The following is a 71,174-nucleotide window of genomic DNA, read 5'->3' as shown; positions in this document are numbered from 1 at the left end:
TTTTGTCTAATTAACAAAATATTGTCTTTAGTTGAGATATATATATATATATATATATATAAAAAAAAAACATTCCAACCTCGTTTAGCATGATCTATTCAATTATAGCATAATTCTACTATTCGTATTTACTTGCTTCACTGTCAAAGACATACATTTATTTTGAAGGCTAACCGCAAAGTCCACTACTGTGGCTAATCCTTATTGTGGCTAGCTTTACATAGATGTGTCCGACCCCCATTAATCAAATAAGAACTGTCTTATAAATTCGGGATATTTTAGATGACATCTAGCTAACTATAGCTACTGAAACCGATTGTTGTTTTGCTATGTTTTTGGGGAAGAACATTGTTTGCATCCATGAGCTAGCTAGCACTTTTTATGACCAGCACTGAAGGTGTGCGAGACAACTACAGTCCCTGGTAAACGGGGACGTATGTAAATGGCAACAAAATAACTTTGTAGTCAGTGTGTGTTTGTGTAACCTTTATGCAAGTAGGTGTAACGGTATAGTTTCCGTCCCTCGTACATCAACCACAGTCACTCACGAAGCATCGTTACCCATCGCGCCACAAAAGCCGCGGACCCTTGCAGAGCAAGGGGAAAAGGAACAACTACTTCTAGGTCTCCGAGCGAGTGAAGTCACAGATTGAAACACTATTAGCACGCACCCTGCTAACTAGCTAGCCATTTCACATCGGTTACACTCACCCCCCTTTTGACCTCCTCCTTTTCCACAGCAACCAGTGATCCGGGTCAACAGCATCAATGTAACAGTATTACTTCCGTCCCTCTTCTCGCCCCAACCTGGGCTCGAACCAGGGACCCTCTGCACACATCAACAACCGTCACCCTCGAAGCATCGTTACCCATCGCGCCACAAAAGCCACGGCCCTTGCAGGGCAAAGGGAACAACTACTTCTAGGTCTCAGAGCGAGTGACGTCACCGACTGAAACACTATTAGCACGCACCACCGCTAACTAGCTAGCCATTTCACATCGGCAAGTCAGAATCAATTCTTATTTAGAATGGCGGCCAAACCCGGACAACGCTGGGCCAATTGTGCGCCGCCATTTGGGACTTCCGTGACCGGTTGTGACACAGCCTGGGATCGAACCGCAGGCTGTAGTGATGCCGAGCCTTGGACCGCTGCGCCACTCGGGAGGCCAGATTGGGTTTTTATTGGTGATGTTGCTAATGATTAGGCTACTTGGTGTGGCCAAGTAAAATGTGCCTACAGTTGTGCTTTTCTTTCTCCATCAGTTACAGCTACACAAAACAAACATATGTACGAACACACACTGCAACCAAAGTAGACTATTATTTCCCTAAACACCTTCAAAATGATATAAAGATAAGAAAACTTTAAACACTTTGTTTTATGTTCCTAATAGAGCAGCTGTCAAACAGAGACTTGTCCATGTCTTTTAGCATGTCGGGGTTGACCGACTCTTCTGGTATGCACACTTTGTTTACTAGTTTACAGTGCAATTATCCTGTTGGTTTTATGCTTACAGTCAAGGCACCAAGGAATAGCGTAAAACAGTCTAGATGCAACATAAGCTACTACTATCGACCCAGGCCCATTTTGAGGCTTTACTCACGAACATAGACAATTTGATGCTGTGTCATAACTCTAAAATCGAATAATGCGCTGTTAAAAACAGCAACCTCTTCAGTGCCGTCTAGCCACCGTGCATCTCAGCACTGCAGCACTGACGCCATCTTGCTTGTGTCAAGCTTCACTCTTTTCCATTCTCCACTCCACATAACCCACCAGCATCCACTGGCCGGTTATGTGGCAAATGCAACATTGTATCATGTTAATGTCTGTTCAATAAGTATCCATATGCACAGCAGTTCTATATTTCCTTGTATCAGAGAAGCAACAATGTGTCCTTACTCTCAAAAGGAGTAGGCACAAACTGATTTATAGACTAAATTAAACCCTGCTATGTGAATCTAACATAGAGATTTGAAAATGGGTCACAGCATTTGTAGTAACCCAGTGAGCAAAATTATGTTGAAAAGACATACATACATACAAAGATTATAAACGGGTTGATTTTTGGCTCTGAGCGAAAGATGAAACAATGTCGTTTCTGGATGTGGAAAATACACATTTACTGTACCTAATTATTACTCTGCTATGCTCTACTGTACTGTGCTGTCCAAACTTGTGAAACAAAGACATCTATTATTGTCAGAACCAAATCATAAATGTCTATGATCGGTACAAATCGAGGCCGGTCTGGGCCGGACGTCTGTGGACATTGAAATCAAGGCCAGGGTGGACGGAACACATTTTTACAACTTTTCAATGTCCATGTACATCAGGTGTCGGACGTGCTCACTGGGAGGCCCTACGCTAGTTAAGGCTAAAGTGTAAAATGCCCAAAGGATGTAACTTGTTGGTCCTTCATTTGATGTTGATAAGCAGATAGCCTATCATTGCAATAGAATTGCATTTTCATGGTAGGTTAATTTTAGGCACCGATTTTTTTGGGGGGGGGTATTGATATTCCCATGGATAACCCATGGGTTGCAGCGTCGTTTGCAGTTGAACCGGTCGACCACCTTAAAATGATAATATACTGTTTTATGGTCCGTAGGCTTAATTATGTTGTTTATCAGGGCTAAACGCGTGTCTAGCCTAATCTGTTCAATATTCCTGAAAAGGATCACACACCCTTGAAAAATACAAAATGCGGGGTGTATTCATTAGTCAAATTCCGTTGCAAAAACATTTAGCAAAGGAAATTGTTTACTCCAAACGGAAAACGTTTTGCAACGGAAGCTATATTTTCTATTGGACAAAATCTGTTATGTCCCTCCCCGTTTTTTTTGCTCTGTTTGCTTCCTAGAGTAACTGGTAAATTGTTTCCGTTGCATAACGTTTTGTAACAGACGAAACGTTTTGCAGCGGACTCCAACTAATTCATACACGCCAGCATACGTTTACCACCATTGAAACAACGCAATCTCACAATATAGCTAGGCCCTAACATTTTCGCATATAGGCTTAAATGAGTAGTCTGTCAGTAGAGAAACGGACCAATACTTTATTTTATCATTCCAGGTCCCTGTAATCTAGTGCCTAACTGTCAATCCAGTGTCGTTGACAGATTCAACGGTAGGGCAATTATAGGCCGAAAAATAAATGTTGAACGTTTTTGCTTTACGCATTTGGATATTCCACTCCAAAGCTAGTTAAGGCTATGAGGGAGATAAAAACAAGCTATTTTCGACACTACTACGCAGGCTGCAATTAGCAGAAATATGGAGTGGTTGGAACAAGATGAGAAATGTAGCCTAGTAATCGCATTAAAACCTATGGTGTTTAGCGTATAGTGCCTTAAAAACATTGTGGAATTTTGTAATTTAGTAACATTTCTTTCTGCCTCCAAATGCAATCCTGATTCACCGTGGGTCTGAATTCCGTTATTTTCACTCCTCCTGCCTTCAGTTCACCCTCATCCTCCGCTGCTACAGGGACGGGAACTAGCTTATGGAGGTTCGTGCTTTGCCCGATACACGAAGAACGCTGATGACCTGTTCTCCCCTTTTCTTACCTCAGATGCCAGCGTCAAGGTCGCAACCCATAACAGCAGAAATGCCGTTCGCTCGCCCATGCCGTTGACCCTAAATCAGTTTTGTCCAATATCTGGAAAATATTCCGATAAATCCGATGCTCTATCCTGTTCCCGTGCACTCCCGGTTGGCGATGGCGTGTTAAATGATGGAAAGCGAGAACGAGGCTGGCCAGCTTCCCCAAAGCCTGTCACCTGACCCGGCCAATAGTGTGTGATTGCGGCCCGAGAGAATAGGCTAGCCTATGGGAAGAAACTTGAGGGAGTGAGGACTGCAGCCAGCTCCGATTGTGGGATATTGGCGGAAATGAGCAGATGTTTAACACACGTAGTCATACACTTTATATACACTTTTATAGAGAAAGATCTTTTTAGCCCCCTCTGTCCCCTACAAACATGAAGGTTTCCTCTGCTGCTTTAATCTGCTCTCATTCATCTTTGTTTATGAAATGTCCCTATAGGCTAGTTCTGATGACACACACAAACACAAAGACATACATACCACTAAAACCAAATTTCACAATCCTAAAAGAATTAGGCAATCCCAAAATGCAGCAGTTTTAACGCAATAGCAAATCATTATATAGATTTTTTTATTGTTTAATTTAACCTTTATTTAACTAGGCAAGTCATTTAAGAACCAATTATTATTTACAATGACAGCCTATTTAATATTAAGTACCTTACTGTTATTTTTTTTTCAATTACAATGGTCAAAAAAATAACTGATACTTTTGTGTATATAGTGTATGTGGGCACCACTTTAAATTAGTTTATTTGGCCATTTCAGCCATACCCTTTGCTGACAGGTGTATAAAATCGAGCGCACAACCATGCCGTTTCCATAGACAAACATTGGCAGGAGAATGGCCTTACTGAAGAGCTCAGGGACTTTCAACGTGGCACCGTCAGAGGATGACACCTTTCCAACAAGTCAGTTAGTCAAATGTCTGACCTGCTAGAGCTGCCCTGGTCGACTGAAAGTGCTGTTATTGTTAAGTGGAGTCTAGCAGCAACAACGGCTCAGCCACAAAGTGGTAGGCCACACAAGCTCACAGAACGGAACCACTGAGTGCTGAAGCGCGTAGCGCATAAAAAACATCTGTCCTCGGTTGCAACATTCACTACCGAGTTCCAAACTGCCTCTGGAAGCAACGTCAGAACAAGAACTGTTCGTTGTGAGCTTCATGAAAAGGGTTTCCATGGCCGAGCAGGCGCACATGTAAACGGTATAAATTTAGACCGTCCCCTCGCCCATACCCGGGCATGAACCAGGAACCTTCTGCACACATCAACAGTCACCCTCAAAGCATCGTTACCCATTGCGCCACAAAAGCCACCCACGCTAACTAAGCTAGCCGTTTCACATCCGTTACACACACAAGCCTAAGATCACCATGCGCGTGCAATGCCAAGTGTCAGCTGGAGTGGTGTAAAGCACAACACCATTGGACTCTGGAGCAGTGGAAACACATTATCTGGAGTAATTCATCACGCTTCATCATCTGGCAGTCCGAAAGACAAATCTGGGTTTGGCAGATGCAGGAGAACTCTACCTGCCCCAATGCTTATTGCCAACTGTAAAGTTTGGTGGAGGAGGAATAATGGTCTGGGGGTATTTTTCATGGTTCGGGCTAGGCCCCTTATTTACAGTGAAGGGAAATATTAACCCTATAGCATACAATGACATTCTACGATTCTGTGCTTCCAAACTTTGTGGTAACAGTTTGGGGAAGGCCCTTTCCTGTTTCAGCATGACAATGCCCCCGTGCACAAAGCAAGGTCATACAGAAATGGTTTGTCAAAATCAGGATGGAATAACTTGACTGGCCTGCACAGTGCCCTGACCTCAACCCCATCAAACACTTTTGGGATGAATTGGAACGCCGACTGCGAGCCAGGCCTAATCGCCCAACACCAGCATCCGACCTCACTAATGCTCGTGGCTGAATGGAAGCAAGTCCCCTCAGCAATGTTCCAACACTTAGTGGAAAGCCCCCCCTTTTCTGCCATCTGGGAAGGACCAACTCCATATTAATGCCCATGATTTTGGAATGAGATGTTCAACGAGCAGGTGACCAAATACTTTTAGTCATGTAGTGTAGCTTCTGAGCAAAGAGCAATTTCGCAAGCAGGAACTTTGCTAGGACTGTCTATAAGTGGTCTGAGTAAAGGGCCTAATTGGATGAGCTTAATGGGAGAGATATATAACATGAAAACTAGCTGTTATTGGCAGAGAGGTTTGAAACTATTTTTGTTATTGGTCTATTAATTTATATCACCAGGTGATGTCGCCAGGCAGGCCAAAACTCCATCCCACCAAAACAGGCTGAAATTTTACAGTCTATTCAAACAGTTCTTGCACGAAAACAGCATTATCGTCATTTTCACAATTATACAGTATTATTCCAACCTCAGTCTGAAAATATAAAACACAGGAAAATCACGTTTTTGACGTAATGTACTTTATTATTCCATAGAAACGTGTCAATCTGAAAATAACTGATCTGAAACTGTTTGTTTACCTTACTTTTTAGCCTCACAGTGGCCAGATGGACAGAGGAGAGGTTCCTTCTGCCAAAGAAATCAAATAAAATGTTATTAGTCACATGCGCCAAATACCGCGAAATGCTTACTTACAGTAGCTTGCGAAAGTATTCACTCCCCTTTGAATTTTCCTATTTTGTTGCCTTACAACCTGGAACTAAAATAGATTTTTGGGGTTTTGTATCATTTAATTTATACAACATGCCCACCTCTTTGAAGATGCAAAATATTTTTGGGAGTGAAACAAACAATAAATAACACAAAAAACAGAACTTGAGCGTGCATAACTATTCACCCCCCAAAGTCAATACTTTGTAGAGCCACCTTTTGCAGAAATTACAGCTGCAAGTCTCTTGGGGTATGTCTCTATAAGCTTGGCACATCTAGCCATTGGGATTTTTGCCCATTCTTCAAGGCAAAACTGCTCCAGCTCCTTCAAGTTGGATGGATTCCGCTGGTGTACAGCAATCTTTTAAGTCATACCACAGATTCTCAATTGGATTGAGTTCTGGGCTTTGACTAGGCCATTCAAATACATTTAAATGTTTCCCCTTAAACCACTCAAGTGTTGCTTTATCAGTGTGGTTAGGGTCATTGTCCTGCTGGAAGGTGAATCTCTGTCCCAGTCTCAAATCTCTGGAAGACTGAAACAGGTGTCCCTCAAGAATTTCCCTGTATTTAGCGCCATCCATCATTCCTTCAATTCTGACCAGTTTCCCAGTCCCTGCCAATGAAAAACATCAGAGATGTTATTCTCGGGTGATGAGAGGTGTTGGGTTTGCGCCAGACATAGCGTTTTCCTTGATGGCCAAAAAGCTACATTTTAGTCTCATCTGACCAGAGTACCTCCTTCCATATGTTTGGGTAGTCTCCCACATGCCTTTTGGCTTATTTCTTTGTTTAAACAAGGGCTTTTTTCTGGCCACTCTTCCGTAAACTCCAGCTCTGTGGAGTGTACGGCTTAAAGTGGTCCTATGGACAGATACTCCAATCTCTGTTGTGGAGCTTTGCAGCTCCTTCAGGGTTATCTTTGGTCTCTTTGTTGCCGGTCTGATTAATGCCCTCCTTGCCTGGTCAGTGTGTTTTGGTGGGCATCCCTCTCTTGGCAGGTTTGTTGTGGTGCCATATTCTTTCAATTTTTTCATAATGGATTTAATGGTGCTCCATGGGATGTTCAAAGTTTCTGATATTTTTTATAACCCAACCCTGATATGTACTTCTCCACAACTTTGTCCCAGACCTGTTTGGAGAGCTCCTTGGTCTTCATGGTGCTCCTTGGTCTTCATGGTGCCCCTTGGTCTTCATGGTGCCCCTTGCTTAGTGGTGTTGCAGACTCTGGGGCCTTTCAGAACGGGTGTATATATACTGAGATCATGTGACACTTAGATTGCACACAGGTGGAATTTATTTAACTAATTATGTGACTTCTGAAGGCAATTGGTAGCACCAGATCTTATTTAGGGGCTTCATAGCAAAGGGGATGAATACATATGCATGCACCACTTTTCCATTTTAAATACTTTTGCAAGGCACTGTACAAGTCCTTAACCAGCAATGTAGTGAAGAAGAAAAAGAGTTAAGAAAATATTGACTAAATAAACTAAAGTTTAAAAAAAAGTTACAATTAAATACAAATAACAAGGCAATATACAGGGGGTACCGGTACCGAGTCAATGTGTGGGCGTACAGGTTAGTCGAGGTAATTGAGGTAATATGTACATGTAGGTAGGGGTAAAGTGACTATGCATAGATAATAAACAGCAAGTAGCAGCAGTGTACAAAAAAGGGGGGGGGGGGGGGGGGGTCAAGGCAAATAGTCTGGGTGGCCATTTGATTAATTGTTCAGCAGTCTTATAGCTTGGGGGTAGAAGCTGTTAAGGAGCCTTTTGGACCTAGACTTGGCACTCCGGTACCGCTTGCCTTGTAGTAGCAGAGAGACATACTATGACTAGGGTGGCAAGGGTCTTTGACAATTTTTTGGGCCTTCCTCTAACACCGCCTGGTATTGAGGTCCTAGATGGCAGTGAAGTGATGTACTTTGTACTTTGATCCACTTGACAGGAGGAATATAATGGTCAATATCAACTTAATTAGGTATGATACAACTTTATTTGTCATTTAATTTAAATGTGTTGTTCGTATTTCAAGGAAAATATAGTGTTTTGTTTTTACTGTCCCAAGCAATGGTTCTATAATCCTGAGATTTGGTTCTGGGTTGAGGCAATGTTGACCTCTCTGATGTAGATGTACTGCCCTCTGGTGGCATGTGCTTTAATGCTCATTTCTGCCCGTGCAAGTATTACTGTACCCAATTTATTAGGCTCATGAGAAAAAGACAAAGATGTCTGGGTGGCCGATGAAGTTGATGTAGGCTATTCCATCAGATTCCAGTTATACTGCCAGATACATTTGATTGAAAACGAAGAGATTAACACCCGCAGCATCTCTAGCTATAGCCAACGAAAACGATATGAGGGGAAAACGTCGGTCACTCACTCACTCCTCCATTGACATTACATCCTCCCAGCAGCTAGCTAGCTAGCTAATGGTTATACTATGTGTCTTTAGCTTGCTAAATAAATAGCTAGTTACATAAATTGATAGGCTAGCCCAGGGTGTCAAACTCGGGCCAGAAATACCTATTTGTTTTGGCAATAAACCGTCCAACTACGACCCAAACTGGACATATTTTTTCAAATAAAACAATGTCCCTTTATAATGTTCACTTACACTGAACAAACATATAAACGCAACATGTAGTGTTGGTCCATTTTTTTCATGAGCTGAAATAAAAGATCCCAGAAATATTTAATATGGACTAAAAGTTTATTTCTCTCAAATGTTGTGCACAAATTTGTTCATATTCCTGTTAGTGAGCATGTCTCCTTTGCCAAGAAATTAAATCCACCTGACAGGTGTGGCATATCAAGAAGCTGATTAAACACCATGATCATTACACAGACTCAAATCACTGGCCACTTTAAAAATGTATTTAATAATGGTATCTATCACTAGTCACTTTAAATAATGCCACTTCAATAATGTTTACATATCCTACATTACTCATCTCATATGTACATACTGTTTTCTATACCATCTACTGCATCTTGCCTATGCCGCACGGCCATCGCTCATCCATATATTTATATGTACATATTCTTATTCCATCCACTTACATTGTGTGTATGAGGTAGTCGTTGTGAATTTGTTAGATTACTTGTTAGATATTACTGCACGGTCGCAACTAGAAGCACAAGCATTTCGCTACACTCACATTAACATCTGCTAACCATGTGTATGTGACCAATAAAATTTGATTTGATTTGACAGATGCACCTTGTGCTGGGGACAACAAAATTGTGCCGTTTTGTCATACAACACAATGCCACAGATGTCTCAAGTTTTGAGGGAGTGTGTAATTGGCATGCTGACTGTAGGAATGTCCAGCAGAGCTGTTGCCAGAAAATGTAATGTTAATTTCTCTACCATAAAAACGTAGTTTTAGAGAATTTGGCAGTACTTCCAACAGCCTCACAACCGCAGACCACGTGTAACTACGACAGCCAAGGACCTCCACATCCGGCTTTTTCACCTGCAGGATCATCTGAGACCAGCCAACTACACAGCTGATGAAACTGTGGTTTTGCCCAACTTAATCAATTCTGTACAAAATGTCAGAAGCCGTTTTAGGGAAGCTCATCTGCGTGCTCGTCGTCCTCACCAGGGTCTTGACCTGACTTCAGGTGTCAAAAGATCACTTTTGCCAGTTTCAACTGTACCTGGCAGACAGCGTGTATGGCAACGTCAATGTCAATGTTGTGAACAGAACCGAGGTAAAGACAGTTTCAGGTTGGATATTCAAAGGATATTCGCACTTTCAAACATCAATAGCTTTCGAACTACTTGAGCCACAGACTCCAAATAAGTGTCATGATGTTGGAAAATTGTGCACAACATTGCACAGGTCTTAATTTCACGATTTGGACATTAATTCATTTTGTAAAACTAATAAACGTGGAAATGTGAGCAGCATTGTGTATTCCTAGTTGAATAAGTTAGGGAGCGTAAACAAAGTACAAACTTTTTTTACATTTGAATTTCAATAGCCAAGGGGTCATGTGACCTACTGACTTCAAACAAGGTTTAGAATGTACACTCCTACACATTGCACACCCTTTAGTTTGTCCATTAAAAAAAAAAAGTTAACAAGAATATGTGATCCACTTGACAGGAGGAATATAATGGTCAATATCAACTTAATTAGATATAATACAACTTTATTTGTCATTTCATTTAAATTTGTTGTTCAGTTTTCAAGGAAAATATAGTGTTTTGTTTTATAATTCATCTCACAATTTACATTAATTTGTTTTTCAATGTCTCTAATTTCAATAGCTTCTTGGTCATGTGACCTACTGGACTCAAACAAGGTTCAGAATGTCCACTGACTACCCTTCTGTATTGCACACCCTTTAGTTTGTCCCTTTTCATCTCACACGATTTTACATTAATGTTTTATTTTTTTACATTTCAATAGCTCCTTGGTCATGTGACCTACTGACTTCAAACAAGGTTCAGAATGTACACTCAAGGGGCCTACACTTTGCACACCCTTTAGTTTGTCCATTTATCTCACACAATTTTACATACATTTTCAATGTTTTTCAATGTTTCTAATTTTAATAGCTCCTTGGTCATGTGACCTACTGGACTCAAGGTTCAGATTGTCCACTGACTACTATTCTATATTGCACAACCTTTTGATGTGTCACTATGTTGATGGTCCCTAACTGCTGTTGGTGGGCGTAAGGAAAACTACAGGCGAATATCCGTGGAATATCCAACTTGCATCTGTTTTGACCTCAGTGTGAACAGAGTGGTGGCAGTGGGGTTTTGGTATGGGCAGGTATATGCTACGGACAACAACACAATTGCATTTTATCGATGGCAATTTGAATGCTCAGAGATACCGTGACGAGATCCTGAGGCCCGTTGGGGCGGCAGGTTAGCCTAGTGGTCTAGTAACTGAAAGGTTGCAAGTTTGAATCCCCCAGCTGACAAGGTACAAATCTGTTGTTCTGTTCCTAGGCCATCGTTGAAAATAAGTATTTGTTCTTAACTGACTTGCCTAGTTAAATAAATCAAATTGTCTTGCCATTCGTTCACCTCACGTTTCAGCATGATAATGCACAGCCCCATCGCTGTACACAATTCCTGGAAGCTGAAAATGTCCCAGTTCTTCCATGGCCTACCAGACATATCACCCATTGAGCATGTTTGGGATGCTCTTGATCGACGTGTACGACAGCGTGTTCCAGTTCCCGCTAGCATCTTCGCACAGCTTCAACTCTATGAGAAGGAGTTGTGTCACGCTGCATTGAGCAAATGGTGGGCCCTCCAGATACTGACATTTGTTTTTAAGGTAACTGTGACTATATCTGAATTCCTAGTCATGTGATACTCAAATTGTGGCCTAATTACTTTCTTTTAATTGACTGATTTCCTGAACTAACTCAGTAAAATATGTTAAATTGTTCCGTTTATATTGTTCAGTGTATGTACGTGGGATGCTGTATATAGCATTTTCATATATTAAAACAAAAGCGACAAATAATATTTGTCCATCCTTTGCTATGTATTGTAGTTGAGTAGCCAAGGCTACTTGTAACGATGTGCGCTGAGAGTCAGGAAGCAAGTTCGGGGAGTGAGTGTTTTAATAAATGAAACGTAATACAAAATAAGAAACACGAACAACGCAGACAGGAAACTGAAACAATGACGCCTGGGGAAAGAACCAAAGGGAGTGACATATAGGGCAGGTCATCAAGGAGGTGATGGAGTCCAAGTGAGTGTCATTATGCGCATCACGATGGTGACAGGTGTGCGCCATAACGAGCAGCCTGGTGACCTAGAGGCCAGAGAGGGAGCCGCCACGACGTGTAGCTTCTGCTGCAGGACACCAACCAAAACGATGATCCTGGTGATTAGGAGCGAACCGGTCACCTCTGCTAAGGTGCAGGAACTTGTTGATCCGGCTGAGGCGCGGGAGCATAACGAACGAGAGCGCCGGAGAGAGAGCATACGTGACAGTACACAGGGACGAGCCAGGGGATCAGGAACGGACGGCTGAGGCGTGAGAGCCTGATGAGCTGGCTAAGACCTCCCCGGTTGCCTCGGTTGAGGCATGGGAGCCTGTCGAGGCCGCTGGGGCAGAGCATGACTGACTTGTGATCTTTGCCCTTGCTTGTTTGTTTGTATTGACATTCCCCAGCCTTAGTTACCATCTCAGCTTTTGTTCAAAATATTGAGTCATTACTGAAACAGTGCATCCCGAATGGGTGGGGGGGGCAGCAAATGTAACAGTATAGCTTCCGTCCCTCTCCTCGCCTCGAACCAGGGACCCTCTGCACACATCGACAACATCCACTCTCGAAGCATCGTTTCCCATCACGCCACAAAAGCCATGGGCTTTGCAGAGCAAGGGGAACAAATATTTCAAGGTCGCAGAGCTAGTAACGTCATAGATTGAAACGTTAGCCATTTCACATTGGTTACATAAACAATGTACCAGGCAGCGGTGATTTACAACCTGATAGCAATATTTTTTGGGAATACCAAGAAATGTATTAGTGAATTATATGAATCGTGGATTGAACTGCATCCATCTATTCTGCCAACAATGCCTTACTGTATGTAATGGAAATATGTGTAAAATATAACCTATTTTTAAAACATCGTGTAAAGGTGTGTTCTTAAGAGCAATCGCTCTGGGCGTTCCTTAATTCAGAGCGTTGTCAGATTGTCCGGTCATAAATTCTGAGCGTTTCGCTCTTCGATCATTCAGTGAGCGCACACTGGACACTAGCCGAGGAGTAGGGTTGATCGGAGCGTTCTGATCTCACAACGGCAGTCAAATACACAAGTTTATTGCCCAATTTCTGGAACCGTGACGTCAAAATAAAAAAAATCGACAGTTGACACTGCTGACTTTCACTCTTTCCAAGTTTGCCGTCCAACCCGGATTCACGACAAAACGTTGATCTCCTGCTTACATTGATTATAATTTCTGCAGAAAATGGAAACCTATAGGTAAGGTCATGATAATATGTTCATGCAATATACTTCGACTAGAACGGTTGCCAGAAATGGAAGTGAATTTAATGTATTGTGTGTGTGCGGAGGGAATTAAGCTATGATTCATATTTCACCAAACATTATTCACTTCTTTTTAAGGGGTCTTTATTACAGTGTGAATACACGTCTTGTAGTTAATTGTCATTACCACTTGTGACTAACTGGTGGTAATTGCAGTGTGTAATTACAGGGGCTTTAATAACAAATGATTGTTACCGTGCTAGTCACAAATTCACCGATTTAGTGTTTAGTTTCATAACTGCATCCGATTAATTAATAACTGTCACAAGCTTTTAATATCATGTGGACAGATACACTGGGTGTCCAATATTGCAAGGGTTGGAGGCTCAATAGGCTCTAATTACCTACCAGTGAATGCGCACTCTTCAAAATCTCTTCAAAGTCGTTGCTAGCACATGCCCCCAAAAAGTGTACCATGTGGGTTAACTTGGTTATGTTACAGCCTTATTATAAATGGGATAAAATTGCTCCCCCCCCCCTCCTCATCAATCAACACACAATACCCCATAATGACAAAACAAAAACAGGTTTTTAGACATTTATGAAGAAAAAAAGCAAAACTATGAAATATCACATTTACATAAGTATTCAGACCATTTACTCAGTACTTTGAAGCACCTTTGACAGTGATTACAGCCTTGAGTCTTCTTGGGTGTGCAGCTTTTTTCAAGTCTCTCCAGAGATGTTCAATCGGGTTCATGTCCGGGCTCTGACTGGGCCACTCAAGGAGAGACTTGTCTCGAAGCCACTCATGAGTTGTCCTAGATGTGTGCTTAGGGGTGTTGTCCTGCTGGAAGGTGAACCTTCGCACCAGTCTGTGGTCCTCAAAGCAGGTTTTCATCAAGGATCTCTCAGTACTTTGCTCTGTTCATCTTTCCTTCAATCCTGACTTGTCTCCCAGTCCCTGCCACCGAAAAACATCTTCACAGCATGATGCCGTGAAACATCTTCACCATAGGGATGGTGCCAGGTTTCCTCCAGATGTGACGCTTGGCATTCAGGCCAAAGAGTTCAATCTTGGTTTCATCAGACCATAGAATCTGGTTTCTCATGGTCTGAGTCCTTTAGGTGCCTTTTAGGAAACCAAGCGGGCTGTCATGTGCCTTTTACTGAGGAGTGGCTTCCGTCTGGCTACTCTACCATAATGGCTTGATTGGTGGAGTGCTGCACAGATGGTTGTCCTTCTGGAAGGTTCTTCCATCTTCACAGAGGAACTCAGGAGCTCTGTCAGAGTGGCCATCTGGTTTTTGGTCACTTCCCTGACCAAGGCCCTTCTCCCCAGATTGCTCAGTTTGGCCGGGCGACCAGCCAGTTCTAGGAAGACTCTTGGTGGTTCCAAACTTCTTCTTTTCAAGAAGTATGGAGATCACTGTGTTCTTGAGGACCTTCAATGCTTCGGACATTTTTTGGTAACCTTCCCCAGATCTGTGCCTCGACACAGTCCTGTCTCATAACTCTATGGACAATTCATTCGACCTCATGGCTTGGTTTTTGCTCTGACATGCACTGTCAACTGTGGGACCTCTATATAGACTAGTGTGTGCGCCTTTCCAAATCATGTCCAATCAATTGAATTTACCCCAGGTGGACTCCAAGCAAGTTGTAGAAACATTTCAAGGATGATCGATGGAACAGGATGCACCTGAGCTCATTTTTGAGTCTCATAGCAAAGTTTCTGAATATTTATGTAAATAATGTATATAATTTTTTTTAAATTTCTAACATTTCTAAAAACCTGTTTTCGCTTTGTCATTATGGGATATTGTGTAGCTTGATGAGGAAAACAATTCATTTAAGAATTTAAAATAAGGCTGTAACGTAACAAAAAGGGGAAGGGGTCTGTAGACATTCCGATTGCAATGTAGATGCCCTCACCCGCTAATGACATGCTGACTTTACTTTGGTCTGACCCCGCTACAGGCTTTCCAGCAAGAACCAGGCAGATGTGTCCATATTCAGAGTTTTATTCTCTAGTTCACCACCACACATCCGCACACACACACATAGAAGTGATTCTTGTGTGGTTCTAAGGAAAGGCAGAATAAACTATCATTAGGATCCATATACAAGAGGCTAATGAAATATACATACAATAGTAAAGAGATGACGTGATATACTGTATATGGCATGCTGTTCTAACAGTGGATCTTATAGTATAACATGCAAACACTTGGATATTCACACAGCAGGAATATAGAAGTACCCAGAGAAAGAAATAGAAGGCCTAGGCACTTAAGATTTATGTCCCTCTCTCAGGCCTGTCTACAGATCTTATCTGATCTTAGAAGGCACTGTTACTAGGCTCCTAGGTTGTTAATCAAAGTGCACATGCAAATGGTATTTGTCCCTTCTGGAACCTCTAGAAACTCTGCCATGTTGCCCTCTGATACAGCAGTATCATCTCTAGGCTATACAGTACATTGCAGCGGTAACATTCAAACAATATAAACCTTGCTGATAAACATACTGAGTATTCGGCAATGATAATGACCACAACACTTATTCTAAATGTAGTAATGATAACCACACTAAACCGAGGTAGCATGCACGGGATACACAAAAACAATGCTATCATTAGCTGGTAGCTATCAAAATAACATTACTTATCTACAAATATCTAGCACAGGGCAGCTATAAACAACATCATCACACCAAATATCCCCATATTTACATGCCAATGGACGCACACAACACTCTAGTAAGGAAACAGCATGATAAAGGTCCGTCAGCATCAAACACTTGATTATTTCTCAAGGCGGCAGGTGACAACGCTCTAACTTGGGCGGAGCCCTGGAGTGCGTCCAATGCCCTGATTGATTGGATGAACAGAGGCATGAAGGGTCTGAAGGCCATTCAGGTTGAGCTTTTTTCTTTTTACAGCTGCCCCTGGATTTCTGGTGGATAAAAGGCCTCAATGCGGGACTTAGTCCTGAAAGGGCCTAGTTCTATTCAGCAGGACGGGTAGGGCAGAGGGGCAGAACAGCGAAAGGACCAGACAAGGCCGGGTCCAGTCCTAGTGTGCATCTGGCCGAACTAGAAGGGCAGCTGATCACTTTAGAGGGCCATGCGGGCCAGTAGGGTACTGGCTCCGGTGTGCATAAGGGTCTTAGGGGCCGCCCCATGAAGAAGGTGCACGGAGACGCAAGGACAGTCCTGTGCCACCCGCTGGCAATGGCATGCCACTGGTATGGCGGAGGATCTTCTGACTCAGCTGGTGCAGGGCAGCAGGGGCCCATCCGTGAGCACTGAGTACAATGCTGGAGGCTGGCTACAGCTGGAGGAGGTAGCTCGCCTACTGCCGTGACGAAATTTGGCATTTCGGCCACAGCTGTCGTTTGCAGCTCACTGGTTGGTGACTCTTTCCCCACTGCTGAAGATGATGGCTTCCATGGTGGAGCAGGTGGTTACACCTGGGCAAGGCTTATGAGGGATCTGGAGGCAGGTAACGTTTGGGCCCCAAAGACGAGGTCAGGTGGTCTCTCGTGTGGCAAGGGCTGAGGGTCGTCCAAGTCAGGGGGCTGTGGGCAAAGCAGGTTAGGGAAATCAGGGCCTGATAGGGCAGGGGACTTGGAACCAACTAATGAGACTGAGGACTGCAACCCAGGGATGGAGGGAAGCTGCGAGCCTAGCTGGGCAGGGAACTTTTAGCCTAGCGCTAGTGTAAGTGAATGGGCACCGGCTGAGGTTGGGGGCTACGAACTGGCTAGGAACAGATTGCATATCTAGAGAAGCAGATAACTCTGAACCCAGCGGATCAGGAAACCCATGGCCTAGAACAAGGGCAGATGGTTTGGCGTGTAGCACTGAGGGAGCTGACTGCTTGCTGAGTGAGGCTGCAGACCAACTGAGGTCAGAGAACCTATTGCCATGGGGAGCAGTGGACTGAAGGCCGACTAGAGCTGGAGACAGCAAAACTAGAACGGCTGAAGGCTGGGAGCCTAGTGCTGATAGCGCTGGGCCTGACAGGGAAACTGACTCTGGACCTGACAGGGTCAACGACTGAGGGCTAGTAGAGCTGGAGAAACTGGTACCTTTGAACCTAGCGGGTCAGGAGCCTGATAACCAACCTGGGCTAGGGACTGAGGTCTGACTAATGCTAGAGATAGCTGACCTAATGCAGCTGGAGACTGAGGACCTAGTGCTAGGGACTGAGGACTGAGAACCCAACACAGGTAACTTGTGGTTCAGCAGGGCATAAGGCTGTAAGCCTCATGGTCTAGGTGTCTGTGGACTGACTGTTTCTGGAGATAGCGAGGCTAGTGCAGTGAACTTGGGGCCTAGTAAGGAAGGAGGCTTTAAACCTGGTAGGATAGGCAACAGCCTGCCCACTAATGCAGGGGGCTGCAATCTGAGCAGGGCAGGAGACTGCAGACCTGAAGATGGGGCAGATAACTTAGGGCCTAGCAGGGGGCTTTAAGCCTGGTGGACTAGGATGCTGCATACCCTATAAGGAGGGGTCTGCAGTCCATGCAGGGTAGGATACTTAGGGCCTGGCAGAGCAACAAACGTAGGGGCTACTAGTGCAGGGAACTGTAAACCTAGAAACGGCAGAGGACTTGGGTCTAGCACTATGGCATGAGCCCGGGAACCTAAGTCAGAACAATGTGAACCTGCAACTAGGGCCAGAAACTGAAGGCCGGGTACTGGCAGAAACTGAGAACTTACCAAGGGGGCAGGATAGACTGGACCTACCGGGAAGGTATGGAGCTCTAGACTTACTTGAGAGGCAGGAAACTTAAACCCTACGAGAGAAGTAGGGAACTCTAAACCTGACTCTCCCAGGAGGGGAACTCTGATACTACCAGGAAGGAAGGGAACTCTGACCCCACCGGGGGAGGCAGGGAACTGGACAAGTAGCTCAGGGGGACATCAGGGGTGACTTCTGATGGGTCACCTGCAGTGATGTCTGGCGCGTCCCCTGAGGCAAGGTCTGGAGGTAGAAGGACCCTTGGTGCTGGAACTAGCATGGTGTTGGCAGGCGGGGCTGGAGAGGCCCCAGCTTCCTGGCTGCACTTGACATCTGCAGTAGCTGCAGGCTGTGGCACTATTCTAGGAGCGGGCGAAGAATCCACTGCGGGCTTGGGCCTGGAGCAGGGAGGGGCTCCTGAGGGAGAGCAGGTGGAATCTTTGTGGCTGAAGGTTCCAGGGTAGCAGACAGTCAAACCTCGAGCACCAGAGTGTCTGTCTCGGTGAGCAGGGGGCCCCCACTGGGAGGAGAGCACAATTCTGCAACTGCAGCAAGAACATGCCCCAATGCAGCGGCTGGCTGTGGCTCCACGACTGGAGCAGGCGTCTACTCAACTGTGGCTAGTCGAGAAGCTGGCTCAGGGGGGGTGCAGACATAGGTGTCGTGGACTGTGCACTCTGTAGTTGCCTTTATCTGATGGGGAGCTGGGCCGCCCTGGACAGCAGAGGCGGACCTGGTGATCTGTTGGGTTGGTCGAAATAACCTTTTTGTGCAGCTCATGAAACATAGGACCAACACTTTATATGTGGTGTTTATATTTTTCTTCGGTATATGGCATGCTGTTCTAACAATAGATGCTATAGTATAACATGCAAACACTTGGATATTCACACAGCAGGAATATATACAGTATGTAGCCAGAGAGAGAAATAGAAGGCCTAGGCACTTAAGATGTATGGCCTTCAAGCCTCCCGAGTGGCGCAGCGGTCAAAGGCACTGTATCACTACACACCCTGGTTCAATCCCAGGCTGTGTTGCAGCCGGCCGCGACCGGGAGACCCATGAGGCGGTGCACAATTGGCCCAGTGTCGTCCGGGTTAGGGGAGGGTTTCGCCGGACGGATTGTCCTTGTCCCATCACGATATAGCGACTCCTGTGGCGGGCCGGGCGCAATGCACGCTGACACCGTCGCCAGGTATACGGTGCTTCCTCCGACACATTGGTGCGGCTGGCTTCCGGGTTAAGCGAGCATCGTGTCAAGAAGCAGTGCGGTTTGGCGGCGTTGTGTTTCGGATTTCAGAGGAAGCACGGCTCTGTTTTGGAGGACGCATGGGACAAGAATATAACTACAAATTGGGGGGGAAAAGGGTACAAATAAAATAAATAATATTAATACTAAAATATTTAAAAAATACTCAAATAAAAAATAACAAAAAATTTATATTTATGTCCCTCTCTTAGGCCTGACTACAGATCTTATCCGATCTAAAAAGGCACTGTTACTAGGCTGCTACACCGTAATTTTTATGTGCATTTTACCAGTAACAAGGCAATTTGATGGAAAATGCGCAAGGATATTTGCATATGGTTTTTAATGCAGATTTTAGAATATTTGTGTGAAAATCTGTCGCCAATTGAATGGAAACCTAGCTAGTGTCTCCTTTTTACATTTATGTTCTAAACAATATCCTAAATCTAAAGCAATCCACCAATCATACAATATCAACCCACCACCTATCCTGCAATGCAATTTGTGATTCTATTATGGTTCTTCATGTTGATCAGCAAGCCTCTGACATATGTATCCATTTTCACCTTCAGAACACACATTGTCATGTGGACTGTCCTGTGGTTAGTAGAAGTCTTCCTGTGTGCCTCAGGTAAGTTATTCTCATTGCCTCAATAGAGACATGGTGTAAATGCTAAGTTTAGGAGGGGTGGTAATGGTCAGCAATACATCTCAATTGCTTATAGTGTTATGTTGTCTTAAACTCATGTCTCTTGTTGTAACACATCCTCAACCTCTGTGGATATTCAGTATATCTTCAACTGAGACATGGTTCTGAGGTGAAGGTTGTTGTTTCTGGTTTCCTCAATGAAGACTGTTTATCAAGCAGAATCTTAATAATTGCAGTTGTCTTTCCTCAAACCTTTTTGTCACACCCACACATTCTCCCACACATCCTCAGTTCTCCTTTCTAATCCCCCTCGTGTGTGTGTGTGTGTGTGTGTGTGTGTGTGTGTGTGCACGCGCGTGTGTTTAAAGTAACATCCCATCCATCTACAGTGAGGGGAAAAAAGTATTGATCCCCTACTGATTTTGTACATTTGCCCACTGACAAAGAAATGATCAGTCTATAATTTTAATGGTAGGTTTATTTGAACAGTGAGAGACAGAATAACAAAAAAATCCAGAAAAACTCATGTCAAAAATGTTATAAACTGATTTGCATTTTAATGAGGGAAATAAGTATTTGACCCCTCTGCAAAACATGACTTAGTACTTGGCAATCACAGAGGTCAGACATTTCTTGTAGTTGGCCAGCAGGTTTGCACACATCTTAGGAGGGATTTTGTCCCACTCCTCTTTGCAGATCTTCTCCAAGTCATTAAGGTTTCGAGGCTGACGTTTGGCAACTCGAACCTTCAGCTCCCTCCACAGATTTTCTATGGGATTAAGGTCTGGAGACTGGCTAGGCCACTTGATCATTTGCCAGTGGGCAAACGTACAAAATCAGCAGGGGATCAAATACTTTTTTCCCTCACTGTATGTGTGTCAAATCCAATCTAATTTTATTTGTCACATGCTCCAAATATCCTCCCACATGTCACACATCCTCAGTTCTCCTTTCTACTCCCCCTCCTGTGTGTTTTTACAGTAACATCCCATTCATCCATCTGAGTATGTCAAATCCAATCTAATGTTATTTGTCACATGCGCCGAATACAACAGGTATAGATAGACCTTACCGTGAAATGCTTACTTACCAGCCCTTAACCAACAATTCAGTTTAAAAAAAGAGTTAACAAAATATTTAGTAAATAAACTAAAGTAAAAATAAAATAAAAGTAACACAATAAAATAACAATAATGAGGCTATATACACAAGGGGTACCAGTATCGAGTCAATGTGCGGGGGTACAGGTTAGTCGAGGAGTTTGTGTGCGTTTACAGTAACATCTCAGTCATCCATCTACGAGATTGTGTTTACAGTAACATCCCAGTCATCCATCTACGAGTTTGTGTTTACAGTAAAATCCCAGTCATCCATCTATGAGTTTGTGTTTACAGTAACATCCCAGTCATCCATCTACGAGTTTGTGTTTACAGTAAAATCCCAGTCATCCATCTACGAGTTTGTCCCAGTCATCCATCTACAATACTATTATTATTTTCACATGCACGTATACACTTCTCTTTGTATATCAAGCAGGCTCACACACACACCCTCTGTTGTCCTTTGAGAGAGAAAGATATCACTTTTGCTATTGCTGCTTGGCAGCTTCAGGACAAGAGACTTGATCAGCAAAAAGTTGTTTACTCAGAATGGGAAACATTTAGTAGAAGAAAAAAAAATGTTTATATTGGACAAATTCAGCCTGGGTCTTGCCAGGACACACAGCGAGCCCTGCCACAGGCATCCTGTGTAACACAGCTGAAGTCAAGCCTGGGTGGGGGGGCTTGACTTACTACAAGTTTAGAAAGCTGTCCACTAGACTAATTTACCAATCTAAAAACATTTAGCTGACGGGCTAATTGAGTAACTGTTGATGCACAACCAAATTCCGAAATTGCACCTTGTATATTCTATTATTCTAACTCTCAACAGTAAGTTGAGACCCAGACTTCCTGTGTGTGAAACTGGTCCGTGGGCCTACAGAAGGGGGGCGGCATGTCAGTTGCTCTAGGCCATTGTCATAGTCCTGGAGGGCCGATGCCGCTCGTTTTATAGTCAATAAATCCATGAATTCCCTTAACCAAATGTCCATGCTAATGTAACAGTATAACTTTAGTCCGTCCCCTCGCCCATACCCGGGCTCAAACCAGGGACCCTCTGCACACATCAACAACTGACACCCACGAAGCATCATTACCCATCGCGCCACAAAAGCCGCAGCCCTTGCAGAGCAAGGGGAACCACTACTTCAAGGTCTCAGAGCAAGTGACGCCATCGATTGAAACGTGGCGCACCACCGCTAACTAGCTAGCCATTTCACATCGGTTACACTAAGCACTGAGGTTTACACTCTTTCCAATTCATAAGTATTGTCCATTTGACTGTTATGAAGGCCAATGCAATGATACATTGCGTGGTTCTAGGTTGGATATTGTCCACCCTACTTCCTAACAGGCACACCACAAGACAAAGTGGGATACATACACTCAAAATTCCAGTCAACATACAATCTACATCAGTCAAATCTTTTAACGACTGGACATTTCCAAAACGGATTCATTGGTGTACCAACCTCACCGCAGCCATGCCAACACAAATCTGAAAGTCTTTGATCCATGTTTTTCAACATGTGAAGTGTGATATAATCCCGGTGAAGTCCTTCATTGTAATAATTGTATACCTTTGACAGTTGGATATGGATGTTGTGTTTTTGTGTTTTTCCATATTGCATCCCACTGTGCTGCTGTGAGAGATATACCCAAGTCCTGTTCCTTGTGTATCAGAGTAGGGATGTTGCTGTTAAGGGAGGAGAGGGGGGGGGGGGGGCAATGCAAATAGTCCGGGTAGCCATTTGATTAGCTGTTCAGCAGTCTTTTGGCTTGGGGTAGAAGCTGTTAAGAAGCCTTTTGGACCTAGACTTGGCGCTTTGGTACCGCTTGCCGTGCGGTAGCAGAGAGAACAGTCTATGACTAGGGTGGCTGGAGTCTTTGACATTTTTTAGAGCCTTCCTCTGACACCACCTGGTATAGAGTTTTTTTTTTGAAGATGGGCAGGGACTCTGCTGTCCTAGCTTCAGGGGGAAGCTGGTTCCACCCTTGAGGTGCTTGGACTAAGCTGAGCGGGAGCTGGATGACATGAGAGAACTTGGGAAGGTTGAAAACCAGGCAGGCTGCAGCATTTTGGATAAGTTGCTGGGGGTTTGATGGCATAAGAGGAGAGCCCAGCCAACAGCGAGTTGCAGTAGTCCAGACGGGAGAGGACAACTGCCTGGATAAGAACCTATCGCCACTTCCTGTGTGAGGTAGGGTCGTACTCTACGGATGTTGTAGAGCATGAACCTAGAGGAGCGGGTCACTGCTTTGATGTTTACAGAGAACGACGGGGTGTTGTCCAGGGTCACGCCAAGGTTCTTTGCACTCTGGGAGGGTCGACACTGTGGAGTTGTCAACCGTGATGGAGAGGTCTTTGAGTGGACTGGCCCTCCCCGGGAGGAAGAGCACTTCAAGGTTGCGCTTAAGGTGATGGGCCGACATCCAAGTTAAGATATCTGCCAGGCCTTCAGAGATGTGTTTTGCCACCTGGGTGTCAGAAAGGGGGAAGGGGGAAAATAGTTGCGTGTTATCCGCATAGCAATGATAGGAGAGACCATGTGAGGATATGACGGATCCGTGTGACGTATAGAGAAAAGAGGAGAGGGCCTAGAACTGACAACAGTAGTGAGAGACAACAGTAGTGAGAGAGAGAAAAGGAAACAAAGTAGTGTTCAGAGACCTGGAGGGGGGTTGCAGTGAGATTAGTAGGTGAGCAGCCTCTAGTAAAGATGAGGTCAAGCGTATTGCCTGCCTTGTGAGTGGGAGGAGATTAGGAAAAGGTGAGGTAATGTGTATTGCCTGCCTTGTGAGTTGGAGGGGATTAGGAAAAGGTGAGGTAAAGTGTATTGCCTGCCTTGTGAGTTGGAGGGGATTAGGAAAAGGTGAGGTAAAGTGTATTGCCTGCCTTGTGAGTGGGAGGGGATTAGGAAAAGGTGAGGTAAAGTGTATTGCCTGCCTTGTGAGTGGGAGGGGACTATGAAAAGGTGAGGTAAAGTGTATTGCCGGCCTTGTGAGTTGGAGGGGATTAGGAAAATGTGAGGTCAAGAGGCAAGGAGGGGAAAGAGTTGGAAATAAATTAATCGAAGGCCGACGTCATGATGTTATGTGTTTAAAGTAATAACCTGTCCTAATTTCTAATCTCTCAAAACATGAGATGTCAAATATGATCTCAAACACCACCTGCACCGCCAGCTAACTGACTGAACAAAAATAGAAACGCAACATGTAACAAAATATTTTACTGAGTTACAGTTCATACAAATGGAATAAATTAATTAGGCCCTAATCTATAGATTTTACATGACTGGGAATACAGCTATGCATCTGTTGGTCACAAATACCTTAAGGTAGGGGCGTGGATCAGAAAACCAGTCAGTATCTGGTGTGACCACCATTTGCCTCATGCAGCGTGACACATCTTCTTTGCATAGAGTTGATCAGGCTGTTGAGTGTGGCCTGATGTCCAGCTCCTCTTTAATGGCTGTGCGAAGTTTCTGGATATTGGTGGGAGCTGGATAAGCTGCCGTACAGTGCCTTGCAAAAGTCTTCATTCCCTTGGCTTTTTCCCTATTTTGTTGCATTACAACCTGTAATTTAAATAGATTTTTATTTGGATTTCATGTAATGAACATACACAAAATAGTCCAACTTGGTGAAGTGAAATGGAAAAAATAACTGTTTCAAAAAATAAATAAAAAAATCTAACTGAAAAGTGGTGTGTATTCACCCCCTTTGCTATGAAGCCCCTAAATAAGATCTGGTGCAACCAATAGCCTTCAGAAGTCACATAATTAGTTAAATAAATTCCACCTGTGTGCAATCTGTCACATGATCTCAGTATATTCTGTTCTGAAAGGCCCCAGAGTCTGCAACACCACTAAGCAAGGGGCACCATGAAGACCAAGGAGCTCTCCAAACAGGTCAGGGACAAAGTTGTGGAGAAGTACAGATCAGGGTTGGGTTATAAAAAAATATCAGAAACTTTGATATTAAAAAATGGAAAGACTATGGCACCACAACAAACCTGCCAAGAGAGGGCCACCCACCAAAACTGACAGACCAGGCAAGGAGGGCATTAATCAGACAGGCAACAAAGTGACCAAAGATAACCCTGAAGGAGCTGCAAAGCTCCACTGCAGAGATTGGAGTATCTGTCCATAGGACCACTTTAAGCTATACACTCCACAGAGCTCGGGTTTATGGAAGAGTGTCCAGAAAAAAAGCCATTGCTTAAAAAAAGAAAACACGTTTGGTGTTTGCCAAAAGGCATGTGGGAGACTCCCCAAACATATGGAAGGAGGTACTTTGGTCAGATGAGACAAAAATTGAGCTTACTGGCTACCAAGGAAAACGCTATGTCTGGCACAAACCCAACACCTCTCATCACCCTGAGAATACCATCCAGATGAGCAGATGAGCTTCCCTGAGACGATTTCTGACAGTTTGTTAAAATATTATTTGGTTGTGTTAACCCACAGTTTCATCAGGTGTCTGGGTGGATGGTCTTAGATGATATAGCAGGTGAAGAAGCCGGGTGTGGAGGTCCTGGGCTGGAGTGGTTACACATGGTCTGCGGTTGTGAGACCGATTGGACGTACTGTCAAATTCTCTAAAACGACTTTGGAGGTGGCTTATGGTAGAGAAATTAATGCTCAATTATCTGGTAACAGCTCTGGTGGACATTCCTGCAGTCAGCATGCCAATTGCACACTCCCCCAACTTGAGTTAACTTTGGCATTGTGACAAAACTGCACATTTTAGATTGGCCTTCTATTGTCCCCAGCACAAGGTGCACTTGTGTATTATTTTGTTTAATCAGTTTCAAGATATGCCACACCTGTCAGGTAGATGGATTATCTTGGCAAAGGAGAAGTGCTCACTCACAGGGATGTAAACACATTTTTGCACAAAATTTGAGAGAAATAAGATTTTTGTGCATCTGGAACATTTCTGGGATCTTTCATTTCAGCTCATTTTCGCGTTTATATTTTTGTTTCGGTATATGTCCCAAATGAATTGAAAAGATCGGCACCACATGCCCCCATGATGACTTCTAATCATTATTGATCCAAGGAGCCCAATGCTAGCTAAACGCTGCTAAATATCACAAATGGGCACTTACAAACTGTCTGGGTCAATGAAAGACTGCCAAGGCTGGTTGTGTTAATCCACTGATGCAAAATTCCTCACTTTGTTTACCTAGCTAACCTAAGTACTACATAAAGCTGTTGCGGTGACTGTATTTCTGCCACACCAGTACTCTGGAGTCATGACGGCAGTAACATTTCACGTGATCGCTGAGTCATGGTAATCTCTTCTTGTGCACTCTGAACATGCATTGATCGTACCCAACTCACTAACGACCATCAGGTCGCTAATGGCCTGGTACTCAGCACTATTGCCCCTCTAGCCACTCTGACATTAATGAAAATACAATCGAAAATCACATAAATAGTATCATGCTTTTAAAACTCAAATCACTGTGATGATCAATTTGAAGAAAGAAGTTCAACAACAGGTTGAGCCTGAATGGAAAACATGGTCGTTGTGGATGTGTTTCAAAGCCAAACAATGAAATGGACAGCACTTTCTAAGCTGATGATTACAGTTATAGGGCAGTATTTTATATTTTCATAATTAATAGGCTGACATTACCTTTAGCTATACAAAATATTTCACCACCGTGCATTTCCATCTCCTCATCAATCATTCATTCCTTTCTCGAGTGCGAAGAGAGAGGGGATGTCAACAAACATGTTAAGTTGTGAAAACATTTTACTATCGATGTTCCCAACCAGATTTCACTTGGTTTCCCAAATTAAGCAATGGGTATCTCCAGGAACAGTCTTGGAGAGCCCATGGCATACAGAGTACTGGGTATCTCCAGGAACAGTCTTGGAGAGCCCATGGCATACAGAGTACTGGGTATCTCCAGGAACAGTCTTGGAGAGCCCATGGCATACAGAGTACTGGGTATCTCCAGGAACAGTCTTGGAGAGCCCATGGCATACAGAGTACTGGGTATCTCCAGGAACAGTCTTGGAGAGCCCATGGCATACAGAGTACTGGGTATCTCCAGGAACAGTCTTGGAGAGCCCATGGCATACAGAGTACTGGGTATCTCCAGGAACAGTCTTGGAGAGCCCATGGCATACAGAGTACTGGGTATCTCCAGGAACAGTCTTGGAGAGCCCATGGCATACAGAGTACTGGGGATCTCCAGGAACAGTCTTGGAGAGCCCATGGCATACAGAGTACTGGGTATCTCCAGGAACAGTCTTGGAGAGCCCATGGCATACAGAGTACTGGGTATCTCCAGGAACAGTCTTGGAGAGCCCATGGCATACAGAGTTTGGGTGGAATATCACCTGTTACGCAGCAAGAGGCTGCATGCTCCTCAAAGAGTGGTTGATGCATGGAGTGAAATAAATTGTTTTATAAGCCCAGACATTTCTATGTAATCCTGTGTGAAAGCCGAGTTTTGATGGTTGCCACTAAAAAGACGAGTATCCCAGCTGCTACTATATTTTATTATTTATTTCTCAACTGCTCTTGCTCTGAGAAAGAGCAATTCGCTATTTGAGTGCATACGGCTGGCATGTACTGTATATTTGCCCCTGCCCCTGTTCCTGACCATTTTATGGATTATTTTAGCAAAAGAGAAATGCTCATTAACAGGGATGAAAAACAAATTTGTGCACAAAATCCTGAGAGAAGTCATCTTTTTGTGCGTATAGAATTTCTGGGATTTCTGGGCTATTTTATTTAAGCTCATGAAACATGGGACCAACACTCTACATGTTGCGTTTATATTGTTGTTCAGTGTAGTTTTTCACGACTTAACAAGGGAGGTTCTAGTGAGGTGAGAGAGGCTGTGTTTGCTAACATGGGAGTGTTGGTTTCTTTAGGAGAAAGGGGCAGAAATAGTCTCATAAATAGAAATAAAATAAAATGTTATTGGTCATATACACATGGTTAGCAGATGTTAAGGTGAGTGTAGCGAAATGCATGTGCTTCTAGTCCCGACAGTGCAGTAATATCTAACAAGTAATCTAACAAATTCACAACAACTACCTTATACACACAAATGTAAAGGGATGAATAAGAATATGTACATATAAATATATGGATGAGAGATGGCCGTGTGGCATAGGTAAGATGCAGTAGATGGTATAGAATACAGTATGTACATATGAGATGAGTAATGTAGGAAATGTGGACATGATTAAAGTGGTGTTATTTACAGTGACTAGTGATACCTTTATTAAATCTATTTATGACATTTATTAAAGTGGCCAGAGATTTGAGTCTGTATGTTGGCAGCAGCCCCTCAATGTTAGTGATGGCTGTTTAACAGTCTGATGACCTTGAGACAGAAGCTGTTTTGTTATTGGGATGTTACTGGAAACACACACACACTCGCCGTCTTGTTTAACTTACCTTGTGGGGACACACAATGTACACTGCATTCGGAAAGTATTCAGACCCCTTGACCAAACTGAGCAATCGGGGGAGAAGGGCCTTGGTCAGGGAGGTTACCAAGAACCTATCTCTGCAACACTCCACCAGTCAGGTGTTTATGGTAGAGTGGCCAGACGGAAGCCACTCCTCAGTAAAAAGCACATGACAGCTCGCTTGGAGTTTTCCAAAAGGTACCTAAAGACTCCCAGACCATGAGAAACCAGAGTCTCTGGTGGATGAAACCAAGATTGAAATCTTTGGCCTGAATGCCAAGTGTCATGTCTTGCACCATCCTTATGGTGAAGCATGGTGGTGGCAGCATCATGCTTTGGGGGTGTTTTTCAATGGCAGGGACTGGGACACAGTCAGGATCGAGGCAAAGCTGAATGGAGAAAAGTACAGAGAGATCCTGATGAAAACCTGCTCCAAAGCGCTCAGAACCTCAAACTGGGGCGAAGGTTCACCCGTCAACAGGACAACGACCCTAAGCACACAGCCAAGACAACGCAGTAGTGGCTTCGGGACAAGTCTTTGAATGTCCCTGAGTGGCCCAGTCAGAGCCCGGATCAAACATCTCTGGTGAGACCTGAAAATGGCTGTGCAGTAACTCTCCCCATCCAACCTGACAGAGCTTGAGAAGATCTGCAGAGAAGAATGGGAGAAACTCCCCAAATACAGGTGTGCCAAGCTTGTTGGGTCATACCCAAGAAGAATCGAGGATGTAATCGCTGCCAAAGGTGCTTCAACAAAGTACTGAGTAAAGGGTCTGAATATTTATATATATGTAATATTATGTATTTTTTTAAACCTGTTTTTGCTTTGTCATTATGGGGTATTGTGTGTAGATTGATGAGGGGGAAAAACTATTTAATACATTTTAGAATAAAAATACCTAACAAAGTGTGGGAAAAGTAATGTGGTCTGAATACTTTCCGAAGTCACGGTAAACATTCAAAATCCTATTTTCCCTAAACCTGACCGTAACGCTAACCCCAAAATCTAACCTTAACCCTAACTCCTAAACCTAATTACATCCCTAACACTAATTCTACCTTCACCCCCTAGAAATAGCATTTGAGCTTGTAGGGACTAACAAAAATGTGTTTGTGTTAGTTTACTATTCGTGTGTGACATATACCCACAAGTATAGTTAAACACATCCATAGATGGATGACTGGGATTTCACTGTAAACACACACACACACACACGCACAGGAGGAGGAATAGAAAGGAGAACTGAGGAAGTGTGGAAATTTGTGTGGGTGTGATAAAAATGTATAGATACAATTGACTAAGTCAGATTTTAAGATTATGCTTGATAAACAGTCTTCATTGAGATATAAAAAGTGTGTGCTCTTGTGTGTGTGTGTGTGTGTGTGTGTGTGTGTGTGTGTGTGTGTGTGTGTGTGTGTGTGTGTGTGTGTGTGGTTCCAATAATGTGCGGTATCATGTTTATTGGCAAACAATGTGTTGTGATATTGCACAATAACCGTTTTGAGAGAAACCACATACCTCCTTTTTAAAGTCTGGTTCTTCTTGTTTACTGTACTCCTCTGTACAAATGGGAGATTTTGTTGTTGTTGCCATTTCAATGTTTTTTCTTATCTTGTTAAAGACCAATGCAACTTCCCTAAAACATTATTGAAATTAACCTTGAACCTGCTCAACTGAGCTTTAAAAAAATATTCTAGCCCATTTGGAGCCGCTCCAAGCTATTGTGGGACAAAACGTCCTCCTGCAATGCCCCTGCAAGAAGAGAAACGAGAGAATGGACATGAAATGGCAGTTAGAAGACCATACCACCGTGCTTCACCACAGTGGAAGTCATAACACCACAAACATCGGGGAGGGATATCAAAACAGGGTCAATCTCTTTCAGAATGAAGATAAGGACAACTGTTCCCTGCTCCTCTCAGGCATCACTGTCGCAGACAATGGGATGTACAAATGCTTCTTTCAAACCGAGACTTTGGTCTACATTCACATCACTCTGCATGTGATTGGTAAGACATTGTTTTGCTTGTTTTTTGTTGTTGTTGTTGTTGTTCATTGTCATTCTGCTATTGGTTGATTTATTTGTTTTCTCCTGCCCCCTTTTCTACTTCATAAATGACTCCATTTCAGGCTTGCTGCAGTTGATTTATCTCCTCTCTTCTCTCCAGCCAGCTACAGTGTCTGTATGTACCAGGTACTAGACCAGGCTCCGATGGGTTCCGGATGGGAAGAGAGGTTCGGGGTGTACCAGTGTAAAGCCAACGGGGGATACCCAAAGGGCCAGATTCACTGGAAGATGGGTGGACATCCTCTGGTGAACACCTCCAGGAGGGATGAGACCCACCTGGATAACTCTACAGGACTATACAGTCTGACCAGCATCCTGACCATGGATCGGAGTCAGGGTGAAAAACTGCAGTGTATGGTGGAGAACACAGACCAGGCATCTAAACTCAACTCCACCTGCAAGGAAAAGCCTGGTGAGTACACAAGACTAGTGACACCAGTAGCCATAACACAGCAGCAGTAAATCACGGTACTGTAGTCAGGGTCAGGAGTTTTAGCCCCATAGTGATTTCATTGAAGAATGTTGGTTAGAGTCTCAGCTTGTACCCAAAAATCCCAAAACATCTGCATAGGAATGCATGAGAATGAAAAGCTAGGAGTGGGTGCATGCGTATGTGTGTGAAAGTGCATGAGGGTGGGGGAATCTAGGGGCAAGCACAGGCATAAACACAGAAAAGGAAAAAAACTCTAAGCTAGAGTGAAACTACAGAGAAACAACAGCGTTATCTTTGGGACTAAACTATTGGCATTACCGATGATGTAGTCTTTCCTCTGACTGAACACAAATGTTTGGATAAAAATGAAGAAGCTGGAATACACAGTGATGTGTTGAAGAGTAGTAGACAAAGAAAGTTACACTGCTGTGACAAATCGGGAGGAAGTTAGAGTTTCATTTGGAAAGTCTTCTCACCACTTGGTCAAGTTACACTAAGAGGTCTGCCTTTTCAAATTCCTCAGCTTTTTGGCTTCTCCGTCTCTCATCTAAAACACGTTTTTAGAGCATTTCATAGTTTGTATTAACTATTTCTATGTTTTCTGTTTCCTCTCTGCTTTCCAGTATACATTAGAGAGAGTCCATTGGGGAGTCCTGATAAAGTAGCAGTAGCAGCAGGTGTGTCTGTCAGCGTGGTTGTGATGCTTGTTGCGGGAGTCCTGCTGGTGATCTTCTTACTGACTAGATGTCACCGCCGTGAAACGTCAACGGTGAGCCCTTGTCCTTATTATACCACTGTGATATCAGTCCGAGTGTTAATGCTGCTTGGATCTAGAAAAAATGCCAGCATCTGGGCACAAATCAGAGCGCAAACTGCAAAGGTGTTAGAATTACAAATAAAAAAGACTAATAAGACTAACAAACCTCATACCGAACTTGCACATTCAATCTGATATTGATGCATCTAAATAGCGATTGAATAGAGCAGTTTCAGTCCGTGTGTGTGATTGATTCATGTTTTATTTTCCCTGGAAGAAGCAGAGCGACACAGAGGATAGAAGCGTGACCCAGCAGTTGAACATGTATGAACACAGAGTGTGTGGAGCATCTTCTCCCTCTGATACAACAATCTCTCCTCAAATGACGGACGACAAAATGGAGGGATGGTGACTTGCAACAAGACAAACTTAAACTTAAAATAATGCCTGTGTTCAAAGTAGCAATGTGGAGCAGCATTGAGCAATGTATTGTAATGTCATGTCTGAACCATATTCTGTGGCAGGAAGTGAAAGAAGTGGAGAACAGCATGATGGGAGAAATGACTGGTCAATGGACTGAACATGAGCCGAACTCAGTAAATGAAATCCCAATAAATAAAGTAGACCTAAGGCAGCCTGTATATTATAGAGTTGACTAACTACAGGTGCATTCACATTTCTAAGAAGAGAAGCAGATGATACAGGACTACTATAGTTAACAGCCATCATGGAAACTCTTGTTACATACATCTACCGCATGTTCCTGGTGTTACCCATTTGAATCATGTTGATAATTCAGGTTGATAATTCATGTTGATAATTCGCTTTCATGTACAGCAGTCATTTCACCATTTAAATATGAATTTAATTATCTGAATAATGTGAAGAATTTGACATGATCAATGTTTTCATTGCTGCTTATTATTATTATGTAGCTTGCTGTGAAACAAGCATGTCATGGAATGACTAAATCAAAAGATTAGTAACACTTTGGTCCAGGGTCCGTTTTGTTGTATTATTAACCATATTGGTTAAGCTTACAACACAGGAAGAGCTGATCGGAAATCAGGGAAATAAAATGACTTTTTATAGGTCTTGTCCCGAGGGACTAATACAAGTTTCACATCTGTGTTCATATTTATTTTGTGAGAGAAAAAAACTACAGACATTATACAAATACATTATCCGCCCACCTCTCCCCTTTCCACCCACATGACCTGCTTATTTGAGTACAAATATCAAAGTAGTGATTTTAAACTGTTAATTGTTGGAGTCCATATGTTGATACTTGGTTGCCTGGGTGTTAGGTGCAGTGAAGTTAGTCATCATTAAGCAGTAAGAGATTGGCAAGACAAGGGATTGGTTTAGATAAAATGCTTGATAATGATGAAGACAGATTGCCAAAAGGAGAACAATCTGTTTTAGTACTTTTATACCACTCATATTTTATGCTGTAAGTGACAATACTGGCTGTTTTTCTGTGTGGGAAAGTATTGTTCAGTTGTTTTTATGTGTTTGTACTGTTGGAAAGTAGCTGAAATTCTCTGTCCTCTTCCTTCTTGGTGTTTCTTTTTCAAATAAACTATGTACTGTGAATATGAAATGAGATAAACCCTATATTAAATGCCATAATAAACCCTATATTAAATGCCATAATAAACCCTATATTAAATGCCATAATAAACCCTATATTAAATGCCATAATAAACGCTATACTAAATGCCATAATAAACGCTATATTAAATGCCATAATAAACGCTATATTAAATGCCATAATAAACCCTATATTAAATGCCATAATAAACCCTATATTAAATGCCATAATAAACCCTATATTAAAGCACAGCATTGATTGTCACTGCTACGCAGATGATACACAGCCTCACATTTCTGCGTCACCAGAGAATTCTAGCTCCACGGATACATTATTAGACTGTTTTAGTGAGTTAAATAACTTCCTCCAGCTAAATCGAGACAAAAACCTAGTTACTTATTGTTGGAGCCAAAGCACAGCGAGAGAATCTAGCAGCATATTTTAATTCACAGGCAATAAAGATAAAACAAAAGGTAAAAAAAAACCTAAGTGTTATTTTTATATTCTGAAGTCAATTTCGAATCACACATTAGGAATGCGACCAAAATTGCTTTTTACCAGGAACATTTTGAGGTGTGGATGTTTCTCTCTCAGGCTGATACAGAGAGACTCGTCCATGCTTTTATTACATTCAGGTTTGACTACTGTATTGCTCTCCTGTCTGGTCTACCCAAGAAAGCCATTGGTCAACTGCAGAACATACAGAATGCTGCAGCATGGGTACTGACCAAGATCAGACGGAGAGCACACATTTCATAGGTTTTAAGGTCTCTGTACTGGCTGCCTGTGAGTTCTGTAATGCACATTGCATTGCAGTCCATGTCTGAAATGTTCTGTATAAAAAAGCTTGATTTGATTAAATGTCAAAATAAACGCAATATTAAATGCTATATTCTAATCGTCCCTCTGTCTGAGATGTCCTCTGCCACATTGACTTTAAGGATTTGCTCTTTGCAAGAGTCAATTCAGTTTCAACGCTATATTTCCGAGACCAATTAAAACCTCATTAAATTGTTGACATAACTATGGCATGCCATCAGGTAAGGTAAGTCAAGTAATTCAACAATTGAATGCGATATCTCAGCTTACTCATCATCATAAATCAGCCTTGGCCTGATTTCAACTAGAGAGGACGGGTATATTGTAGTCTTGTTCATGTAAACGGTAAACATTTCAAGTTAAGCTATACTAGTCCTCAACATCTGCAAAATAAGGAGTTATCTTACTATAACCTTAATCAGAAGTTTTAGTTTTAGATAGTTTTATCTATAGTTTTATAATAGATATTAAACGATGTAGCTATATATAGTTTACACAGGGCACACCCATTCTCATAATAGTTTATACGGTGTTACAGTAATCACAGGAGTATGTTAACCTCCACCTTCACTGGTTTCTCTTCTAATACGACTAACAGATGGTATTACCTACTATCCACCTACTATGTACTTTGAATGTCAATATTCGACTAATAATAAGTTAAAATATATACATCCTTGACAGATGTCTTTGTACGTGTCCTGGAAGTTTCATGATCAAGACAATGTTCTCTCGAGATACAATGATCTTTGTTCAAGATAATATCAAATAATAAAATCTGAAAGGTCAAGAGCACAGGAGGTTGGTGGCACCTTAATTGGGGAGAGCAGGCTAGTGGTAATGGCTGGAGCAGAAGAGTATCAAATACATCCCACCCATGATGCCATTCCATTTGCTCTGTTCCGGGCATTATTATGAGCCGTTCTCCCCTAGTTCCTGTGGTGAAGAGTGGATATGAGAGTGTTAGCTACTTCCTGGTTTGCCTAGTTTGATCATAGTCTGTTGTAGCAGTGACGTGTCCAGTTTCGTTGAGATAACTGTTGTTAGAACATGAAACTCCCTCTGCCTCTGTCTCGACAAGCCTGTTTGTGAAATCCTCAGAGGACAACTTTGGCTTAACATTTAGCAATCAAGGGTAATCACTGCTTCCCACAGTTGTGTCAAGTTGGCTGGTAAACCATTCTTGATACGCACAGGAAACTGTTGAGCATGAAAAACCCTGTAGCGTTGCACTTCTCTACACAAACCGGTACGCCTGGCACCTACTAACATACCTCGTTCAAAAGCACTTAAATCTTTTGTCTTGCCCATTCACCCTCTGAATAGCACACATTCACAATCCGTGTCTCAATTATCACAAGACTTAAAAATCTTTCTTTAACCTGTCTCCTCCTGTTCATCTACACTGATTGAAGTGGTGTTAACGAGTGACATCAATAAGGGATTATAGCTTTCATCTGGTCAGTCTATGTCATGGAAAGAGCAGGTGTCCTTAAATGTTGTGTACAATCAGTGTATATACAGTATACAGTTGAAGTCGGAAGTTTACATACACTTAGGTTGGAGTCATTAAAACCCGTTTTTCAACCACTCCACAAATTTCTTGTTAACAAACTATAGTTTTGGCAAGTCGGTTAGGACATCTACTTTGTGCATGACACAAGTAATTTTTCCAACAATTGTTTACAGACAAATTGTTTAACTTATAATTCACTGTATCACACAGTTAACATACACTAAGTTGACTGTGCCTTTAAACAGCTTGGAAAATTCCATAGAATTATGGCTTTAGAAGCTTCTGATAGGCTGGTTGACAATATTTGAGTCAATTGGAGGTGTTCCTGTGGATGTATTTCAAGGTCTACCTTCAAACTCAGTGCCTCTTTTCTTGACATCATGGGAAAATCAAAAGAAATCAGCCAAGACCTCAGAAAAATAACTGTAGACCTCCACATGTCTGGTTCATCCTTGGGAGCAATTTCCAAATGGCTGAAGGTACCACCTTCATCTGGTCAGTTAGGATCACCACTTTATTTTAAGAATGTGAAATGTCAGAATAATATTAGAGATAATTATTTATTTCAGATTTTATTTCTTTCAACACATTCCCAGTTGGTCAGAAGTTTACAAACACTCAATTAGTATTTGGTAGCATTGCCTTTAAATTGTTTAACTTGGGTCAAATGTTTTCGGGTAGCCTTCCACAAACTTCCCACAATAAGTTGGGTAAATTTTGGCCCACTCCTCCTGACAGAGCTGGTGTAACTGAGTCAGGACTGTAGGCCTCCTTGCTCGCAAGCGCTTTTTCAGTTCTGCCCATAAATGTTCTATAGGATTGAGGTCAGGGCTTTGTGATGGCCACTCCAATACCTTAAGGACTTAATTGTCCTTAACCCATTTTGCCACAATTTTGGAAATATGCTTGGGATCATTGTCCATTTGGAAGACCCATTTGCGACCAAGCTTTAACTTCCTGACTGATGTCTTGAGATGTTGCTTCAATATATCCACTTAATTTTCCTTTCACATGATGCCATCTATTTTGTGAAGTGCACCAGTCCCTCCTGCAGCAAAGCACCCCCACAACATGATGCTATCACCCCCGTGCTTCATGGTTGGGATGGTGTTCTTCGGCTTCCAAGCCTTCCCCTTTATCCTCCAAACATAACGATGGTCATTATGGCCAAACAGTTCTATTTTTGTTTCATCAGACCAGAGGACATTTCTCCAAAAAAGTACGATCTTTGTCCCCATGTGTAGTTGCAAACCGTAGTCTAGCTTTTTTATGGCGGTTTTTGAGCAGTGGCTTGTTCCTTGATGAGCGGCCTTTCAGGTTATGTCGATATCAGACTCGTTTTTTTGTTATTTTTAGTCCAAACGTTCAGCTCCACCCAACCCCTCCCATCTATCCCTAAACACCATCCAGTTTTGATTTTATATATATCACTCAACTGTTCTGTGATGTTTCACAAAAGTTCTGAATGTTTTTATTCTGATAGTTTCTACAGATTGTAAATTAAAGACATTTTTTGTGAAGAGTATTATTATATTATTGATCGATTGACTATGGCTTTTCAAACCACCCAGCGGTGCTCTTTGCAGAGTTAGCTCCAGGTAAATGTTGCAATTCTTCAGCCATTCCTTAACCCTCGACCAAAAACAAGCTACATATGGACAGTCCCAAAACAAGTGATCTAATGATTCTGTATCTTTGCAGCAAAGTCTTCAGGGCTAGGATGGTTGTATCCCCCATACAGTGCATTCGGGAAGTATTCAGACCTCTTGACTTTTTCCACATTTTGCTACGTTAGTCTTATTAAACTTGATAACATAATTTTTTCCCCCTCATCAATCTACACACCATACTTCATAATGACAAAGCAAAAATGTTATTTTTTTCTTTTAAATTTTGCAAATATATTAAAAGTAAAACACTGAAATATGACATTTACATAAGTATTCAGACCCTTTACTCAGTACTTTGCTGAAGCACCTTTGGCAGCGATTACAGCCTCGAGTCTTCTTGGGTATGATGCTACAAACTTGGCACACCTGTATTTGGGAAGTTTATCTCATTCTTCTCTGCAGATCCTCTTAGGCTCTGTCAGATTCGATGGGGAGCATCGCTGCACAGCTATTTTCAGGTCTCTCCTAAGATGCTTGATTTGGTTGAAGTCCGGGCTCTGGCTGGGCCACTCAAAGACATTCAGAAACTTGTTCTGCTCTGGAGAAGGTTTTCATCAAGGATCTCTCTGTACTTTGCACCGTTCATCTTTCCATCAATCCTGACTAGTGTCCCAGTCCCTGCCGCTGAAAAACATCCCCACAGTATGATGCTGCCACCACCGTGCTTCACCGTAGGGATGGTGCCAGGTTTCCTCCAGATGTGACACTTGGCATTCAGGCCAAAGAGTTCAATCTTGGTTTCATCAGACCAGATCATTTTGTTTATCATGGTCTGAGAGTCCTTTAGGTGCCTTTTGACAAACTCCAAGCAGGCTGTCATGTGCCTTTTACTGAGGAGTGGCTTCCGTCTGGGCACTTCCATAAATGCCTGATCGGTAGAGAGCTGCAGAGATGGTTGTCCTTCTGGAAGGTTCTCCCATCTCCACAGAGTAACTCTGGAGCTCTGTCAGATTGACCATCGGGTTCTTAGTCACCTCCCTGACCAAGGCCCTTCTCTCCTGATTGCTCAGTTTGGCCAGGCGGCCAGCTCTAGGAAGAGTCTTGGTGCTTCCAAACTTCTTCCATTTTAGAATGATGGAGGCCACTGTGTTCTTGGGGTCCTTCAATGCTGCAGAAATGTTTTGGTACCCTTTCCCTGATCTGTTTCTCAACACAATCCTGTCTCAAAGCTCTACAGACAATTCCTTTGACCTCATGGCTCTGTTTTTGCTCTGACATGCCCTGCCCACTATGGGACCTTATATAGACAGGTGTGTGCCTTTCCAATCAGTTGAATTTACCACAGGTGGACTCCAATCAAGTTTTTTTTAAATATATTTTACCCCCTTTTTCTCCCCAATTTCGTGGTATCCAATTGATAGTAGCTACTATCTTGTCTCATCGGTCTTTATTCCAGTGAGATTGCTAAGGCGAATATCGCCATGCTTAGTTTTGCCCAACCTAGGTCGAGGCATAGACATGGTCTCAATGGGGATAGCTGAGCTGATTACACTGACCGTGCTAGTGGCAGACTCCACTAAGCTGTCAGGCTGGCTAACAGCCCGCTGCCTGGCCTGCACCCTATCTCATTGTAGAACTAGGGGAGTTAGAGCCCTGTCTATGTTTGTAGATAAGATGAGAGCACCCCTCCAGCTAGGATGGAGTCCATCACTCCTCAACAGGCCAGGCTTGGTCCTGTTTATGGGCGAGTCCCAGAAAGAGGGCCAATTATCTACAAATTCTATCTTTTGGGAGGGGCAGAAAACATTTTTCAACCAGCGATTGAGTTGTGAGACTCTGCTGAAGAGCTCATCACTCTCCCTAACTGGGAGGGGGCCAGAGACAATTACTCGATGCTGACATCTTTCTAGCTGATTTACACGCTGAAGCTATGTTGTGCTTGGTGACCTCTGACTGTTTCATCCTAACATCGTTGGTGCCGACGTGGATAACAATATCCCTATACTCTCTACACTCGCCAGTCTTAGCTTAAGCCAGCACCATCTTCAGATTAGCCTTAACGTTGGTAGCCCTGCCCCCTGGTAAACAGTGTATGGATGATACGTTTTAAGTCTAATACTGCGGGTAATGGATTCGCCAATGACTAGGGTTTTCAATTTGTCAGAACTAATGGTGGGAGGCTTCGGTGTCTCAGACCCCGTAGTGGGAGGAGTAGAGACCAGAGAAGGCTTGGACTCTGACTCCGACTTGGCTGAATGAGCGACACCGGTTGAGCATTCCTACAGCGTTTCCTTCCAGAAGCCATGAGAAAGTTGTCTAACGATTGCGTCTGAAGCTGGGCTTGGAGCACAGCTATCCTCAACGTAAGGCGATCGTTCTCCTGTATATTATGAGTACAGCGACTGCAATTAGAAGGCATCATGTTAATGTTACTAATTAGCTTCGGCTGGTGGAGGTCCTGACAAACCACGTCCAGATAAAGCGTCCGGAGTGAACAAGTTGAATGAAAAAAAGTTGAGCGAGGGAAACACTAAATATATAAACAGTAATTAAAATGTAAAAACCGTAAAGTTGGCAGGTAGCAAAGTAAGGTTAGCAACAAAACGCACAGCAGCACGTAAACAAGTCTACAAGTTGTGTCACTACAAGAATGTCAAAGTGTATTTTCTTAGTCCAAGTAAAGTGACAAAGGATGGTCATAATGCTTCTTGACAGTGTCATAAACTATATTTTCAACAAGTTATTTAAAATATGATGGAAAAAAACATGACTGCAAATAATGAATTACAACAAAGGATATAAGAAACAAATGAAAGGAAACTTCTTGGCAGAGAAAAAACACATTTGAATAAATGTGGGTTTTGACACTTATGTAGGTGTCAAAACCAGCCATAAAAAAAACTGAATATATGTCACAACAGGTGTAAATGTGTTTGACAGTGTACTGACCATATTATGACAGGTTATATGACAAGTTATGTCAGCTGTTATGACATATTATGACATGGTTATGACTGTGTCATAATGTGTTATGACGCTAGGTGTCAAGTGAAGTGTTACCAAACATGCTGATAACGGTCCTCTGAGTACATCAGGAAAAAGGTTTGATATACCTCAACTGGTATGCTCATCCAGCCCAGGGATTTTCATGGACTTAAAGGCTTTAATTGCATCAAGAAGTTCCTCCTCTGTAATTTGGCCTTCATAAGAGTGAGTGCAGCTGTTAGTTTTACTTTATTAATAGGAAAAAAAATCCTTACAATTAACTTTGGTTAGTGGAAACTTAAATTAAAACATATACTTAAAGTACTTTACTTCCTCTTTCAAAATATTGTTTGCTGAATCATGGGTGACAAGTTGCAGTAAAATATTTTTGGTAGCATTTATATGTTGAAGATTAACAAAGAATTTGGTGCATTTTTCTGCATATTCCACCCAGTTGCTGCAAACTTAGCTATACTTGAGTGGCTGAATAGGGGAGGAACTGAAGTGGAAACAGGAAGAGCAGATGAGAGGGAGCAAAGATGAGCAGTGAAGTTTAACAAGACACAAGACACATACTTTTGTGTAAAATATGTGTAAGATATGAAACATATCCATGATGGTCCTCTTAATCCTGTTTTTGCACTGCAGAGGTAAAGTGCACTGTAGCCTACACATTACACATACCATTGTCTCGTTCATCTTCCAGGGCTGAGTATTTCAGTGAATCCTATTTATATGGACTTATGATAACCCTTTCCTCATTGTCATTTAATGTCATTTATCCTGATTTAGCCCAAGCCATGTGTATAATCAAATCAAATCAAATAAAATTTTATTTGTCACATACACATGGTTAGCAGATGTTAATGCGAGTGTAGTGAAATGCTTGTGCTTCTAGTTCCGACAATGCAGTAATAACCAACAAGTAATCTAACTAACAATTCCAAAACTACTGTCTTGTACACAGTGTAAGGGGGTAAAGAATATGTACATAAGGATATATGAATGAGTGATGGTACAGAGCAGCATAGGCAAGATACAGTAGATGGTATCGAGTACAGTATATACATATGAGATGAGTATGTAAACAAAGTGGCATAGTTAAAGTGGCTAGTGATACATGTATTACATAAGGATACAGTCGATGATATAGAGTACAGTATATACGTATGCATATGAGATGAATAATGTAGGGTAAGTAACATTATATAAGGTAGCATTGTTTAAAGTGGCTAGTGATATATTTACATCATTTCCCATCAATTCCCATTATTAAAGTGGCTGGAGTTGAGTCAGTGTCAGTGTGGCTAAATGGTTCAGGTTCAGGTTGGTAAAGCCACAGATTATCCATTATATTGACCAGATCAGTTGCATAGCCAGAAATGTGTTGGTGGGTGGAACAACAGGCACAACTGAGATATACCGGGATGTCACCTGTCCTATATATATCAGTACCCTGGTAAGAACCTAAGCATTGCGGAAGTTCTGTTCAATCAAATAAGCCACACCTAGAAAATAAACCATTCAATTTGACCCTCTCTCATTGACCTCCATACAAAACCCCTCTCTTGGTGAGTGAAAAAAACTAAAAGATGCCACCTGCTGGAGAAGACAGATTGTGGGCCCAGTTATCCCTCTCCCTTGGGAAAGACTATGGACATGCCTGGTACCCAAATTTACAGCCTGGACAGCTTCTCATAGACTAGACGTAACATAGTAAAGGTAAATCCGGGACACTGAAATTATTCTGATAATTATTTAGTTACATAAGACAAAAATGAAATGAGGGTGAATGGATGGGTATACAACGCAAACATCTAGCAACCCAGATGTTGCGTGTTAAATCTCATCGCGGACAATTTTACCTACTTTGCAACTACTACCTTTTGGCTACTTTGCACTTACTTAGCATGTTAGCTAACCCTTCCCCTAACCTTAATCCTTTTAACTAAGCCTTCCCTAACCCTTTAGCCTAACTCCTAACCTTAACCCTAACCCCTAGGGCTAGCTAACATTAGCGTTAGCCACCTTGCTAATGTGAGCCACAACAAATTGGAATTTATAACATACACTATAAATATGTGGACACCCCTTCAAATGAGTAGTTTGGGCTATTTCAGCGACACCCATTGCTGACCGGCATATAAAATAGAGCACACAACCATGCAATCTCCATAGACAAACACTGGCAGTGAAATGGCATTACAGAAGAGCTCAGTGACTTTCAATGTGGCACTGTCATAGGATGCCACCTTTCCAAGATGTCAATTTGTCAAATTTCTGCCTTGCTAGAGCTGCCCCGGTCAACTTTAGGAGCAACAACGGCTCAGCCGCAAAGCTCACAGAATGGGACCACAGAGTGCTGAAGCATGTAGCGCAATGCCAAGCGCTGACTGGAGTGGTGTAAAGCTCGCTGTCATTAGACTCTAGAGCAGTGGAAACGCTTTCTCTGGAGTGATGAATCACGCTTCACCATCTGGCAGTCCAATGGACGAATATGTAGGCAGTACAAGCCATCTGCTGCTGAAGTGGCTCACATTTTCAGAAAGAAGATGGGCCTGTGATAGGGAGATGTGGAGGGAGACTTTGACCTCAACGTCCAATGGGACGCAGGAGGAGCCTACCAGACCCAGTGGACAAGCCTTAGGGATAGGCAGAAATTGTTATATCCTGCCAGGACTGACTGGCCAGCAAAAAACAATTGCACTCAGAAGAAATATCACTGCCTGGGGGACTATCGAAAATGCCTGGAGATGTGCTTCAGACTGAACAGTGGCATGGTCTCTGGCACAGATGCATACAGACATTTGATGAAAGACTTCTTAGTCCGAGGACTGAAGGAAGAGATCCAGAAAATGGTCAGAACCACCTGCATCAGTTGGGAGACGGAGCCAATCGACAATGGTCCAGCACTGCAAGCATGCAGAACGCCAGGTGGGTGAGAGGCAGGAGGAGAAAAAGAAGGAGAGGGATGTGAAAGGCCAGAAGTTACAGGCTGCCCAGCTGACATTCTATCAAGGGCAGGCTGAGAAGGGACGTGGTGGTCAACAGAGGTGCCCCTAGAGGAAGAGGGGGTGCCAATAATGACAGAATCTGCTTCACATGCGGAAAACTGGGACATTATGCAAACAACTGTGATCAGGGCACTGCTCAACAAGGCACGGGCTAACCATGGAGAGGCAGGGGAGGACAGAGGGTTAGAGGAACCCCAAGGGGGGCCCTGGGTGTAGGAGGAGAAGGAACGCCCTGAATGACAAGACCACCTCCACAGACGACACTGTACAATCGAGACTATCAAGACGGATGTGAGGTAGAGACAGGGGCAGACAAAGGGGAAGTTGACACAATTGGAAAGAGGAAGTAGCTGAGGGACCAGAGTCAATTGTTCTTAAAAACAGTAAACTACAGTAAAAAAGGAACCTACTGTGGAGTCAATCATTTTTATTTTTGATACTGGGGCTGCAATGTCTGTAATTAGCTGTAAGGCTATGGAAAAACTTCCCATGTCTAGTGATTCAGTAAATACGGTGGGGGAATCAGGTATTCGCATGAGAGAATATCTCTCCATGCCCCTACCAGTAAAATTGTGTGACAAAGATTACCAGCATCAGTTCCTCTTTTCTGATCACTGTCCTATAAATCATTAAGATAATATGTGAAGCAGATGGGTTGACAATGACTCATGAGGAGGAAGAGGGGGAGCAGCTAATGTCTGAATTTTGTGACTGGTAATATTCATGAACGTTGATTCTTTAGAACTTACACGACACAAGTTAGTCAGTTAAGAACAAATTCTTATTTACAATGACGGCCTACCAAAAGGCCTCCTACGGGGATGGGGGCTGGGATTAAAAATAAGAATATATGACAAAACAAACATCACCACATGACAACCACATGGTAGCAACACAACATGACAGCAGCAGAAAACATGGAACAAACATTATTGGAAACAGACAAATCAAATGTTATTTGTCACATACACATGGTTAGCAGATGTTAATGCAAGTGTAGCGAAACGCTTGTGCTTCTAGTTCCGACAGTGCAGTAATATCTAAAAAGTAATCTAACAATTCCCCAACAACTACCTAATACACACAAATCTAAAGGGGTGAATGAGAATATGCACATGTAAGTATATAGATGAGCGATGGCCGAGCAGCATAGGCAAGGTGTAATAGATGATATAAAATACAGCAGCAGCCTCTCTGAGTTAGTGATTGCTGTTTAGCAGTCTGATGGCCTTGAGATAGAAGCTGTTTTTCAATCTCTCGTCCCAGCTTTGATGCACCTGTATTGACCTCGCCTTCTAGATGGTAGCGGTATGAACAGTCCTTGATTATCTTTTTGGCCTTCCTGTGACATCGGGTGCTGTAGGTGTCATGGAGGGCAGGTAGTTTGCCCCCGGTGATGCGTTGTGTAGACCGCACCACCCTCTGGAGAGCCCTGCGGTTGAGGGCGGTGCAGTTGCCGTACCAGGCTGTGATACAGCAAAATGTCTACCTTATTTGCTTGTATGTTGACTTCTCCATTGATGTTGTTTTAACATTTTACGGACTTTTCTTAGCAGGATGTACAATCTTGAATTGAATTATGGGGAGTTTCAGGCCATAGTGAACATAATTGTACACTCGCAAAGCCGACTAAAAACTAGGGGGCAGGGGCTTACATTGCAAACTTCCCTTGCTTGGCTGATCATTTGAACCACCCTCCAAGATGGCGACGGGGATTCCCCCAAGCGCATAAGGCGAAGGTAAGCGGACGAGGGTGTGTCTTTTAAGTGTTTGGACCGCATCCCAGGTGTTGAACGCACCAGACGCAGTGAGGCTATTCCTGACTACTACAGCAGGGGGCAGCAATAACACCAGATTCTAGAAGAAGAAGAAAATGAAGAAGAAGAAGACAATCTGAAGCAGACCAGGAAGCGAAGAGGTTGTTTTGATTGACAGAAATTTGAATGAAGATGGGACTGAGACAAAATGTAGGTTTATATCAAACAAAAAACTATTTCGCTTTGTTTTGAAGGTAAGGTCGTAGTCTCTCAAGTCCCAATCATCTAAATGTTCTCGGAAGCATTACAGCAAACATACTAGCTGGTTTACCTAGCCTCATTTCTAACTTGCTAGCTACGTTAGCAAGCTACCTCCAAGCCACAAATTAATCGGTTATCTATGGGAATCGTTGTCCAAGCCACTACAAAGGTAATTCCTCGACTTGCTAGCAACTGCTTATTCATAGATACACTTTGGTAATGACGCTTATGGAAAGGTTATGTTGTAGTTAGATCAAGTCATAGGTTAATCTGAGCAGATTGTGTAGTTGTAGCTATCCATTGACATGTTTATTTCATTGTTTACTCAGGTGCATGGCTCCTCTAAATGTAAGACGCCTGTATGAGTGACGCACACCACCATGGGCCAGCGAAGGAGGGGGGCAGCTTTCCACACTCCCCCAGCCAACAGACACCCTGATGGGCTCACAGTGGCTCCCCAGGCCCCTGCCAGGAAGCACAACATCTGCATGGTGTCAGACTTTTTTTACCCCAACATGGGAGGGGTGGAGAGCCACATCTACCAGCTGTCTCAGTGTCTGATAGAGAAGGGTCACAAGGTGGTGATCGCCACCCACGCCTATGGCTGCAGGAAGGGGGTCCGATACCTGACCAATGGGCTCAAGGTCTACTACCTGCCCCTGCAGGTGATGTACAACCAGTCCACAGCTACCACCTGCTTCCACAGCCTGCCGCTGCTGCGCTGCGTGTTTGTCAGGGAGCGTATCACCGTGGTGCACGCCCACAGCTCCTTCTCCGCCATGGGCCACGATGCATTGTTCCACGCCAAGACCATGGGCCTCAACACGGTGGGTAGCAGTCTAACAGAGTTGTGGGTAGCAGTCTAACAGAGTTGTGGGTAGCAGTCTAACAGAGTTGTGGGTAGCAGTCTAACAGAGTTGTGGGTAGCAGTCTAACAGAGTTGTGTGCGGTGAAACTAAGCCAATTTTGACCGAAAGTGGTGCACTTTAGGGAAGATGATGCCATTGCAGGCGCATCCTAGAGCAAGATGGGAGCATATAAAGTTCTTAAAATAGTTTTTGTGTGTCCATTTAGTATAAATATGTAAAAGTTGTTGTCTGTTTACAGGTGTTTACTGACCACTCCCTCTTTGGTTTTGCTGATGTTAGCTCGGTACTGACCAATAAGCTGCTGACGGTGTCTTTGTGCGACACCAATCACATTGTGTGCGTGTCGTACACCAGTAAGGAGAACACCGTGCTTAGGGCAGCACTTGACCCCGAGATTGTTTCTGTCATCCCCAACGCTGTCGACCCCACAGACTTCACCCCCGACCCTTCCCAGCGCTGTGACGACAAGATCACCATCGTAGTGGTCAGCCGCCTCGTCTATCGTAAAGGTAAGGAGCGGTGAGACTATATAATGATAAATGTAGACCCCCACGTAGCAAGAAGATGAACTATGTGTGCTTGTCGTTTATCAATAAATAAAGCCTGTAGATATGATTGTAGGAATGTGAAGTCTCAACTGCTGCTTACACACTTTTTTTAGGAATAGATCTTCTGGGTGGGATCATCCCAGAGCTGTGCCTCAAACATCCCGATCTACATTTCCTGATTGGTGGAGAGGGACCAAAGAGAATCGTGTTGGAGGAAGTGAGAGAGAAATACCAGCTACACGACAGGTAGAATTAAACAGTGATGTGTGTGGGTTGGTATATATTTGTAGGTGTGTGTCTGATTTCCTTCTCTCTCTCCCCAGGGTGCGTCTCCTGGGGGCCCTTGAGCATAAGGATGTGCGGGGGGTCTTGGTCCAGGGACATATCTTCCTCAACACCTCCCTGACCGAGGCCTTCTGCATGGCTATAGTGGAGGGGGCCAGCTGTGGACTACAGGTCTGTTTGCCTACTGAATATACAGATACAGAGACTGAGTGGAAAATCTGTCAGACAGCGCAAGAGCTACTGCTAAAATATCTCAATCAGCAAATGCAATGGAAGGCAGGCTACATCAATATGACACACACCACTTTGCAATGAGCTGGAGGCAGTATCCTTTTTGAAAACATGTACTTTATTGTTTGAAATCTGAAAGTTTGACTACATATAATGAGGCATGTCTAACCATGCTTCAAAGTAGCCTAGCCTAAATCAGACCATATCCATAGAGGCAATTATTTAAAATCCACTTTCTTTCATTGTCCATTAGTCAAAAGCACAATCCTTATTAGCAACCCATGTTAGTTGTTGCGTATTACATCTCCCCTCTTTCTACATTTCTAATGGATATTTTCATCTCTGTCACTCATGTGCGGTGCGCTTTGGACAATGCTGTTTTCCCGCTAATTGCATTACAGAATGAAATGTTTATACTATAGTAGATTGACAGGCTAGTGATTTTGCTGTTAGTTACTGGTCTTGTTGTCTGAGGAAAAGTTCATGTGGACAGTTATTCTAACATCTTCAAAGTGCACATCATAATTCAATAAAAAGGACCGCACATCGTTGCACCTTCAACTTTTAATATGAATTACCATATTACCACAAGCTCCATGAGTGGACACCCTAATCAGGTTATGCACCCAATGCATATGGGTCTGGGAATTTTCTCAAATGTCCAGTAAATTTAAGTTCTGCCTGTCAAATATCCGGCACCACATTTTCCTAACGGAAACCCTGGTTGGTATCTGCATGTGGCTGGTTGGTATCTGCGTGTGGCTGGTTGGTATCTGCATGTGGCTGGTTGGATGGGTGTCTGCTTGTTATTCTTAACATCGGTGGATTGAGTATGTGTGTGTGGTTAATGAGGTTCATGGAAGTGTGCGTGTGTGTAGGTGGTAAGTACGCGTGTTGGAGGGATCCCTGAGGTTCTACCTGAGGATCTGATCACCCTGTGTGAGCCCACCGTGCGTTCTCTTTGTGCCGGCCTGGACAGTGTCATTGCTAGACAACGATCGGGCAGCGTCGCCTCCCCAGCTTCCATCCACGCCCACGTCTGCACCCTCTACACCTGGAGGAATGTCGCAGAGAGGACAGAGAAGGTAGGCTCATACATGCGTAATACATTTTGTATGTTTCCTAAATCTAGACTGTGATACCTTTAATTGACACAGACTGAGATCTTGATGAGGTGTAATTCATTGATACTAACACTATGTGTGTATCTGCTCTCTGTTCTGTCAGGTGTATGACCGTGTGGCTGGGGAGAAGGTTCTTCCTCTGGACAGACGGCTGCTCAGACTGAGAACCCACTGTGGCCCTGTGGCAGGCTCTATCTTTTCCTTCTTCGCTGTCCTCAACTTCCTCTTCCTGCTCTTTCTCCGCTGGCTCCTCCCAGACTGCCTCATAGATGTTGCCATGGATGCCACGGGGCCCCAGGGGTTGTGGAGGCAGGGCTTGGGCGATAGGAAAGGAACTCACTCTAAAAGTGCCATGTTGACAAAGGAGGAGCCAGGTGGTCAAAAGACCAAGTTATGATGATAACTCCAAGCAAACACAACTCCTTATCCTCAACCTTAATATAACTGCTTAAAAAAAATCTTAACTTGACCTATGACCCAACTACCTAATCACCTGTGGATACTGACCACAGAATTGCAGAATGTTTTAAGGGGAACCCTGATGTTTACAATAGGATGAGTGTTCTTGCTCAGGTTAAGACAGTTATAGATATACGTTTTATTCTTTGTAACCCCGGAATGAACCCTAAAACTGAAGTACTCCTGTATTAATGTTCCACTCATAGTTTTTGTATTTTATAAAGAAGGATATAGGTTCATAGAGAATTATTTGATTAAGGAAGGAGGTTGGGGGGTACACCGTTATTACAAAAATGCCACATTGAATGCCACTGGTTGCCATAGACAGCAGTATAAACGTTAAGGGGAGTCTGTAATAGCATAGTTTTGTATTCCAACCCCACCCACTAACCAAGTTCCCTTCCTTGTCCTTTTATGGTTGAATTTCATTTTTTGTAGTTCTCTGCTGTTTAACTTTTTTACTTATATCATGTCTTTGTTGGGTGGTTCCTCTTCTATGGAAATTGGTTTTTTTTGTGTGTTTTTTTTTTTACAAATGTTTGTGAGCTCATGCTTAAGGCTGTGTGTACTCTGATGATGCACTGATTTCTGAACCTTGACCTATGATGGAAATAAGGAAAGTAAAGTCTGTTTCAGGATGACCTATTTTATCACCCTTTTTTCTGATCAAGGATTTTCAATAGCTAGGGCCTCAAACTTGTTGTACGTCCTGGAATAAAAACATCACTGTTTTCCCTGTAAACATCTTGCCAGACGAAACGCATAGCAATGAAAGGGGAGGAGGTAGGATTGGCATTCCTATCTTTTCAAGGCTGAGGGTAGTGCACCATTCACACATCGTTAGGGTTGGAGTCAGGGTAAATAGCATCATTGTTCTCACTATAGGAACATTTTCTGCCTAAAGTGGTTAAGGGTATTGATGAGGGTGAAATGTTTCAAAGATGTAGGAGAGAGTGTACTGTATTGCAGGGGAGGTTCCAGAGGTGCTGGACACACCCATCCCCCCTATACATGTAACATACTAATCTAGCTCAATAGTTTTAGAACAAGTCTGAAAAGTCAATATTGTATGTATGTAGCCCTCATTCAGACTGTTTGTGAAGAGTGAACCACAGTTTGGTAAAAACAAGTTTTTACTTTCAAAATACCCAACTATTCACATTCCAATGTCGATGTACTACAGGCACCATGTTTTGACTGGCTGTTTTGAAGTGATGTCCCTGAAGGAAATAGTGAACCGGACTTGAATGATGTAACAACACAGATATGCAGATAGCTTTACAACTCCCCTCTTAAAATGGGATTTTAGAAAGCCCTAAACAGATTTCTTAAATTCCATCGCACCTTATCCAATTTTGTTTTTCTTACGCCATAAGGTTGACCTTTGCACATGTTGAAATACCACACCTTATCACCTAGATATCAGAATAGACACAGATGTTCCATTTGTGTGTCTGTGTCTATCCGTCCTATGCTTACCTCTATTGTCATGCAACGGTTCCCCAATTCCACGGAAAGGGGGGTTGTAGGGGTGGTACTCCTTTCCTCAGGGTTGGGGGAGGAGGTAGCTTGGGGCCTGATAAGAGGTCTGGGAAAGCCAGCAGTGGACAGACAGGTTTGTGGATCCCACCCATAGCTGCTTCATTCACTGTGGAGGAGGCTGCTGTTGTTTGACCATGGCTGGTGTGCAGACGGAGATTGCCCTGTGCAGTCGGCCTTGGAGGGGACCCTTCCATATCTATGGTGGACTGGCATGCAACTCACTCATGGCTGGTATGGTTTTCTCTTTTTCTTCTGCTGCTTTGTCAAAGTAAATACTGTTTAGCAAGTTTGTGTTCTGTGAGAGCAAGAAAGTTACACTTACAATTTGAGAGAGGCCAAGAGATCTTCAGTGTGTTCTGTGCTTTTGTCTGTGGTATTGGTGTTGTTCAACAGATAAGGTTGGTGTCCTGAATAAACACATTATACAGTATGTTTTCCTAAGAGTTGAGAACAAGAGTTGGTTCAGATATTTCAGAAAGTTGGTAGAGGCGATGAGAGAGAAAATGGAAAGAGAGAGCAGTTAGGTCAAGATATATTGGTGTGTGTTTTTAGAAGAAGAATACTGTCTACCTACTGGTTGATTCAATGTTGTTTCCATGTAATTTCAACCAAAAAAATAAATGTGATGACGTTGAATCAATGTGGAAAACTGATTGGATTTGAAGAACAAAAGAAACAACTTAAATCCAATGACATGGTCAAATATTTTTGTTGATAAATCCAACCAAATGTAAATCAAAACTAAACGTTGAACTGATATCTGCACAGTGGGTAGCCAGCCGACTGATGTATGGCCTGAATAAATATACTGCATATCATTTTTTTTGTGAAAGTAAGGGAACCAAAGTCTAGTTTAGTAATACCCAGTGATGGATAAAGTAACCAGTTGCCATACTTGAGTAAAAGTAAAGATACAGTGCATTTGGAAAGTATCAGACCCCTTCAATTTTTTCACATTTTGTTACATTAGTCTTATTCGAAAATGTATTAAATTACAAATGTTCCTTGTCAATCTACACACAATACCACGTAATGACAAAGCAAAAACAGGTTTTTAGACATTTTTGAAACTTGTTTTTCTGATGTAATTCCATCATCGCGGGGGGGGGGGTTATAGTTAATCACGTCCACAGACGCACACACACACTTCTGAAAGCATTAATGTGCACCACACAGTGCACATTTTTATTTCAGTCCATTTCCCATCTTCAGTTTAACCATTCCCCCCACAGAGAGACAAACAGATTTGCATGAGGGGGTGTAGAAATTGATAAGATATATTTGTGATGTTAGCCTGTAGCCTATTGCTTCTCCATGGGACATAGATGTGAGAGACTGTTCCATTTAGGGTGACACACATTAGCATTGCCGGAGTAGTCATTGGAAATCAGATTACCCGCTGCTGATGCGTTACATGGATCTCTGAATCTGTGTGAGAACGGCAAGCAGGAGAGGTGTTGTTCAGCACATCATAGTAGTAAACGAATGGGTATGAGAGCTACCCCCGAGCGACCGCTGGGATCACTTAACATAAATTGGAGCATTGGGGTAGAGATGCCTGGGGGCTTTAACACGGAACCCAAACCGGCTGCGCGCGTGCGCCATCGTGCATTACTGTATTTTGTCCCCCCACACCAAATGCGATCACAACAGTTTTGATCGCGTTTGGTGTAGGGGGACAAAATACAGTAATGCACGATGGGGTTTGGGTTCCGTGTTACAACCTTTGATTGGCTTGTGCCATTATTACCGTGCCTTAGCGATGGCCGGAAACATTCACTTAATCTCAGACCAAACACGTTGAGCACTCGATATATGTGAGTTCGCGACAGAATCAAGTCAATCTCAAAAACTAGTTGTCGAGTCATCGAGGGCGCCTGCGCCATTCGGAAGCCTCTTTATTGCCAACAGTCGCTACTACATTCTTCTCTATTTTCCCCCCAACTTTTCCCACATTTTGTTATGCTACAGCGGTATTCTAAAATGGGTTAAATAAACATATTTCCTCAGCAATCTTACACACAACACCCCATAATCGGGGCGGCAGGGTAGCCTAGTGGTTAGAGCGTTGGACTAGTAACCGGAAGGTTGCGAGTTCAAACCCCCGAGCTGACAAGGTACAAATCTGTCGTTCTGCCCCTGAACAGGCAGTTAACCCACTGTTCCCAGGCCGTCATTGAAAATAAGAATTTGTTCTTAACTGACTTGCCTGGTTAAATAAAGGTAAAATGACAAAGCAAATTTTTGCAAATGTACTAAATATAAAAAAAACATACCTCTGCCGCACTCCACCAATCGGTCCTTAATGGTGAAGCGGGGGGATGGCAGCATCAGGCTGTTGCAATGTTTTTCAACTGCAGGGACTGGGAGACTAGTCAGGATCGAGGCAAAGATGAACGGAGCAAAGTACAGTGAGATCCTTGATGAAACCTCCGGAGTGCTCAGGGCCTCAGACTGGGGCAAAGGTTAACCTTCCAACAGGACAACAACCCTATGCACACAGCCAAGACAACGCAGGAGGGGCGTCGGGACACGTCTCTGAGTGGCCAGATCCCGGACTTGAACCCGATCGATCAAACATTTCTGGAGAGACCTGAAAATAGCTGTGCAGCGACGCTTACTATTCAACCTGACAGAGCTTGAGAGGATCTGCAAAGAAGAATGGGAGAAACTCTCCAAACAAAGGTGTGCCAAGCTTGTAGCGTCATACCCAAGAAGACTCAACGCTTTAATCGCTGCCAAAGGTGCTTCAACAAAGTACTGAGTAAAGAGTCTGAACTCAACAAAAAAAACTGAAGTACTTAAGTATTTACACCACTGGTAGTACTTGAGTATGTGAGACTACATTTCCCTTACAGTGCCTCTCATTTCCCTTACAGTGCCTCTCATTTCCCTTACAGTGCCTCTCATTTCCCTTACAGTGCCTCTCATTTGCACATGACCTCTCCTGGCTGTTCCAACAGCTTTGTCTGATGCATATTCATTTACTTCTGTTGATGAGATGAGCCTGTTAGTACAACCAGTTTGGGGGAGAGAGGGAGGAAGTCAGTGTGGTTGTTTAGTTCTCCCAGGAAGTGTTTTCTGTGATACCGGGGCAGGAACTGGGCTTCAGTGTCTCTGAGGTCCAGGAGGTTGATTGGCTGTGTTTGTACAGGCTACAGTATGAATGATTTTGTGTGTGTGTGTTTCCACAGACTTGTGGTCAGACAGGACTCCTCTTCACGATGCCGCCTACCAGGGTAGACTCCTGATCCTGAAGACTCTGGTCTCACAGGTAGACAGTCAAAACCATGTCTTACAGTAATAAAGCTGCCATAAAAATGACATACTGACACTAAACAAAACACACACATCACATAGACATGAAGTCCTCCATCTTCTCCACTCTCAGGGGTTTCCTGTGGACATGCTGACAATGGACAGGGTCACTCCCCTCCACGAGGCCTGCCTCGGAGGACATTACGCCTGCACCACGTTCCTACTTGAGAACGGGGCCAATGTAAGGACACCATTTTTTCTCTCGCTCAAACTATGAATAATCACAGGTGATAAATGATTATTTTTACCAATATAGGTAGCGTCTAACCTAAAGCCGCTTCATGTGATTGCTCTCTGTGTGTCTGCAGGTGGAGATGGTATCGACTGATGGAGCCACACCCCTCTTCAATGCCTGCAGCAGTGGGAGTGTCGCCTGTGTCAGACTGATTCTACAGTACAGCCCCAACACCCATGCTGTCCATCACCTGGCATCACCCATCCACCAGGCTGCAAAGAGAGGTAAGTGTGCATGTGGATTTATTTTATGTGCAGTGACTCAGAATGACCATTTCATGCAGCATAATGGTAAACATTTTACTCAGTAAAAGTTGTTTCCCTCCCCAGGTCACAGGGAGTGTCTAGAGGTGTTGCTGTCCCATGGATTCCACATAGACCTGGAGCTGCCTGGTGTGGGAACCCCTTTGTACACAGCCTGTCTGGCCCAGGCCACCGACTGTGTGGAGAGACTGCTGCAATCAGGTGTTGATGTCCAGGGTGGGTGTGGTCATGACACACCATTACATGCTGCAGTGCTAGGGGGAGAAGTCAGGGTGGTGGAGCTTCTGATGGACTACGGGGCTGATGGGAGTTGTAGGAATTCAGACGGGAAGACTCCTCTGGAGCTGGCAGCTTGCGACAGTACAGTCAGAACTACAATACAGAAAAGAGGTGAAAATACTTGTTTTATTAATGCATTCACACGCACATCCACGCATACATGACTCTACCCAAACGTCCCACTGGGAGCACAATGTTTTAATCAACGTTGTTCCCACTTCATTTCAATGAAGTTAACTTGAACCAACATGGAATAGATGTGGAATTTACATCTGTGCCCAGTGGGCTATTAGTGCATGTCTACTGATGGAAGGCTATCAACATATCTCCTTCCCCTTTGTTCTACCTCCTTACTGCCTCACCTCTTTCTCCCCAGGTCCCTGCACTCTTTCTCAGCTGTGTCGGTTCTGCATTCGGAGGAGTTTGGGACAGACTCGTCTGGACAGAACATCAGCCCTCTTCCTCCCTTACAGACTCCAGGCTTTCCTGCTTTACCAGTAACACTGAAACGGCAACTTTTTTACAAATGTTTGGTAATTTGTATTTATTGCTATTTTAATCAACTTCTACTTGTTCAGGGGTTTTAGAAGTGAGTTGGTGACTGAACAAATGAATGGTTTTGTTTTTCTTGGTTTAATAGAAACTGGGTTGACTGATTTGTAGCGTTTCTCAGGATGCTATATTTTCTAATAAATGGTCATATTCAACATATCCAAAATAGCATTTATTTTGTCATAAACCCCTTATGTTGACGTGGACATGTTACCCAATTACATAAACAGTAGGGGAAGCCCCATCAAATACTGTATCAACCCCTGAAACCTGGCCTAGCCATCTACTAGACAAAGTGTCTGGGCATTGTGAGTGCATCTCAACAGTCACCATCTTCTCCCTGATGCCTTTCCTTTGTCTGTGAGAAGAGGGGGATTAAGGCGCTGACTGTCAAGAGAAGAGGCATAGCAGATGGTGAGGTGTGGCTCCAGAGTGTTTCCTGTCCTCCTTGTATGCCAGTTTAGATTGAGATTGAAAAGGTCATATCATCAAATGCCTGATGGCCAATCAGGTGTCCTGAAACAGAGATCACCTATGGCTCATTAATGACATCATGGGATGCTGGAGTACCCATAATGATTGTTGTGATAATAATCAGAACCAAAATATCACTTAGGATCTAGACCAAACTATTAATTACCTTGAGGGAGTCTGAGCATCCCACTGTGTGGGATACTGAGTATGTTAAAATTCAGTGGGAGGGCCTAGGTCGCAGCTGTAAATGAGAACTTGTTCTCAACTGGCCTACCTGGTTAAATAAAGGTGAAATAAAAAGCAGAATAAAGCAAGTGGTTAGAATGTTGAGTACTGCATGTTCCCTGGAGGGACATGCTATCAAATCAAACTTTATTGATCGCATACGTAGTTAAGCAGATGTTATAGCGGGTGAAGCAAAATGTTTGTTACTAGTTACTAACAATGCAGTAAAATGTCAAATGGGTACACAAATATTTAAAATAATAACAATGAACATCTTAAAATGTCTGAACGAATCCAATTAACCCAAATAGCAATGTAACAGTAATCTAAATGCAATCTATATTTATCTACACCAGTACAGCAGTGCTATATTAGAGTGAGCTATGTCAAGACTCCAGTATATAAATTAACATGTGGTGTGTATATACAGTGTAACTACGAGGCAGTGTACAATTGTAGAAATGATAGAATGAGCTATGTCAAGAACAGAGTATTTAAATACACAGTGCAAAACCTCATGACAAAATATACTGGTCAGCAGTTCCTGCAAGAGGAAGGCATTGATGCTATGGACTGGCCCGCCCGTTCCCCAGACCTGAATCCAATTGAGCACATCTGGGACATCATGTCTCGCTCCATCCACGTGGCGTTGCACCACAGACTGTCCAGGAGTTGGCGGATGCTTTAGTCCAGGTCTGGGAGGAGATCCCTCAGGAGACCATCCGCCACCTCATCAGGAGCATTCCCAGGCGTTGTAGGGAGGTCATACAGGCACGTGGAGGCCACACACACTACTGAGCCTCATTTTGACTTGTTTTAAGGACATTACATCAAAGTTGGATCAGCCTGTAGTGTGGTTTTCCACTTTAATTTTGAGTGTGACTCCAAATCCAGACCTCCATGGGTTGATAAATTTGATTTCCATTGATAATTTTTGTGTGATTTTGATGTCAGCACATTCAACTATGTATAGAGAAAAGTATTTAATAAGAATATTTCATTCATTCAGATCTAGGATGTGTTATTTTAGTGTTCCCTTTATTTTTTTGAGCAGTGTATATATTGCATGTATGAGAATGGTGCGTATAGACATTATGTTAATTGAAAATGTGTGTAGAATACAGTATATACATGTGAAGTAGGTAAAACAGTATGTAAACATTAAGTGACCAGTGTTCAATTACTATGTACTGTACATAGGGCTGCAGTCTCTAAGGTACAGGGTTGTGTGCCGGATGGTAGCTGTTTAGTGACCGTGTCTAAGGTTCAGGGCAGAGTACTGGGCAGAGGCCGGCTAAGCTGTTTTTCAGTCAATCTGTCCCAGCTTTGATGCACCTGTACTGTCTCTGCCTTTTAGATGTTAGCAGGGTGAACAGCCCGGATGTTGGGGGATGTGTTGAGGAAAAGTACAGGACAGCAACATTGAAACACCACACACCATAATTGTTCAACCATTTAATCAACACTAAACATCATAATGTCGCCTGCATAAAAAACAGTTAAAAATGTACTGCTAAAAATATATTGCCATTTATTTTTAACACAATAAAAACTTTGGCACTGTAAACAAGACAACACAAGCTTGTTCTACAAATAAATGTAGATCAAATAACATGATGGCGTGCTAAACTGTGCTTTTGCAGAGACACCAGAAAATGCTCAAACAACAACAAAATATTAAATTCACCCAGAGAGAATTACTTTTTATATTTATCAAACACTGAGAAACACAAGTATCACTTTGGACAACATCAAACTACTCTTGGTGTCACGCCCTGACCTTGACAAGGGGTGGTTTGTTTAGTTTTTTGTATTGTCTAGGGGGTTTTGTATGTCCTAGGGGTTTTTCTAGTCTAGGTGTTTATATGTCTATGGTTGCCTGGATTTGTTCTCAATCAGAGGCAGCTGTTTATCGTTGTCTCTGATTGGGAACCATATTTAGGTAGCCATATTCCTTGGTTTATCTGTGGGTTATTGTCTATGTATAGTTAGTTGCCTGTGTCAGCACTAGTGTTTATAGCTTCACGTTCGTTTTATTTGTTTGTTTAAGTATTCTTAGTTTAATAAATAGGAATGTATTCTCATCATGCTGCGCCTTGGTCTCCTCGTTATGACGAACATGACACTTGGACATAACTGTCAATTTTCATCAGAACCAAACAATCAGATATTCAGATTATTCAGAACCCTTGACCTTTTCCAAATTGTGTTACGTTACAGACTTACTCAAATTGATTTAAAAAATAATAATTCTCATTAATCTGCACAAAATACCCCATAATGACAAAGCAAAAACAGGTTTTTAGAAATAGCTGCAAATGTATTACAAATTTAAAACTGAAATATCATCTTCACATAAGTATTCAGACCCTTTACTCAGTACTTTGTTGAAGCGCCTTTGGCAGCGATTACAGGCTCGATTCTTCTTGAGTATGACGCTACAAGCTTGGCACACCTGTATTTGGGAAGTTTCTCCCATTCTTCTCTGCAGATCCTCTCAATATCTGTCAGGTTGGAGGGGGAGCGTTGCTGCACAGCTATTTTCAGGTCTTTCCAGAGAAGTACAGGCTCTGGCTGGGCCACTAAAGGACATTCAGAGACTTGTCCCGATGCCACTCCTGCTTTATCTTGGCTGTGTGCTTAGGGTCGTTGTCCTGGTCGTTGTCCCCAATCAGGCCACTCTACCATAAAGGCCTGATTGGTGGTGTGAGGTAGAGACGGTTGTCCTTCAGGAAGGTTCTCCCATCTCCACAGAGGAACTCGGGACCATCACATCCCTGACCAAGGCCCTTCTCCCCCAATTGCTCAGTTTGGCCGGGCGGCCAGCTCTAAGAAGAGTCTTGATGGTTCCAAACTTCTTCCATTTAAGAATGATGGAGGCTACTGTGGTCTTGGGGACCTTCAATGCTGCAGACATTTTTTCGTACCCTTCTCCAGATCTGTGCCTCGACACAATCCTGTCTCGCAGCTCTTGGGACAATTCCTTCAACCTCATGGCTTGGTTTTTGCTCTGACATGCACTGTCAACTGTGGGACCTTATATAAACAGGTGTGTGTCTCTCCAAATCATGTGCAATCAATGGAATTTACCACAGGTGGCCTCCAATCAAGTTGTAGAAACATCTCAAGGATGATCAATGGAAACAGGATGCATCTGAGATCTATTTTGAGTCTCATAGCAAAGGGTCTGAATACTTATGGAAATAAGTTTTTTTTTTTTTTTTTAAATACATTTGCAAAAAATTCCTAAAACCTGTTTTTGCTTTGTCATTGTGGGGTATTGTGTGTAGATTGATGATATAAAAATTGAATTAATCAATTTTAGAATAAGGATATAAAGTAACAAAATGTGGAAAAAGTCAAGGGGTCTGAATACTTTCCGAATGCACTGTACTGTAGTCTGATCCATATAATGAACTGTTTACCAATGCTGAGATGTTTATGGGTTTGTAGATAGAACGTTTCCAAGCCTTTGATGCAGGACTGACTACTCCTGGGCAGCTGTTGTTAAAGGAAGTTGATATTTCAGTGTAGGCTACAGAATTCAAACACTCATATGAACAACAATTTAATATGTATCTTTCAAAGCACTGAGGTTGTTGGTGTTTTAGTCAGCTGGAGATATCCCTACAGAACTGTCCTTTAGGCTTGTGTACACAATGGCAGCTTCAGTACCTCTTCATTACCTGGTCATCGACATCTTATTCACATCTGGTTGGGTTGTCAACTTCTCTAATGGATCAATACAGTTCTAATGAGAAACCAGAACATAACTGCATCTCTGGAGGACTGAGACACATTGGTTTGCATACGTAGCAGTAGCTGTTAAGATGATACATTTGAAACTTAAAATCAGAGGTGTCAAGTAACTAATTACAACTACTCCTGTTACTGTAATTGAGTAGCTTTTTCGAGTACTTGTATGAGTACTTTAACTACTTGTAATATTTTTTTTTATCTCAACTACTTTTTCTGAGTACTTTTTAAATGAGCTACTTTTCATTTTTACTTGAGGAGTTTTTTTACACCAGTAAATGTACTTCTTCTTGAGTAAAATGTAGTTAAAGTAACTTCTACTTGAGTAGGATGTTTCAGTAGTCTTTCCACCCCTGCTTAAAATAAAACACTTTGTATCAATCATGGATCATGGGATGCATATACTGAAGCCCTGCATAAAAACCAGACTTAGAATGAATTAATGGTGCTACAATATCAACACTTGGAGTTAGAACACAGGCCCACTACAGTATATGGGTTACAGCCATAAATTATTCTGTGATTTGATTGGTTGGCAGTATGTCAGTCTTGGAATGTCACTTTTACAAGTCTAAAGCATCATCTTCAGCACAGTCACTACACACAGTCTTCCTGACTAACATGAGCTCCGTTGACGAGGCTGAAGTTAGCCAGAGACTGATTGTTGCTCTTGACCGAGGTCAGTCGCGTGTTGCTCCGCCCCATGCTTTGAGCGTTACAGTTGATTGGTGGACGACGGCGGCAGTGGAGCTGTTTGTTGAACTGCTCCTGGAAACTATTACTGAGCAGGTAGAGGGCAAAAGGGTTGACACAGGAGTTGGTAAAGGCCAGGATGCGGGCACCCACGCTGGCGATGAAGTGTCCCAGGGACGTGTCCACCTGGCCGTAATGGTAGGAGCGGTACAGGTAGATCACATGACTGGGGAGCCAGCATACAGCGAACAAACCCACAAAAACCAGGACTGTCTTAGCCAGACGCTTCCTTGACTCAATCTGTGGGGATGGTAAAGGAAGCATCATTCAATTGGAGTATTCAGAAGGATACACACACAAACTCATACACACATTTCTCATTTTCCCATTTGACTATTTACTATGTCTCACTTTACTATGATAAACACCTAAATGTCCAGTTTCCAAACACACATTCACACACCTGTTTTTTGATGTGTAAGTGTGCCTCCACGGGCATGTCTGAGGCGCTCTGGATCAGGCTGCGTGCGATGAAGCAGTAGTACACAGAAATTATGAGAAGGGGGATGATGTAGAAGATGAGAAAGAAGGCCATAGAGTGGATCTTAGGGTGCAGATCCCCAGCATGGGGGTAGGGAGCGCATGTCACAAAGGTGTCGTTGGTCTGGCCGATGTTGAAGGTGTGAAGGTCGGAGAAGACCACCTCAGGAACAGCTAGGGTCATGGAGAAGAGCCATATGGCTGCTGCTCGGAAGCAGATCTTAGCTGTGGACGTATGGATGTCCATGGGTTTGACAATGGCCTTGTACCTGGGACAAGCAGAAAACTCATTTCATTACATTTACCAGTCATTTAGCACAGGGGTTCCCAACCATTTTTCCCCAAGGCCCCTTTTTCACATTTGAAAATAGATAGGCTATTTAATAATTATAATTATCATAATGGATAAGGAAAATAAAGTCTAGACCCGATTTCCCCAAATGCTACTCCGTTAGCAAATATGTTTTACTATGATAATTATACTTTCTCTTTTACAGAAAGTGAAGAGATCAATTGATAGTGACAGAGCCACACATTGTATAAGATTACTTCCCAAGCAAAGTCCAATTTTGTTGACTTCTCGACTTTAGAAGATCGTAGCTTAGCTTCTGAATATCATAGAGACAAAGCAAAGATATTCATTCCCATGTGCATCAGAGTCGCGTCAACATCTTGTTTCTAGCTTAAAGCCCACCCTCCCCCAGATCCTTTATCATTAAAGAAAAATTGTCTCACATTGCTCTGATTGGCTAATTGAGTTTGATCATATCTATAATGAGAGAATATGGATGCAACATACATACATAAGGGTACTTCAGGACTATCAAATAGTGCTAGAATGGCATTTGGTAATTAATGTATGGTAAAGAACAACTCTCATGATAAAACATGGATTTCCTGAATCAAAATCCATTGATTATATGGCATCAAAGTTCTGCAAATAATTACAAAAACCTTTGTTAATAAAACAAAAATATATATACAGTACGAGTCAAAAGTTTGGACATACCTTCTCATTTTCTTTATTTTAATTGTTTTATACATTGTAGAATAGTAGAGAACACATCAAATCTATGAAAAAACACATATGGAATCATATAGTAACCAAAAAAGTGTTAAACAAATCAAAATATATTTTAGATTCTTCAAAGTAGTCACCCTTTGCCTTCACATTGATGACAGCTTGGCACACTCTTGACATTTTCTCAACCAGCTTCACCTGGAAGGCTTTTCCAACAGTCTTGAAGGAGTTCCCACATATGCTGAGCACTTGTTGGCTGCTTTTCCTTCACTCTGCGGTCCAACTCATCCCAAACCATCTCAATTGAGTTGAGGTCGGGTGATTGTGGAGGCCAGGTCATCTGATGCAGCACACCTAAGGACAGATTTCCCCTGGTCTAATGTATATTGCTCGTGTTTCTTGGCCCAAGCAAGTCTCTTCTTCTTATTGGTGTCCTTTAGTAGAGGTTTCTTTGCAGAAATTGAAGGCCTGATTCACACAGTCTCCTCTGAACAGTTGATGTTGAGATGTGTCTGTTACTTGAACTCTTTGAAGCATTTATTTGGGCTGTAATTTCTGAGGCTGGTAACTCTAATGAACGTATCCTCTGCAGCAGAGGTAACTCTGGGTCTTCCTTTCCTGTGGTGGTCCTCATGAGAGCCAGTTTCATCATAGCACTTGACGGTTTTTGCGACTGCACTTGAAGAAACTTTCAAAGTTCAAATGTACAGATTGACTGACCATCATGTCTTATTAGAGTAATGATGGACTGTTATTTCTCTTTGCTTATATGAGCTGTTCTTGCCATAATATGGACTTCTTCTATATACCACCCCTACCTTGTCACAACACAACTGATTGGCTCAAATTAATTAAGAAGGAAAGTAATTCCACAAATTAACTTTTATAAAGGCCACACCTGTTCATTGCAATGCATTCCAGGTGACTACCTCATGAAGCTGGTTGAGTGAATGCCAAGAATGTGGAAAGCTGTCATCAAGGCAAAGGGTGGCTATTTTGAAGAATCTGAAATATAAAATATATTTAGCTTTGTTTAACACTTTGTAGGTTACTACATGATGTGTTATTTCATAGTTTTGATATCTTCACTATTATTCTACAATGTAGAACATAATAAAAATAAAGAAAAACCTTTGAATGAGGAGATGTGTCCAAACTTTGACTGGTTCTGTATATATTCAACTGTAATAATGGGTGACATGTAAGGAATGTAAAAGTCATCCCTATTTATTTGCCTAGATTGGTTACATTATTGATGTTTTCCTGAAATTCTGCTGTTTCTAAAAGCATGGGTAGGGCAGAGAACTGCAGTGACAGGTAGGGTGTTAATGCATCAGTTTTAATGTATACGGTTGTCGTGTCTTTGGCTATGCCGGATTAAGTGATATGACATGCTATTCTATAAAAAAAAATCTCCGTAATTAATATTACCTGATTGGGCTAATCATGTAAATGTAATTAACTAGAGAGTCGGGGCACCACGAAAGAATATTTATAGAGCTGTTATCTTCCGAATAAACTCTTAAAGACCTAGTAATATTTGACATCAATAGCAGTCAATATTAATCCTCACCTTAATTCAGTCTCATCTGAAAGTTGTAAATTCTTGGTTATCTGCACAAACCCTGGCTAACAATTTGAATCAGCAATACAGCAATTTAGCAATTATTTATTTGCTAAATACCTAACTAATTACACATACACATAATTAATCATAACTTGATTACAAATTACGTCATAAAGGAAAACGTCTCTAGCGGGCGGAACAGATATGACAGCTGGTTACACAAAAGAAAAGGGGCTGGGTTTGAGTGAAAGAGCGGGAAGACTGAGAAACAAAGGGCGAAGCTGTGCCATCGTAAATACAGTATCTTATGCATTCTAAATTACCGCCCATTTGGAAAAGGAAAATGCAATAAATATTTACTCTGAGCTGCGCTTCGGTAGGTTGGTGGTAGATGGAAGGCCGTGTTGCCCAACCGAGTCCGTTGTCCTTTGAAGAATGTCTCTGCTGGTAAATTGAATACATTGTAGTAACGTCGTTGTGTGGTAGACGGGATACTCTGTCTGTTCCTTCCTAACCTGCGTTTGCAGCTGCTGTTACTAACTCAACGGCTAGGAGGTAGTGAATAAGAGTTCAAAGTTCATACCATTCGCAACCAAAGCTCACGCGGATGTTGGCTTCGTTCTGTAGTTATTATCTGAACCATTCTGACATCGGACCGTTGTCCTCACATCCTCGGAACAGGAGGTTATATTGTCGTCAAAGCTTTATATAGGAAGGGAGAGGGGGGCGTGTTTGAAATCTTTTATATCCCATGTCCCTTCACAGGGGCGGGCCACTGATTGAGCAGAGCCCTACCGTATGAAAACCCAAATCTCACATTTTAGAAGCTAAAATCACATTTCATCCCATCACAAATAATTTTATATTCAAACATTTAAATTGAACAACAATTCCATGTGAATCCGATAACTCTGATGTGTAGACTTTACACTGTAGAGTTTATGTCATCTTATCATTGATGAGAATGTCTCAGATGACAACCGAACTGACATCATATTCATTAAGTACCACTGCATATGTTCAATTGGTCTGATTACCAGAATATAGTTAATTTCCCCCCACCTTCTGATGTTCCCAGAATCTCTATGTTAACCAAGGGGTTTTCAAATGTCACATCAGTAGGGTAGAGAGAGGAAAAAGGGGGGAAGAGGTATTTAGGACTGTCATAAACCTACCCCCAGGCCAACATCATGACACTGTTTGAGTGTGTCATGTGTGCCTGTAAGAAATGAAGACAGTGGACAGCTGCCTGGTTGCTAATTAACTGAGATAGGCCAGTCTGCCTGTCTTCACCTCACTAAAGGAACATTCACTCTCTCTTTCAGCTCTGACTAATAGCCTTCTAAGAACTTTTTGAACTCCAGGTTCCAATGATGAAAGAACTTTGATGAACAAATAACTCTGCAGAGCAAGAACAGAAGAGCTGAGAACATAGTGGGATAGAATAATAGAACAGAATAGAGCACAGCTCATGAGCCTGCTGAGCATTCACGCCTTTCCTGCTCACTTTTCAATATTTGGTATTCAGTCGTGTAAAGCGCTCTGCGGATGACTACCTTCAAATGCTGAAAACCCTCCCACTTGCTGGCCAACAAATTTTCTCCTGGACTTTTCATTCAATATAGTTGTTAGTACATTTACAGTATCTTAAGCCACCACTTTAAATACGGTGTACTTTTCGGGTTAGAATTTTGTCGACAGACTACAATATATAGAGAGAATGGTTCAGAATATTAAGGATCAATGAAAGAACAACATCTAAATATATGCCTATTGTCTCTGTTTCAGCACTAATTGGTAGATTTAAAAAATACTCTGACTTGTAGATTATTTAGGTTTAGGAAAGTATTTATAATTGCCTGCACTAATCATAGAATTGTTTGATTACACAGCCAAGTTTTGCTCCATATGTGGTCAGGTTCAAACTGTTACGGCTTGGTCTGCGCTAACAATTGAATTAGCCTACATGTCTTTTCTTTATATTATCAACTGTTACTAATGATCCTCAGTAACAACCACACAGCCTTGACGGCGTGTACAGTGAGAAAATGAAGGTAAATTAGACAATGAAATTAAATGGAATGATAAGTATACCAATTGAAGGGAACTAACAGTAAATTGGCAGTTGAGTATTTGTGGTTATTAAGCCTACTGACGGTTGATACTGATATTGGCTAATATTTGACATGATATAAATAGGAAACAGAGAAGGTCGGGGTAGCATATAATTTAGACATTCGATAGTGCCCATCCCTGGAAATTTATGCACGCCTAAAAACTCGGGTAAGAATCGGTCCCTTGATGTACTGTCAAATGCAACAGTTTTCTTTGCATCATGAGGGCAATTCTAAAGCCATTAATTATCAACATGTTGAAAATGGCTTTTATGTTGTCTCTGTGTGTCCTGACAAGTGATTTAATGTCCATGGGACTTCAGCACCGTGCCAGTTATACACTCTCACTAAAAGCCAAAAGCGGCCATTTAACGTCAATTTCTGCCATTATTTCTAAAAAGTGGCGCCACAAATGCCACAAGGGTTGCCATATCTCTTTATTTCTGTTGATTGAAAATGTTAGGATAACAGAATTTTGAGGAGTGAATTGATGAATAGAACAAAATAAAAGATTGGACTTGAATTACATTAGGCCTACACAGAATGAACATGTCATGCATAAACAAGATCCCTCTTTATAGCATGTGAGCTAAACTCCACCGGTTCACTCTCTCTTCTGTGAATTTGTCTGCAGTGAACAACATCTGCAACCAGGCTGAAAGTGTAGGCTGGTGTAATAATGTGTCACCTAATTACACGACCTGTCTGTTCATGCTACCATACCTGCCTGTTCATATTACAATGCCAAAGAATGGTTGGAAAACTTCAATGAAGGCTGTTCTTTTGTTTTTACGTTTACTTGAAAAAGTTCATGGAACTTCTCGTCGGAGGGATTGAGAAAACAACACTTCTGATTATAAAAGCCTCACCTATCTGCAGAGAGCGCAGTGAGTGTGAAAACGGAGACGCCGACGGAGGTGAGTTGGATGAACGGGATGAGTTTGCATCCCACCCGGCCGAAGAGCCATTTGTCCGCGAGGTACCGGCTGGCGTCCACCGGAGCGCACGTTACTAGAAGCAGCAGGTCCCCGAGCGCGAGGCTGGACATGAACAGGTTGGGCACAGTCCGCATGGATTTAACTGTGATAAACGTCCTCATTAGCGTGACGTTACCAATAAATCCAATAATTATTAGTAATCCGTAGACGGTGGCGATAGCAATACCGGGCAGCCAAATGTAGTGCGTCTGGACCTCTGTGTTGATACTGGACACTTGCGATACGTTAAAAATCATGTTCTCAGGGTTTAAAATGAACGAGTCCTCCAAAGACATAGTTGGTGTCTTCTTTCTTGAAAGTTTGTAAAAAATATATATTCATAAAGTTACCTTTGGTATGGCTTGCTGTTAAAAGAAATGTTGTGACTCATAACTTATCGTGTTCCCAATACCAATTAAGAATAGCCTAATAGCATCATAAAAAGCTGCCAATCTGAAACTAAACCTTTAAATATCAGGGCTCATTTGTAAAACAGACGTTGGTCTCAGTAAAAAATTACATTAAAATATAATAATCTGAATGATGCAAAGAATGTCCAACTATCAGATAGATATGTAGGGTTCTCTCATCAACCTTCAATGTATATTGAGTCGGCATCTGTGTGGGGGTTATAAACTCACTGACGGCGTGCGTCACTTGCGCCCTGCCCTATTCGGTGGAAGAGTTGCGACAAGTTGATGGATGGACTTAACTCAGGAGTTCCAGTCCACCACGCAACCAATGTACACTACTGGGATGTTTGTTTGGCGCATAGACGTAGGTTTGGTGCGCCTTATTCACCTTCATATCCCCTTTGCATTAACTCAGTCCCAACCCAGACCTTAGCCTGTGCTCTGTCTAGCTGACCATTAGAAACACCGTTGTCATCTATAACTGTAATTTGCTTGGGTAAAAAAATACCCCAAATAACGGTGGTTAAAAAAAACATAACGTTCTATCCACTGTCTCAAAAATTCGACTACATCACACTGTCCTCGTTCATTTTGAGACTGTGGTATGTTCATTCTCTGATAATAACCCAGCCCACTGAAAGTTGTCAAGATCCTCACCAGGAGGCCAATAATTGAGCTGGGAAAATGGTGGAATTGACTGAATATTCATCACACATGGAATGACTAAGACGTTTTCGTGATGGACACACACGAATTTCCCATTTTACGTTTCTCATTAAATGATAAACACTAAACGTCCAGTGTCCTGTATGTTATGTGCATACATAACGGTGAAATTAGCTATTTTCTGTGATTCACTGACTGATATTACAGCCCAGAAAATGGGTTATATTGTCACATACACCAGATAGGTGCAGTGAAATTAGTTGTTTTACAGGTTCAGTCATAGTAGTATGGCACCCCTATTGAACATGTGGGTTAAGTGCCTTGCTCAACGTCACAACGACAGATGTTTAACCTTTTCGGCTCGGATATTCAAACCAGCGACCTTTTGATTACTGACCCAAGGCGCTAACTGCTAGGCTACCTGCTGTGACTGTTCTTTTGTTGAAATACACTGCACTCTATGCCACAAAGACAAGGGGACCGTTTAATTATAGACACACCGGATCTGAATAATAATTAACCTATGGAAATCAAATCAAATCAAATGAGCAGTAGACAACAATGTGCAAATCAAATATGCTGATTTTTCAAGAGGTCTGCTGAGAAATTGAAGCTTTTAATGGGCAGCTACTTATTTCAAACCTTACATCATCATTCCCTAATGAATCTTTGTGTTCTTCTCAATTAGATGATTCATGTTATTCCCTGATTAGAAAGTTATTGTTATTCCCTGATTAGAAAGTTATAGTTGTTAAACCAGCTCTGTTCAATGCTCAGGCTGTGCTGACAAAATGAAGCTTTTAATGGGCAGCTACTTACTTCAACCCTTACATCATCATCCCCTAATAAGTATATTATATCTATGTGTGGCTGCATACCTGAAGGATGCACTAACCCATATCAGTGGAGATACTGCATGCCAACCTCGGTAGTCCCCAGTGATCCTCCCAAGGATTGGAATATCTCTATTGCTTCTGTCTGGTTGTTTGATATTTATTGAGCACCACAATCAACTCATAGCCAAAGGAGGGTCTGTAATAATTAATTACATCATGAATTATCCAACACCCTCAAGAGTCCACCTGCAACTTTGCATGAATATTTGTTCAGAATTCACAGCATTCAAGGATAAAGTTGACATCAGCAGTTGATGTTAGCATTCCAAGGGTACAACTTTGCTCTCAGGAAATGAAGTTGTTAGTTTATATATGTTTATATATGTACATGTAAAATGGAATATATCTACATAGTTTAATATTTCTACCTCATCACTAGTAGCAGCAGTTGTAGTATGATTATTACAGTGTCTCGTATTATTAGTGTCGTGTATGAGAAACAGACGCCTCACAAGTCCTCAACTGGCAGCTTCATTAAATAGTACCCGCAAAACGCCAGTCTCAACGTCAACAGTGAAGAGGCAACTCTGGGATGCTGGCCTTGTAGGCAGAGTTCCTCTGTCCAGTGTCTGTGTTCTTTTGCCCATGTTAATCATTTCTTTTTATTGGCCAGTCTGAGATATGGCTTTTTCTTTGCAACTCTGCCTAGAAGACCAGCATCCCGGGGGCCTCTTCACTGTTGCCATTGAGACTGGTGTTTTGCGTGTACCATTTAATGAAGCTGCCAGTTGAGGACTTTTGAGGCGCTTGTTTCTCAAACTAGACACTCTAATGTACTTGTCCTCTTGTTCAGTTGTGCACCGGGGCCTCCCACTCCTCTTTCTATTCTAGTTAAAGCCAGTTTGCGCTGTTCTGTGAAGGGAGTAGTACACAGCGTTGTACGAGATCTTCAATTTCATGGCAATTTCTCACATGGAATATCCTTCATTTCTCAGGACAAGAATAGACTGATGAGTTTCAGAAGAAAGTGGTTTGTTTCTGGACGTTTTGAGCCTGTAATCGAAACCTCAAATGCTGATGCTCCAGATACTCAACTAGTCTAAAGAAGGTACATTTTATTGCTTCTTTGATCAGAACAACAGTTTTCAGCTGTGCTAACATAATTGCTAGAGGGCTTTCTAATGATCAATTAGCCTTTCAAAATGTAAACTTGGATTAGCTAACACAACGTGCCATTGGAACACAGGATTGATGGATGCTGATAATGGGCCTCTGTACACCTATGTAGATATTCCATTTAAAAAATCATCCGTTTCCAGCTCCAATAGTCATTTACAACATTAAAAATGTCTACACTGTATTTCTGATCAATTTGATGTTATTTTAATGGACAAAAAATGTGCTTTTCTTTTAAAACAAAGACATTTCTAAGTGACCCCAAACGTTTGAACGGTAGTGCATCTCTTGTCCCCCTATTTTAGGTTGGTATAAAATGCTACCATCTGGCTCGTCACATGCATTGCTCCTGACGACTTACCCAGAATTGAATTCCGCTGCTCTATCGACCCGCTACATACGCTCAGTCTAAATTTGCAAGTTGTTTGTGTGACTTCAAAATGAGGGGTGTTGTATAAAACAAATTATTGGATAATGTCTAACAAATCTGACCAATCAGAGTATCAAAGTTGACAAAAGTCATCATGTCGGCTGGCTCTGTCTCAACCCATCGGTTTCTGAGACCAATCAGAACAGTCATAATGTGTTCCTATTCTAGAAATCATAGGAGAGGGAGGCAAATCTATAGTCATCGTGGAGAAGGAAACTCAGTTTGGCCGTAGCGTTGTGGATGGGTAGCCAGGCTTATACAGCTTATCAGAGAGCCTGATAAAGGGAGTCTACCCAGATGCTTTTAAATGTCACACGGCAGATGATAACCTTTTTTACATGCTGTAATTGTGTACAACTCAAAGGGGAGCAGTGTGACAGTGAGTCCTGTTTTGTTGCTGGTGATTGTGGCTTGACATTTTTGGGGTTGGGGTGAAGAGGTGACCAGTAGGGGGTGACCAGTTTAACCACTTCATTGCTCTCAGTCACGACTCCTTAGAAACTGTAAAATAAAAACACATGAACTGAATGACATTCATCCACTCCATAACAGCACACCAATGGTTCCCCCACGGAGAGTGTTATCCACTGATTGAAGGAGGCACAATAGCCCCTCATACTTTATGAATAGATCTCCAAAGGTCCTCAGCATTGCTCTGTAACTTGGACTAAAAGCAGCAGATGATGTCTCATTCCGTGCACCACTTCAGAGAGAGCACACTGGTATCTCACTAAAATAGGTGCAATTTTCACAACTAGGCTGTGTTGGAAGATCCGGTAGAGTCATGTGTACCAGTCTTTTTTGTGGTATACTTTGGTGTGAAATAGTCTAACATGCTGCTAAGTGCATCTTTTATACCTTAACTGGTTGATTAGAGGAATATTCTAAAAACTTTAGGTCACAGTCTCAAAACATTTAGGATCCAGCATCCCAGAACGTCCTTCTGTGCCCAGCAGGGTATAAACATATTATAGGAGAAGACATGGCACAAAGCATCTGCCCTGACCATGTTTCTACATTGGCTCTCCCGTATGCCACAGAACTGTGTTAGCCAGCTGAAAAAACACCTAGATATTAGAATTTGATTAATCAATCACATGCGTTCTAACTTCTAGTAGTTTGACATTACAGGAGTAAAATCGATTGTCTGTTCTTTCAGAATGCTCTGGGATATCTGATTACCACTGAGATCTTGCTCAAGCATTGCCAGGGCTGGAAGTTATTATTATTCATTTAAGATAAGGAAAGGGCACAGGTTTCAGAGCATTGATGCCATTTTATTTCTCTAACTCAATCACAAATTACATTCAGCCTCTCTCCCTGTCTTCACTTCAATGAAAGGG

General features: G+C 42.5%; 5 protein-coding genes across 16 annotated transcripts in view; 3 read left to right on the top strand and 2 right to left on the bottom strand.

Moving 5' to 3' along the window:
- LOC110520491 (amyloid-beta A4 protein) overlaps positions 1 to 4,050 on the bottom strand; it is a 54,384-nt gene extending 50,334 nt beyond the window's left edge. Inside the window, exon 1 of one of the 2 annotated variants that reach the window (XM_090230273.1) lies at positions 3,574 to 4,050. In XM_090230273.1, the coding sequence (XP_090086399.1) occupies positions 3,574 to 3,633 (60 nt within the window). In that variant the 5' untranslated portion in view covers positions 3,634 to 4,050. The remainder of the gene's footprint in view (positions 1 to 3,573) is intronic. The other variant, XM_090230274.1, reaches the window with a different exon arrangement.
- Positions 4,051 to 12,914: 8,864 nt separating this feature from the next.
- Positions 12,915 to 33,285, top strand: LOC110520490 (programmed cell death 1 ligand 1). 9 transcript variants are annotated; one of them, XM_090230268.1, is made up of 6 exons: positions 12,915 to 13,227; positions 19,802 to 19,860; positions 30,347 to 30,433; positions 30,593 to 30,904; positions 31,549 to 31,694; positions 31,966 to 33,285. In XM_090230268.1, exons 1-6 carry the CDS (start codon positions 13,214 to 13,216, stop codon positions 32,092 to 32,094), a joined length of 747 nt encoding a protein of 248 aa, XP_090086394.1. In that variant the 5' UTR covers positions 12,915 to 13,213; the 3' UTR covers positions 32,095 to 33,285. The 9 variants fall into 9 exon arrangements, with proteins under 9 accessions (XP_090086394.1, XP_090086397.1, XP_021453526.3 ...); XM_090230271.1 differs by having other exon boundaries at positions 12,919 to 13,227; positions 30,310 to 30,433; XM_021597851.3 differs by having other exon boundaries at positions 12,919 to 13,227; positions 30,122 to 30,433.
- An 11,629-nt stretch (positions 33,286 to 44,914) lies between these two features.
- piga (phosphatidylinositol glycan anchor biosynthesis, class A) lies at positions 44,915 to 49,496 on the top strand. 3 transcript variants are annotated; one of them, XM_021597845.3, is made up of 7 exons: positions 44,915 to 45,187; positions 45,568 to 46,065; positions 46,346 to 46,616; positions 46,769 to 46,901; positions 46,979 to 47,111; positions 48,050 to 48,256; positions 48,399 to 49,496. In XM_021597845.3, the coding sequence occupies exons 2-7, from the start codon at positions 45,619 to 45,621 to the stop codon at positions 48,690 to 48,692; spliced, it is 1,485 nt and encodes a 494-aa protein (XP_021453520.3). In that variant the 5' UTR covers positions 44,915 to 45,187; positions 45,568 to 45,618; the 3' UTR covers positions 48,693 to 49,496. The 3 variants fall into 3 exon arrangements, with proteins under 3 accessions (XP_021453520.3, XP_090086392.1, XP_036830939.2); XM_090230266.1 differs by having other exon boundaries at positions 44,916 to 45,231; XM_036975044.2 differs by having other exon boundaries at positions 45,028 to 45,407.
- A 793-nt stretch (positions 49,497 to 50,289) lies between these two features.
- asb11 (ankyrin repeat and SOCS box containing 11) lies at positions 50,290 to 55,100 on the top strand. The gene is made up of 6 exons (XM_021597848.3): positions 50,290 to 50,527; positions 53,491 to 53,570; positions 53,688 to 53,795; positions 53,923 to 54,073; positions 54,179 to 54,502; positions 54,768 to 55,100. The coding sequence occupies exons 1-6, from the start codon at positions 50,431 to 50,433 to the stop codon at positions 54,890 to 54,892; spliced, it is 885 nt and encodes a 294-aa protein (XP_021453523.2). The 5' UTR covers positions 50,290 to 50,430; the 3' UTR covers positions 54,893 to 55,100.
- Positions 55,101 to 59,000: 3,900 nt separating this feature from the next.
- LOC110504602 (gastrin-releasing peptide receptor-like) lies at positions 59,001 to 66,606 on the bottom strand. Its single transcript, XM_090230601.1, has 3 exons — positions 66,203 to 66,606; positions 60,555 to 60,900; positions 59,001 to 60,391 (listed from the first exon to the last, which is right to left on the bottom strand). Exons 1-3 carry the CDS (start codon positions 66,604 to 66,606, stop codon positions 59,996 to 59,998), a joined length of 1,146 nt encoding a protein of 381 aa, XP_090086727.1. The 3' UTR covers positions 59,001 to 59,995.
- Positions 66,607 to 71,174: the final 4,568 nt, after the last annotated feature.

The sequence above is a fragment of the Oncorhynchus mykiss genome, chromosome 3, assembly GCF_057628025.1.
Source record: "Oncorhynchus mykiss isolate SJ-2025 chromosome 3, ASM5762802v1, whole genome shotgun sequence".
NCBI classification, from domain to species: Eukaryota; Metazoa; Chordata; class Actinopteri; order Salmoniformes; family Salmonidae; genus Oncorhynchus; species Oncorhynchus mykiss.
Note: the sequence above shows the minus strand (reverse complement) of the source record. Positions and strands in the feature narration are given on the sequence as shown.

Bases quoted from the DNA above. Each gene is read 5' to 3' on its own strand.
- asb11 (XM_021597848.3), top strand. From the start codon at position 50,431: ATGGCTGGTGTGCAGACGGAGATTGCCCTGTGCAGTCGGCCTTGGAGG. The intron at 50,528-53,490 runs GTATGGTTTTCT...GTGTTTCCACAG, and splicing joins ATGCAACTCACTCATGGCTG to ACTTGTGGTCAGACAGGACT. The intron at 53,571-53,687 runs GTAGACAGTCAA...CTCCACTCTCAG, and splicing joins TGAAGACTCTGGTCTCACAG to GGGTTTCCTGTGGACATGCT.
- LOC110520490 (XM_021597849.3), top strand. The intron at 30,434-30,592 runs GTAAGACATTGT...TCTTCTCTCCAG, and splicing joins CATCACTCTGCATGTGATTG to CCAGCTACAGTGTCTGTATG. The intron at 30,905-31,548 runs GTGAGTACACAA...TCTGCTTTCCAG, and splicing joins CACCTGCAAGGAAAAGCCTG to TATACATTAGAGAGAGTCCA.
- LOC110504602 (XM_090230601.1), bottom strand. From the start codon at position 66,606: ATGTCTTTGGAGGACTCGTTCATTTTAAACCCTGAGAACATGATTTTT. The intron at 60,901-66,202 runs GTGAGGCTTTTA...TGCTTGTCCCAG, and splicing joins ACTGCGCTCTCTGCAGATAG to GTACAAGGCCATTGTCAAAC. The intron at 60,392-60,554 runs GTGTGTGAATGT...CCATCCCCACAG, and splicing joins ACTTACACATCAAAAAACAG to ATTGAGTCAAGGAAGCGTCT.
- piga (XM_021597845.3), top strand. From the start codon at position 45,619: ATGGGCCAGCGAAGGAGGGGGGCAGCTTTCCACACTCCCCCAGCCAAC. The intron at 46,066-46,345 runs GTGGGTAGCAGT...GTCTGTTTACAG, and splicing joins AGACCATGGGCCTCAACACG to GTGTTTACTGACCACTCCCT. The intron at 46,617-46,768 runs GTAAGGAGCGGT...CACTTTTTTTAG, and splicing joins CCGCCTCGTCTATCGTAAAG to GAATAGATCTTCTGGGTGGG.